The following is a 72,089-nucleotide window of genomic DNA, read 5'->3' as shown; positions in this document are numbered from 1 at the left end:
CACATCCCCCACCCAAACATACTGTACCCCATGACACCACACCCCACATCCCCCACCCAAACATACTGTACCCCATGACACCACACCCCACATCCCCCACCCAAACATACTGTACCCCATGACACCACACCCCATCCCCCACCCAAACATACTGTACCCCATGACACCACACCCCACATCCCCACCCAAACATACTGTACCCCCATGACACCACACCCCACATCCCCCACCCAAAACATACTGTACCCCATGACACCACACCCCACATCCCCCACCCAAACATACACCACACCCCACATCCCCACCCAAACATACTGTACCCATGACACCACACCCCACATCCCCCACCCAAACATACTGTACCCCATGACACCACACCCCACATCCCCCACCCAAACATACTGTACCCCATGACACCACACCCCACATCCCCACCCAAACATACTGTACCCCATGACACCACACCCCACATCCCCCACCCAAACATACTGTACCCCATGACACCACACCCCACATCCCCCACCCAAACATACTGTACCCCATGACACCACACCCCACATCCCCACCCAAACATACTGTACCCTATGACACCACACCCCACATCCCCCACCTGTCATACTGTACCCCCTCTCTGACACCACACCCCACATCCCCACCCAAACATACTGTACCCCCATGACACCACACCCCACATCCCCCACCCAAACATACTGTACCCCATGACACCACACCCCCACATCCCCACCCAAACATACTGTACCCCATGACACCACACCCCACATCCCCACCCAAACATACTGTACCCCATGACACCACACCCCACATCCCCCACATCCCCACCCAAACATCCCCCAAACATACTGTACCCTATGACACCACACCCCACATCCCCCACCTCCCAACATACTGTACCCCCCTGACACCACACCCCACCCCCACCTTTGAAACATACTGTACCCCATGACACCACACCCCACATCCCCCACCCAAACATACTGTACCCCATGACACCACACCCACCCCCCCACCCAAACATACTGTACCCCCATGACACCACACCCCACATCCCCACCCAAACATACTGTACCCCATGACACCACACCCTCATCCCTCCCAAACATACTGTACCCCATGACACCACACCCCTCATCCCCCCCAAACATACTGTACCCCATGACACCACACCCCTACATCCCCACCCAAACATACTGTACCCCATGACACCACACCCCACATCCCCCACCTAAACATACTGTACCCCATGACACCACACCCCCACATCCCCCACCCAAACATACTGTACCCCATGACACCACATCCCCCCACCCAAACATACTGTACCCCATGACACCACACCCCACATCCCCCCACCCAAACATACTGTACCCCTCTGACACCCCCACCCAAACACTGTACCACATCCCCCACCCAAACATACTGTACCCCATGACACCACACCCCACATCCCCCACCCAAACATACTGTACCCATGACACCACACCCCACATCCCCACCCAAACATACTGTACCCCATGACACCACACCCCACATCCCCCTCCTAAACATACTGTACCCCATGACACCACACCCCACATCCCCCACCCAAACATACTGTACCCCATGACACCACACCCCACATCCCCCACCCAAACATACTGTACCCCATGACACCACACCCCACATCCCCCCACCCAAACATACTGTACCCCATGACACCACACCCCTCATCCCCCACCCAAACATACTGTACCCATGACACCACACCCCACATCCCCACCCAAACATACTGTACCCCATGACACCACACCCCACATCCCCCCCCATGACACACACCCACATCCCCCACCCAAACATACTGTACCCCATGACACCACACCCCACATCCCCCACCCAAACATACTGTACCCCATGACACCACACCCCACATCCCCCACCCAAACATACTGTACCCATGACACCACACCCCACATCCCCCCACCCAAACATACTGTACCCCATGACACCACACCCCACATCCCCCCACCCAAACATACTGTACCCCATGACACCACACCCCACATCCCCACCCAAACATACTGTACCCCATGACACCACACCCCACATCCCCCACCCAAACATACTGTACCCCATGACACCACACCCCACATCCCCCCACCCAAACATACTGTACCCCATGACACCACACCCCACATCCCCACCCAAACATACTGTACCCCATGACACCACACCCCATGACACACCCCCAAAAACATACTGTACCCCATGACACCACACCCCACATCCCCACCCAAACATACTGTACCCCATGACACCACACCCCACATCCCCCACCCAAACATACTGTACCCCATGACACCACACCCCCACATCCCCCACCCAAACATACTGTACCCCATGACACCACACCCCACATCCCCCACCCAAACATACTGTACCCCATGACACCACACCCCACATCCCCCACCCAAACATACTGTACCCTCTGACACCACACCCCATCCCCCACCCAAACATACTGTACCCTATGACACCACACCCCACATCCCCCACCCAAACATACTGTACCCCATGACACCACACCCCACATCCCCCACCCAAACATACTGTACCCCATGACACCACACCTGCATCCCCACCCAAACATACTGTACCCCATGACACCACACCCCACATCCCCACCTAAACATACTGTACCCATGACACCACACCCCACATCCCCACCCAAACATACTGTACCCCATGACACCCACACCCCACATCCCCCCCACCCAAACATACTGTACCCTGGATGACACCACACCCCACATCCCCACCCAAACATACTGTACCCCATGACACCACACCCCGGACATCCCCCCTTACCCATCCACCCAAACATACTGTACCCCATGACACCACACCCCACATCCCCCACCCAAACATACTGTACCCCATGACACCACACCCCTTTACATCCCCCACCCAAACATACTGTACCCCATGACACCACACCCCACATCCCCCCTGCCCTTTCCATACTGTACCCCCTCTCCCTTATGACACCACACCCCACATCCCCCACCCAAACATACTGTACCCCATGACACCACACCCCACATCCCCCTGTCCTGCAAACATACTGTACCCCTAGGAAGCTGACACCACACCATCCCCCACCCAAACATACTGTACCCCTGTGACACCAACACCTGCACCCCTCCTCTCTTCTCCAGGGAGACCTCCCCCACCCAAACATACTGGCCCTGCGTGTCACCACACCCCCATCCCCACCCAAACATACTGTCAGCCTCCATGACACCACACCCCACATCCCCCACCCAAACATACTGTACCCCATGACACCACACCCCACATCCCCCACCCAAACATACTGTCACCCCATGACACCACACCCCACATCCCCCACCCAAACATACTGTACCCTTCTGATGTCCCATGACACCACACCCCACATCCCCCACCCAAACATACTGTACCCTGGACACCACACCCCACATCCCCCACCCAAACATACTGTACCCCATGACACCACACCCCACATCCCCCACCCAAACATACTGTACCCCATGACACCACACCCCACATCCCCACCCAAACATACTGTACCCCATGACACCACACCCCACATCCCCCACCCAAACATACTGTACCCCATGACACCACACCCCACATCCCCCACCCAAACATACTGTACCCCATGACACCACACCCCACATCCCCCACCCAAACATACTGTACCCCATGACACCACACCCCACATCCCCCACCCAAACATACTGTACCCCATGACACCACACCCCACATCCCCCACCCAAACATACTGTACCCCATGACACCACACCCCACATCCCCCCACCCAAACATACTGTGACCCCATGACACCACACCCCACATCCCCCACCCAAACATACTGTACCCCATGACACCACACCCCCACATCCCCCCACCCAAACATACTGTACCCCATGACACCACACCCCACATCCCCCCACCCAAACATACTGTACCCCATGACACCACACCCCACATCCCCCACCCAAACATACTGTACCCCATGACACCACACCCCACATCCCCACCCAAACATACTGTACCCCATGACACCACACCCCCACATCCCCCACCCAAACATACTGTACCCCATGACACCACACCCCACATCCCCCACCCAAACATACTGTACCCCATGACACCACACCCCACATCCCCCACCCAAACATACTGTACCCCATGACACCACACCCCACATCCCCCACCCAAACATACTGTACCCCATGACACCACACCCCACATCCCCCACCCAAACATACTGTACCCCATGACACCACACCCCACATCCCCCACCCAAACATACTGTACCCCATGACACCACACCCCACATCCCCCACCCAAACATACTGTACCCCATGACACCACACCCCACATCCCCCACCCAAACATACTGTACCCCATGACACCACACCCCACATCCCCCACCCAAACATACTGTACCCCATGACACCACACCCCACATCCCCCACCCAAACATACTGTACCCCATGACACCACACCCCAAATCCCCTACTGTTTTCTTCTCTTTTACAAGTCTTAACTGCTCCTGTCATAGGTTATCAGGGAATAATATCACAAGCCATTTATCTCACTATGATAGTTCATTATGATCTATGAATGACTTCATGATAAGTGCTCAAGCCAATTATATTATTGTCTTACATAGTAATAGATGGTTGATTACAGTGACATATCATACATTGTTTTTGTTATGTATGATATGTAACAAATGTTTGATTGGTGCCTACTTCGGGCAGGTCTCTCTTGGTTCTTTAAAATTCATTTCTAAATAGGACCAGCCGTATCATTAAATAATACATAACTTATTGAAGGGATACTGCACTCAGAGATGTTCAGATTATCACCAACTACAACAACCTGTCTGCCAGCTGGCTACCACCACTTGTCCTCCTGTAACATCCTCCCGCCTTGCTAATGCCCTATTACAGCTCTGTCCACATCGCCCCTACACTCACACACACACGCGCACACACACACGCACACACACGCGCACACACACACACACACACGCGCACACACACACACACACACACACACACACACACACACACACACACACACACACACACACACACACACACACACACACACACACACACACACACACACACACACACACACACACACGGTGTACACACATTTTCACATTACTACTTTCCACATCAATACTCACACATGTAAGTGCACACACAGGTTTTCTGTTCCTTTTATAACCTACATTGATACACCTAGACAGTGAGTCCTACCCAGTTTGAACGTCATCATGATGAGCAGCAAAGGTTTTTGGTACTTTGAATGAAACCTCCCAAACTCCATGGCGGTGAAGGGACCCACTGTCTCACACAGCGTCCAGCCTGAGAACTGCTGCCTGTCACTCCTCCACAGGATCCCCTCCCAGCATACTGGTCCAGCCGATCAGCTCTCTGCTCTGGAGTTAGCTGGAAGTGTGCTGCAGGACCTCCATGCTTGGTCAGTAGTCAGTACTGAGCTCTCTGGGGACAGAGTTTGCCTGGCTGGAGTAAGGCCGAGTAATCTCCCCTGCAGAGAGCAGCCAGGAAAACATGGCTTGGATTCACTGACACGGACTGTCTGTCTCTCTAGTGCCCTATCTTTCTACTACATCCCTCCTTCCTCTATCCCTCTCACTTAATAATGTTGATGTTCATCTTTCTCTTCATTCATCTCTCCTACTTGATTGTATTTAACTTTCTGAAACAATATCGAAATAGTTATATATCAGTGGGTACCAACAACAAATGCAACTGCTGATATGTGTCAAAAATAGACCATGAAACTGAACTCACTTTACAAGAGTTTTCTCTCAAATGTATTTGAGTTTTCTCTCTTATAAACATTTTAAGCCAGACCTTGATATCACTCGACCCTCCTGCCTTACAACAGTCCCAGGAGTGGTGGTGAGAGGTCCAGTCCAGGTTTAATGAGTGTACGCAGGGTCCATCAACGGCTAGCCGGGTCCTTTGTGAGTGGGGGGCTTATCCTGGAGCACTCTAACACCTAGCGGGACAGCGGAGCCCCCCGTGGCAGCTGGGTCACCTCTCCGCCCTCCACCCCTCAGAACAGTGTCCTGAGCCCGGGCCTGGCTTAGCCACAGCATGCTGGGATTGGAACGACACAGAGTTTAATTAAACACTTGGCATCTGTTCAGGTCAGAGATAAGTCTATCTCCATCCACCCACACAGCCACACAGCCACACACAAACCCTACCTGCAGTCTGTGAGCCTGGGAGTGGCAGAGTGACAGACAGGGTCAGTGCTGAGCAGAGCACCTCTCAACATTCCTGCCTGGCAGGATCCCAGTTGCAACTTTCATTAAGCACCAAGACAAAAGAGAGAGAAGGACCTAAAGGCTGTCGCAGTTAGTCAGATTTTCGGGCCAACTCAACAGCCAGCACAGGCAGAAAACAAGAGAAGACAATTAAAGTACTTGAATATATATTTGATCTGTTAGAATGGATGTTCTATAGTGGAAACAATTAGAAGATCCCTTCACTGATCATCCATTTTGATCTTTGAAAAACGATGTGTCTTTATAGTTGTTATGGCAATTGGAGCGTTTTGAATATTTTCTTTCACACTGCCTCTGTTACTTATTTTTAATCTTCAGCCATCTTCAGAGAGATAAAGGAGATGCTTTGTCTATCTAAGAGGATGTATGTTATTGTAGGACCCTGATCAGATTTAAAGCTGTGTCTGGGTGGGTTGTCCTCAGACATAGGCACAACCCCAGACAAACTGTTGTTTGTTATAAGTGGTCCACGGTCTGTGGGCAGACATGATTGATGAGGTTATCTTCACCAGTGTGAGTAAAAAATTTTATGAAACTGGTGAAATCCCGGGAAACATGTTCAGAATAATTATATGCAGTTGATTAGGTTATTATTCAAAGTCTATGAAAATTGGTCATACATAGGGTCAACACGATGTTATGGATTAACATAAAAAGCGAATTATCCGACTGATAAGGCAGGAGTTTATTAGTGTTTAGCTTGCAAATATCAGACATAATAAAGTAGTGAAACAATATCTACTACAGAGAAGTGATGTACTATGGAAAAGTTATGACAACAAATCCGGGGCGCTCCGGGAAATGGAGGATTGCGATGATAAGGGCAGTTATCCTACGCCATAAAACAAAAATACTACCCAGATTAGTGCTAACAGCACAACAAATCTGTCTGCCCACTATGGAGTTTCCAGCTTACCAGTGATATACCATACGGGCCATGCTGGGCCAGTGATCTAGGAGAGGCTTTAAGAGCCTTTAAGCTAAGTAGTCTGTGGGCAAACAAACATGACCATAAGAGCATGAATAAAACACACACATGCCATGTGACATGACATGCCACGACATCCCCTCTGTGCCTTTTCGATTACCATTGTAACAGGAAGCCCATTGAACCACACACTTTACAGCAGCATTGTATGGAAATGTGGTGAACCAATGACTGCTTCCTCTCTATCTAGAGGCTGGCCCTTCACATGGGTGGCACTGGCACTATGATAAAAGGAATCAAAAGGTAGATAGGCCTGTGTCTGGGTGCTGCCTTGCAGGTTTTAACGGTGTGTCATTTACAGGGGTGTGGGGCGATGAGCAGCCGCTAATGCTAATTCTGTCATTGGCAGATAATAGGGGTTTAAGGCAGTCTTTCTCAGCATACTGAATGTGCATCTATTAAATGTGCATCTATTAACACCTTTACTACCGCTACCACTGAGACGGAAAAAGCATGCATGAGTGAGCCTTAGTGACAGAGCGATGGCCTCTCTGGGGCTGGGCTTTCACAGGCCAAATGTCATCCGACACGGCCCACAGATTGGGGGGACCCGCAGGATTTATGAGACTTCTTATAAAGGCCCAGACTGGAGCTTTATCTGCCTGCTCCAACACACACACTCTGCACTGTCTTCCCTAAAACACACACGTGCGCACACACACACACACACACACACACACACACACACACACACACACACACACACACACACACACACACACACACACACACACACACACACACACACACACACACACACACACACATACAGTATGCACACACACATGGAAGTATCAGTGATGCACTCAATATGGAAGTGGTTAGATGAAGCACACGCGAAGCTATAAAACGGTTTCGCTAGTAAGGGAAAGGGGGATACCTAGTCAGTTGTACAACTGAATGCCTTCAAATTCAGACTGGGATATGTTCCGGGATTTATCCAGGACAGTCATGAGCTTCATCAATAAGTGCATAGATGACATCATCCCCAAAATGTCTATACGAACTTATCCAAATCAAAAACCATGGATTACAGGCAAAATGCACACTGGGCTAAAAGCTAGAGCTAAAGCTTACAAGGAACGGGACACGGACATGGACGCATACAAGAAAGCCCTCCGCTACGACCGACGACGAGACATCTAACATGCAAAAGGACAAGTTAGGAGGAAGGTGGAATCCTATTACACCGACGTTCGTAATATGTATATGCAGGGATAGCAGACAATGATGGATTACAAAGGGAAACCCAGCCATGAGTTGAGCAGCGATGCAGATCTCCCAAACGAGCTAAATGCCTTTAATGCTTCGAAGAATATAAAACCATGGCTTGCGTGAAAGCCCCTGTTTCTCCAGATCATGTAACCTCTCTCCGTGTCCCAGTCTGTAATCCTAAAATGTTTCAAACTGACCACCATTGTCCCTGTTCCCAAGAGCGCCATGGTAATATGCCTAAATGACTATTGCCTTTTAGCTCTCACGTATGTAATTATGAAGTGCTTTGAAAAGCTGGTTAGGACACACATCAACACCATTATCCCAGACCCCCTAGACCCACTCCAATTTGCGTACAGCCCAAACAAATCCACAGATTACGCAATCTCAATTGCACTTCACACTGCCCTCTTCCACCTGGACAAGAGGGGAAATAACTATGTGAGAATGCTGTTCATAGACTACAGCTCAGCGTTCAACAGCATAGCGCCCTCCAAGCTCATCACCAAGCTAGGGACCCTGGGACTGTACCCCTACCTCTGCAACTGGATCCTGGACTTCCTCGAGTGTTTGCTTAGTCCCCTCCTGTACTCCCTGTTCACCCACAATTGCGTGACCAAGTTCGCTGACGACACAGTGCTGGTCACCGACGGCAATGAGTCAGCCTACAAGCAGGAGGTCAGAGACATAGCATTGTGGTGCTAGGACAATAACCTCTCCCTCAACTTCAGTAAGACCAAGGAGCTGATCGTCGACTACAGGAGAAAGAGGGGAGAGCACGTCCCCATCCACATTGACAGGGCTGTAGTGGAGCGGGTCGAGAGCTTCAAGTTCCTTGGCGCCACATCACTAAGGACTTAACATAGTCCACACACATCCGCACAGTCATGAAGAGGGCACAGAAGCACCTCTTCCCCCTCAGCAGGCTAAAAAGATTTAGCATGGGCCCCCGGATCCTCAAAAAGTTTTAGCTGCATCATCGAGAGCATATTGGCTGGCTGCATCCCTACAGTGCAAAAACAAAGCTATGAGGTCGAAAGAATTGTCCGTAGAGCTCCGAGACAGGATTGTGTCTGGGGAAGGGTACCAAAACAATTCTGCAGCATTGAGTGAATCCGAAAAAACAGTGGCCTCTATCATTCGTAAATGGAAGAAGTTTGGAACCACCAAGACACTTCAAAGAGCTGCCCCCCCGGCCAAACTGAGCAAATTGGGGAGAAGGGCCTGGGTCAGGGAGGTGACCAAAAACCTGATGGTCACTCTGACAGAACTGCAGAGTTCTTCTGTGGAGATGGGAGAACCTTCCAGAAGGACAACCATCGCTGCAGCACTTCATCAATCAGGCCTTTATGGTAAAGTGGCCAGATGGAAACCACTCCTCAGTAAAATCACATGACAGCCCACTTGGAGTTTGCCAAAAGGCACCTAAAGGATTCTCAGACCATGAGAAACAAGATTCTCTGGTCTGATGAAACCAGGATTGAACTCTTTCATCTGAATGCCAAGCATCACATATGGAGGAAACCAGGCACCATCCCCACGGTGAAACATGGTGGTGGCAGCATCATGCTGTGGGGATGTTTTTCAGGGGTAGGCACTGAGAGACTAGTCAGGATTGAGGGAAAGATGAACGGAGCAAAGTACAGAGTGATCCTTGTTGAAAACCTGCTCCAGAGCACTCAGGACCTCAAACTGGGGCAAAGGTTCACCTTCCAACAGGACAACGACCCTAAGCACACAGCCAAGACAAAGCAGGAGTGGCTTCGGGAAAAGTCTCTGAATGTCCTTGAGTGACCCAGCCAGAGCCTGGACTTGAACCTGATCGAACATCTCTGGAGAGACCTAAAAATAGCTGTGCAGCCAGACAGAGATTGAGGGGATCTGCGGAGAAGAATGGGAGAAACTCCCCAAATACAGGTGTGCCAAGCTTGTAGCGTCATACCAAAGAAGACTCGAGGCTGTAATAGCTGCCAAAGGTGCTTCAACAAAGTACTGAGTAAAGGTTCTGAATACTTATGTAAATGTGATATTTCAGTTGTTTATTGTTAATACATTTGCAAACATAAAAAATAAAAATAAATGTTTTTTGCTTTGTCTTTATGGGGTATTGCATGTAGAGTGATGAGGGGGGAAAACTACTTCATCCATTTTAGAATAAGGCTGTAATGTAACAAAATGTGGAAAAAGTCAAGGTGTCTGAATACTTTCCGAGCACACTGTAGGTCCATTCTTGTTTATTTATTTTATTCCCCTCTACTATTTTTGTTTTCATTTGGAAACTCTGCATTATTCGAAAGAGCTTGTAAGCAAGCATTTCACAGTAAAGTCTACATGAGTTGTATTGGCGCATGTAAACAATTGCAATTTGATTTGTTGGAGATGCACTCTGAGCAAAACCTTAGTGAAGCTGCTGAACTTCAATTCAAGCCTGACCCTAAACTATTTGACAATGCCTTGTGAACCACAGCTCTACTGGGCTCACAGTTTTGACACATTTTAAATGTGGGTAGAGCAGAGGACTGGAGGGTATTCAGACTCCATTGGACAGATAATCCACCAGTACCTTTGTTGCCTCATATTCATCTGACTGCGTCCACAGCACTGAATTAAAAAACAAACCTGCATTAAAACCAACTTTCCATTGTCTCCTAAGTCACTGCAGTAGTTGCAGTGCTGCCACCTCACAGAGTAATGAGCCTCTGATACAGTATAAGTGCAGTGTTGCAGTTCACTCACTGCCACTACCAGGGCTTTAGGCAAGGCCCTGTCCTGGGAGTACCTGCTGTAATCGGATTCTAAGTAGTACAATCTTCTTAAACAGCAGCGGTGCTGCAGTATTCCATTGAAGGGGAAAAGGAGTCCTCTGTCAATTTGCTAGCACCAGATAGTATCCTCATCAAAACTTCAGAATTCGTCTGTTGCCTCTATTTTCCTATTGACTAAATGTATTGTCATTTATGTTCAATGTAACAGCCTATTGGGCCATCTTTTTAGCTTCATTGTTTGTTTGGTGTAAATTATGCTTTTTTTCCCTCGATGTGGTTGTCACAAAGGCTTTCAATCTACTGCAACGTTCAGTCCAGCAGGAATATCCAATGCACCTGAGAGTATGGCTAAATCTCTGAGCTTAGCATAAAAATGTTTACTGATTCGTAGAACAGTTTCATTAAATGCCACCACTCATGTGGTCCCTTTAAAGTTGAAGCAGATTGTAGGGCTCCTCTTTTTATTTATTTTTTATTTTACCAGGCAAGTCAGTTAAGAACACATTCTTATTTTCAATGACGGCCTGGGAACAGTGGGTTAACTGCTTGTTCAGGGGCAGAACAACAGACCTTGTCAGCTCGGGGGTTTGAACTCGCAACCTTCCGGTTACTAGTCCAAAGCTCTAACCACTAGGCTATGCTGCCGCCTCTCTTATGACCTTCTGACTCTGGTCATCTTGATGAGAGGCTAATAAGCAGGAGCGAGGCCCTGAACCCACACAAACGTCCCACTTTCAACCCCTTCTCTCCCAGACTTGGCCATCGTGCTAACCCCCTCAGATGCTGAAGTAATGAAAGGATTCATCCAGGATAAGGGGATTTGAGCAAACTTCCTCTCATTACATTTTGAAGGTAATGCTAATGGCAAAATATTGCAGTCCATTTAGCTTTTAAGATTGTGTTTGTCTGTAAGCTTTCCTAAGACATTACCGGGAATTCATTCACTGAGGTGGCATGCAGACAGAGACACACAGGCATGTTGTTCTGTTTCAGTGCAACTCTGGAAAAGGTCAGTGAATATGTGGCAGTCTGTATCTATGAACAGTCAATGCTAGGCTAGTTTACAAATTAACATTAAACAACCAATTAATATACAGTACCTGTCAAAAGATTGGACACATCTACTCATTCAAGGGTTTTTTATTTATTTTTTACTATTTTCAACATTGTAGAATAATAGAAAAATACATCAAAACTATGAAATAACACATATGGAATCATGTAGTAACCAAAAAAGTGTTAAACAAATACATTTTATATTTGAGATGCTGGCAGCCCTAGAGTTACCAGCCTCAGAAATTGCAGCCCAAATAAATGCTTCTCAGAGTTCAAGTAACAGACAGATCTCAACAACAACTGTTCAGAGGAGACTGCGTGATTCAGGCCTTCATGGTCGTATTGCTGCAAAGAAATCACTATTAAAGGATACCAGTAAGAAGAGACTTGCTTGGGCCAAGAAACACAAGCAATGGACATTAGACTGGTGGAAATCCGTCCTTTGGTCTGTTGAGTCCAAATTTGCATTTTTATGTTCTAACTGCCGTGTCTTTGTGAGACGCGTAGTAGGTGAATGGATGATCTCTGCATGTGTGGTTCCCACCGTGAAGCATGGAGGAGGAGGTGTGATGATGTGGGAGTGCCTTGCAGGTGACACTGTCAGTGATTTATTTAGAATTCAAGGCACACTTAACCAGCATGGCTACCACAGCATTCTGCAGTGCTACGCCATCCCATCTGGTTTGCGCTTAGTGGGACTACCATTTGTTTTTCAACAGAACAATGATGCAACACACCTCCAGGCTGTGTAAGGGCTATTTGACCAAGGAGAGTGATGGTGCTGCATCAGATGACCTGACCTCCACAATCGGCCGACCTCAACCCAAATGAGATGTTTTGGGATGAGTTGGACTGCAGAGTGAAGAAAAAGCAGCCAACAAGTGCTCAGTATATGTGGGAACTCCTTCAAGACTTTTGGAAAAGCATTCCTCATGAAGCTGGTTGAGATAATGCCAAGAGTGTGCAAAGCTGTCAACAAGGCAAAGGGTGGCTACTTTGAAGAATCCAAAATATATTTTGATTTGTTTAATGCTTTTTTGGTTACTACATAACTCTATATCTGTTCTTTCATTGTTTTGATGGCTTCACTATTATGTAGAAAACAGTCAAAATAAATAAAAACCCTTGAAAGAGAAGGTGTCCAAACTTTTGACTGGTACTGTTAAAGTCTTCATTCACAACTATGTACAAATTCATACATGCTTTGATTTTCATTATGTACATTAGTCAAAGCGATAATTCAAAGAGAAAATACAATTCAAAACAATCGTAATTCAATGACCCTGAGAAAATCATTCAACTTGACTTGCTGACACAGTACAGCACAACTTCGTAGTATGAAAGCCCAGGGATCATGCACTGAGGACAGAGCAAATTGAGTGCACCACACTGGACAAGAAGCACACATCTATTCAAGAAGACCCTAAGCTGTAAACACCTCAAATATAATACCTGTCAAACATTGAGCGTATCTCAATGTCCTACAAAAATCCAAGCCAGACTGATGGGCCAATTGTTGGGCCAATAGTTAATTAGGAGGCTAACGAGGGGTCCAGGTATTTCAGCACCCCTCCTACTAGGTGTAGACTACCTGTAACCAGGACAGAGACCTGGGCTGCCTCTCTCAATGGTTCTGCTTTTGCCGTGACACTGGGCTGTACTGGGAGATAGGGGCTCCCTGCAGTAGCCAGCACAGCGTCCCTTCCCTGGCTGATCCACTGGAGGGCGCTGAGGATGCATGGGAAGACCATGGTGTGGGTCCTGGTCTTGGCCAGCAAGGGGAGCCTGTCCTTTATCAGCAGCTGAGACTCAGACCCCTGCGTAGTCTCTGTCCCGCTCAGGCTCTGCCAGCTGATCTGGTTGTCAAGGCAACGGGTCAGCATGTTCTCCACAGACACATTGAAATTCTGCTGATCTGAAAAAGAGCAGAGCAAGCAAAGAAAGTGAAGGACTGCACACACACCTCTCATACATTTCTCACAGCTGGACAATGAATGTGGTAGCATTTTTTTACACAGCCAAGAAAAGTTGGAATATTTTTCCTAAGTTATGTAATCATGTTTCATATTTCTTTGCAGCTGTCTGTTAAAACCCCAAACATAAAAGTAAACTCACCTGCATTGTTTTCTGTAATAGTTTCAGTGATGTTGGGACAAAACACAGCAAAATCAAACTGGCATGGCTGCAGGGACAACAAAGGGAGACGGTGTTAGACATTTATTCTATTTCAGGGTTTGATCTGTTTGTGCTTCTTTAGGTGCTGTACAAAAGTTAGATTCTGGCCAGAGCTACAGAATAGAGCAGCAGACAGCAGTGTCTGTGTATCTGATCCCAGACTTGTAGTACTCACCTCTAGGAGTTTGAGCATGGCAGCAGAGTCCCTCTCTCCTGTGGTGTTGAACAGCAGTACTCGGATCACAGGGCCCCTGTCACACACACACAGTGAGTAGGCCTACTCAGAGATGGTGTCTATCAAATCTGACCGTGAAATGAATGGACGGTAAATTTGACACAAAATGTAGTATCGAATCTATATGAGTGTCAAATCTCACATAAATTCTGAGATGGTGTGTGCTGATGTTTGCGTGCATGCTACTATTTCTCACAGTCACATAGGCCTACAGTTTTCCACAATCATTTGACCAACTAAGGCCACTGTAGAGAAGTCTGTGGGCCCCCTTGAGGCCAGGCAGAGACTAACCTGTTGCTACTCTCTTCCTGCTGGATCTCCTGGCTGAACCAGTGTACACAGGCCTGCATGCTGCCCGTGGTGTGGGCTCCGTCCAGGTAGTAGGTGACAGGACCATGCCTCAGAGTCTGAGTTCTTCCAGGCCACTCTGTCACCTCCAAGCCTGGAGGGAGATGAGTGGAGAAGTAAGGGAAGTGTGAGACAGATCCTTTTTCATGTTGTGCTTTCAGGCACAGGTGTTTAATTATCTGGATGTTTCATGGGTGAGAGTATGCTACCGACCTTTGACCATGATGGGGCTGGGCTTAAAGGCTGTTGCCTGGGAGACCAGCCTGTTCTCCACTATCGGGGCAGCAAGCTGATCATCTGAAAGTCAGTAGAGTCCCACAGTAACTTACTGAACCTCATCACGATTGGAATGTGTACTGTTATCTTGAGCAATATCTTCCTATACTAGCTAGAATAACATTGTCCTTCTTTGTGAGTTATAATATAACACACATACACATACACACACACACACCAGACTGTCTGTAGCGCTGTAGCCAGGTCTTGCTGAGCTGCAGGGCAAGTGATGCGTTGCAGCGCTGCTGTTGTCCAGCCAGGCCCAGACTGAGAGGGCCAGCCCCAGACTCATACTGCTCCAGATCTGGACAAACCCACAGAGGACACTACACAACACAGGGGGGGTCAGAAAAAGCATCTGAAATATGAGCACGTTCAAACAAACACATAGCGAATCCATCCACATTCAGGAGGAGAAAAGGCCCCAGTCACTCACCCCTATCTCTTTGGCTCTGTCCTGTAGAACAGTCATGGGCCTATCTAGCTGCTTGACAGTGAACACGGGCACCCCTGGCTGGGGAGGAATAATGCTTAATTCAACTACATTCACCCCCTGCAGACAGACTATAGATAGTAAGTACTGTACACAGTGTATATAGTAGGTTGACCTCACCAACACAACATGCATTACTCTCACCTTAAATATGCCTGCTTTCTGCCAGGCGATCTCCTCTATGGTGTTTCCTAGTATACTTGTATGATCAATTCCTAAGGAGGATATCCCACAAACCCACGGCTTCCTGTACGTCAAATGTCAGAAAGAAAAAGAAGTGACAACAGATTCTGTAACTAATCAATCATATGTCTGAATTTGATAGTACACCCTCTATGATATGCAGCACAATTACCTGATGATGTTCGTACAGTCATAGGCCCCTCCAATCCCAACCTCAATCACAGCTAAATCAACCTGTTGTATGAAGAGATACCGCTCAGAATGGTTTACAATGTTCACCCTTGATTTGGTTATTAGTACATTTGTAAACAAACTGTACATGTGACAGGGTTATGTGAATGTTACCCTCTCCTGTAGGAAGACATGGAACGCCAGGATGGTGAGGAAGCGGAAATAGGTTGGCATATTAACTCCATGGGAGTCCTGAGGATCAGTGCAGTGACACAGTCATAACAGGGAAGGGTCAGAGTTTCTTTGAGGCTGGTGGGCTACATCAGGGTTCATTCCCTCAACACGACACTCTCAGAAAGAAAGGGTATGGTTAGGGTACATTATTGTTCCCTGGGGTACAAAAAGATCAAAACACACATCATGTACCTTCAGAGATACCTTCAGGAGATACAGTATGTACTGTTCATGTGCGAATAATCTAGTATAATGGTACATTTTTGCACCCAATATTTTGAATATGGAAGTGTTGTACCAGAGGTGTTGTACCAGAAGTGTTGTACCAGAAGTGTTGTACCAGAAGTGTTGTACCAGAAGTGTTGTACCAGAGGTAGGTGTTGTACCAGCTTAAGCGGTCCAAAGAGATTGATTGGGATCTTAAGCACTTACAAATTCATAACAAATTGTACAAATTGATGTTTGTAACAGATCATACTAATTGCCGGAAAAATATTACAACATATATACAGTACATACATAGAAATAAACAATTACATTAATCCAATTGATATTTGACCATTAATTTCTGCAAAACGTGCAGTGTTGATGGAGTTGTTGTCGCTTGCTAATGTTAGCCAACCAGTTATCTTATTCAATCCCCAAACACCATGCTAGATCCGAGTGGGACAGTTCGTTTTGCATGGCCCGGTACACTTAGATAGCTGGCTATCTTATTTTATCATCTACTAGCAACATAAAATTACGCATCTCTTTGGGCACTTTAGTACCTACTACTTACACGATTCGCCTCCATCACCAAAGCCACCAACAGGCTGTTCCTTTCTTGACGTCAAAGCCGCAATGTATTGTTGGTATATGAGGTTTTTTGTTGAATGCCGAATTTGGCCCGCGGTTGGTTTTATTTGGCCCCCAAAAGATTTCAGAGAAAAAACATGTATTTTTTAAATGTTATTAGTGTTAGATATAATAGACTGTAAAAACAGCAGGAAATGAGCTCCAAGTAATTTTAATTTAATAAATCTGATCCCAAGTAATCCCACGCAAAGGAGAGAGACACATGATCTTATACAAACGTATGAAAGGTTTGGAATTATTAGGTTTTAGTCAAACATTGTACAGCATCTGTTTGGGCTTCTTGCAGTCAATATATTGATAATTATTTTTACATGTATTCATTTTGTAGACACACTTATCCAGAGCGATTTACATGAGAAATTAGGATTAAAATATTGTATTTTCAGCTGTTTGAAGCTGGTATGCAAAACAGAAAGTAAAAGACGCAACAAAAAAACTTAAGAACCAAAGCATAGAAATAGCGCACGTAGAAAAAAATCTAGACCTGCTTTCAATGAGAATGACAGATCTATAACACACATTTGAATTTGGTCGAGTCTCCCAACAAGTTAAACCTTGCAGCTTTAAAAGGAACAAACGGTGGTACCCTAAAACGGCAAATTTGTCTATTTTAAGGTACAAACTACAAGGGTACACTTATGTGCAGCTGAAGTTGGAAGTTTACATACACTTAGGTTGGAGAATTAAAACTTGTTTTTCAACCACTCCACAAATCTCTTGTTAACAAACTATAGTTTTGGCAAGTCGGTTACTTTGTGCATGGCATAATTTACATAATTTGTGTCATTTGGAGGTATACCTGTGGATGTATTTCAAGGCCTACCTTCAAACTCAGTGCCTCTTTGTTTGACATCATGGGAAAATCAAAAGAAATCAGCCAAGACCTCAGAAAACAATTGTAGACCTCCACAAGTCTGATTCATCCTTGGGAGCAATTTCCAAACACCTGAAGGTACCACGTTCATCTGTACAAACAATTGTACGCAAGTATAAACACCATGGGACCACGCAGACGTCATACCGCTCAGGAAGGAGAAGTGCTATGTCTCCTAGAGATGAACGTACTTTGGTGAGAAAAGTGCAAATCAATCCCAGAACAACAGCAAAGGACCTTGTGAAGATGCTGGAGGAAACAGGTACAAAATTATCTATATCCACAGTAAAATGAGTCCTATATCGATATAACCTGAAAGGCCGCCCAGCAAGGAAGAAGCCACTGCTCCAAAACCGCCATAAAAAAGCCAGACTACGGTTTGCAACTGCACATGGGGACAAAGGTCGTAATTTTTGGAGAAATGTCCTCTGCTCTGATGAAACAAAAATAGAACTGTTTGGCCATAATGACCATCGTTGTGTTTGGAGGAAAAAGGAGGAGGCTTGCAAGCCGAAGAACACCATCCCAACCGTGAAGCACGGGGTGGCAGGATCATGTTGCGGAGGTGAAATAGAACATTTGTGGGCATAACTGAAAAAGTCTGTGCAAGCAAGGAGGCCTATAAACCTGACTCAGTTACACCAGCACTGTCAGGAGGAATGGGCCAAAATTCACCCAACTTAGTGTGGGTAGCTTGTAGAAGGCTAATCGAAACGTTTGAATCAAGTTATACAATGTAAAGGCAATGCAACCAAATACTAGTTGAGTGTATGTAAACTTCTGACCCACTGGGAATGTGATGAAAGAAATAAAAGCTGAAATAAATCATTCTCTCTACTATTATTGTGACATTTCACATTCTTCAAATAAAGTGGTGATCCTAACTGACCTAATACAGGGAATTCTTTCCTGGGATTAGATGTCAGAAATGGTGAAAAATGAGTTTAAATGTACTTGGCTAAGGTGTATGTAAACTTCCGACTTCATCTCTACCTACTGTATAACTAATGTTACAATGGATGCACCTTACAGGATACAACTACAGTGACAAGTGTTTGTACCCCTTTAAATACAATTTGTTACCTTTTATCTGAGAGTCTATATGAAGACATACTGTACCTTTGTAGCATCTAACTGGGAAAACACCTCCCAGAAGTATTTGGTGAAGAGCTCTTTGCTGATTGGTTGTCCATTGATGCGTATTCTCTCTCTGACTTGTACCAGGTGTGGTGAGCTGTAAGGAACAGATGACATTCATAATGTTCACAGTAGGAGTGCCACCACATCTCTGACTGTATGTTAGGTGACATAATATTGTGTGTGTGTGTGATAAGAATGTTCACATAGCATTGTACAAGCAAGCCAACAGGTCATATTTTGGCCATATTTTCCCAATAGTACAGTTAAGCTTTCTTCATAATTTGAGCACTTCAAAGCAGGCACGCTTGTAACAACACAGGTTAATAATTAGTTGGGCAAAGACCTAACAAGTCAAAGTTCAGTATAGGGATACCAGTGCTTCTCCATGCGCAAAAACCCTGACACTAAACTTCCCGATGCAACAGGTAAAAAAATCTACAAACGAAACATAAGCTTGAACGCACATACTGAGGGAGAACACACCAACACCTGTCTTCTTCAGTTATATACTATACCTGTAAAACCCAGTCCGAAAGCCATAGTCCCTGAGGATTCTCTCAGTAAAGGCACATGTTGATCCCTGAAAGAGCAGAAAGAGAGAGTAAGTAAGTCTTACATAACTTCTATTGTAGTTCATGTGTTGTTGTACTTCATACACATGTCAAAATAATATTTGAGAAAATCCTTGTCATTTTTTCACACAAAAAATACCATTTTTACCTTGCCCTTGGTGCCTGTCACATGGATTATATTGAGGTGGTCCAGCTTGTCTACCTAAAACAACATCCAGCCGTGGAGTAATGAGAGCGGCCCCTATGTCTCATAAGTCAACGGGCCAAGAGAGGCAGTCAACAGATCAAGTAACAGGAGTTGCCAGTGAGGAAATAGAGATTAGCATGTAATGATGCTCAGAATATATAAATATATATATATATATATTTGAGATTGTGTGATGGCAGTCTAGATGCTGGTTTCAGTGTGTCTGTTGGTCACTCACTGTGAGGCCTGTACGATGGAGGAAGCCACGCATGGCCTGGAGCTGCAGCTCAGGTAGCTCACTCCGCTCCCTCTGCACCTGATCCAACACACTCACATTGGTCTGCAAGGTGTTCAGAGCACACACTGCTTCCTGCACGCACACACACACGTTTGTTTTATTATCCTTGTGGGGACACAAAAATGTATTCCAATTCAAAATCCTATTTTTCCAAATTCTTAAATCTAAACCTAAACCTAAACCTTAACCCTTAAACCTTAACCCATAATCCTTAACCTAACCTAAGCCTAACCTTAATCCTAAACCCAACCTTAATCCTAAACCCCTAACCCTAGCTGTAACCCCAACCCTAAACCTAACCCATAAGCCTAAAATAGCCCTTTTCCTTGTGGGGGCCGGTGAAATGTCCCCACTTGTCTGAAAGTTCCTTGCTTTACTTTCCTTGTGAGGACTCCTGGTCCACACAAGGATAATAAACCAAACCACACACACATGCATCCACAAACACACACACACACCAATAAGTACATATTTTTATGTGATAACATATTCATAAGATTTGAAAGAAATTACAAAGAAAGGAGTGATTTATCAGTAAATGACAGAATGTCTCACAACATGTGTTTGAATGCAGCAGCTATGGAACTGTAGCAACCAATCAGAACCAGATACAACTGGCATGCAGTGAATGTCAACAACCTATTCACTGTGTACAATAATTTACCGAACTGCCAACTTAAAAGTGACCGATTTGAATCAATAATCAATTGTCTACTTCTAAAATCTGTTACCTTTCACACATTATCTGACAATATATCTCTGTCTGATATTTTTGTAACAAAATATAAAATACGCACATAAAAACCTTTAGTTCTCCTCAAGGCGACAGATATTTCCATGGTGTTATGTCAGCAGCTGTATAATAAGGATATCTGCTACATCAAATCCCAGTAGAAGCTGAACTTGAAGCCACGAAGTAGACGACTGCTATAGTCCCTGCAACATTGTGAGTGTAACTGGCATGCCACTTGGGCCCGAGACATCAATACTGGAGTGGAGTGGAGTGGCCAGGTTCTCAACTTTTTCAGCATGCAGCATGCCAATTGTTGGCATATGATTTGCAGCCTTGTAAAAGTGTGATGTCAAAGGGGCTTACAGAAAGCGCACCTTCAGTCACCCAGGCTTTTGTAGAAAAGTAAGTAAGATACAATCCACATACCTCATAATCCATTATGAAAAGCCCAGTAGATGAGGTTGAGAAGTGTAGTCCTGCCTGAGCCTTAGTGTGCAGTAAGATTGACATTGTGACCAGAGAGTAGCGAACCATGACAGACTTGATTAGGAAACTTGCAGTCAGCAGCAGCACGAGGCATTTTGCAATGGTGTGGTAGTCTCTGCCAAGTCAATTATTGGTGAATTTATTGATAGATTTCTTTAGTAAGGTGATGATTAACCCACAAAGCTTGATAGAACTAAGTATTCAAACACACCAGGTTGACCATCATATTTGAGAAGTTCAAGCTTGAATTACTATTTTCTTTTCATGACAACCAGGGCTACAAGTAGAATACAAAACAATTTGACATAAATATTTGTCTTCATGAGTTGTATTGACAAATGCCAATAATAAAATGAAGTCAGCCAAAGCAAAAACCTGATTTGTTTTTATTTACAGTGAGCTCCAAAAGAATTGGGACAGTGACACATGTTTGGTTGTTTTGGCTCTGTACTCCAGGACTTTGAAATTATACAATGACTATGAGGTTAAAGTACAGACTGTGATTGAAGGGTATTTTTTTTAAAATCCATATCGGGTGAACTGTTTCAAAATGACAGCACTCTTTGTACGTCGTCCCCCCATTTTTAGGGAACCAAAAGTATTGAGACAAATTCCCTTGTATGTGTATTAAAGTTGTAAAAAGTTAAATATTTAGTCTCATATTCATACCACGCAATGATTACATCAAGCTTGTGACTCTACACATTTGTTGGATGCATTTGCTGTTTGTTTTGGTCGTGATTCAGATTATTTTGTGCCCAATAGGAATTAATGGTAAATCATGCATTGTGTCATGTTGGAGTCACTTTTATTGTAAAGAATAATATATGTTTCTATGATTGAGGATAATCCTGAATGAAACGTGAAATGATGAGTGAGAAAGTTACAGATGCACAAATATCATACCCCCCCAAAAAATATCTCGGGGGTAGGATATTTGTGCATCTGTAACTTTCTCACTCATCATTATTCATGATTAATTCACAAAATAATCTCAAACACAACCAAAACAAACAGAAAATGCATCCAACAAATGCTTGAAGTAGTCACTCATCGTTCGTGTTCGTGAGTCTTAGCTTTTCATAGATAGATTTGAACGTTGTAGCTCAAAATATTAGGACTCTACAGACATTTTTGTATAAAAAAAAGACCCGGCCCCTTCAGGATCCGCCCTTGTCTCAACCCATTAATCAGACTAATGGTTGTTACCAACGGATGCAGAAGAAATAGACAAATCCAATGGTACATTCAGATGTCTGTAGCTCAACCACAGTCGTCTCAAATAAAACTGTGAAGGACCTCGGTGTTACTCTGGACCCTGATCTCTCTTTTGACGAACATATCAAGACTGTTTCAAGGACAGCTTTTTTCCATCTACGTAACATTGCAAAAATCGGAAACTTTCTGTCCAAAAATGATGCAGAAAAATTAATCCACGCTTTTGTTACTTCTAGGTGTCACGAGTCCGACCGAGGGTGTTTCCCCTTCCCGGGCGGGTGGCGCTCGGCGGTCGTCATCACCGGCCTATTAGCTGCCACTGATTGTTTTTCCTCTCCCTCCTTGTATGTTTAGTGGTAGCACCTGTTCATGTTTAATTAGTTTGTCTTTATTAGACAGCCGGCCCGCCTGGTTGTTGTGCGGGATTATTTTCATTGTAACCTTCGGCTCTGTTGTAGAGGTACGTGTTTAGTGCCTAGTCGTGTATTTCTTCATTGTATTTTTTCCCCTGTGTTTGGGAACGTTACTTTTGTGAGCACCCTGTGGTGCGTTGGTGCTAGTAAAAGACGCACAGCATTGAACTCTGTCTCCTGCATTTTGACTCCACACCCACGACACCCGGAGCATTACAGAATCCCGCACCTATTAGATTGATGGAGTCAGCAGGAGCAGCAGCCAACCCTCTCCCATCGATGGAGGAACGGGTTCTCCACCACACCACCGTCCTCCATCGGATCGGATCCGCGATGGATCAAGTGATGGAGAGAATGGAAAGATGGGAGAGGAGTGGTCTCCTCTCTCCACCTTCGGCACCCACGGTTCCGGACTCCCCATCTCCCGACGCCAGCACCCTCCGTCTGACGCTACCGAGGGCTTATGATGGAGCGGCGGCGGGTTGCCAGGGGTTTCTGCTTCAGCTGGAGCTATACCTGGCCACCATCAGACCCACTCCCTCAGGAGCAGAGAGGGTGAGTGTCCTCATCTCCTGCCTCACGGGTCGTGCTCTGGAGTGGGCGAACGCAGTCTGGAATGGCCCAGACTCAGCGGGAGCACTACACAGAGTTTTCCTGCCGTTTCCGTGCCGTGTTTGATCACCCTCTAGACGGCCGAGCGGTGGGAGAACGACTATTTCATCTCAGGCAGGAGAAGAGGAGCGCCCAGGATTACGCGCTGGAGTTCCGGACCTTGGCAGCCGGATCTGGGTGGAACGACAGGGCCCTTATGGACCACTACAGGTGTAGTCTCCGAGAGGACGTCCGCCGGGAGTTAGCGTGTCGGGACACCACTCTGTCACTGGATCAGCTGATCGACATGTCCATTCGACTGGATAATCTGCTGGCTTCCCGCGGGCGTTCAGAGAGGGTTCTGTGCGTTCCACCACCCAGCCCCTCCGCTCCCATTCCCATGGAGTTGGGAGGGGCTACGCCGAGGGTACCGGAGGAGGTGGCCTTCCCTGCACCAACTGTTGTCGGAGAGGGCACACGTCTGATCGGTGCTGGGGGTCCGTCTGGGAGTAGAGATGGCAGGCGGAACGCTTCTCGGTCACCCCAGGTGAGTCAGCATCAGACTCACCCAGAACCCCTTGTTGGCCATATGTTTGTCTTAATCTCTTTCCTTCACTTTTTCCCTCTTCCCAGCATAGGGCGCTAGTCGATTCAGGCGCAGCTGGGAACTTTATGGATCGCGGACTCGCCCTTAAGTTAGGGGTTCCGCTGGTGCCGATAGATTCTCCTTTCCCCGTGCACTCCCTAGATAGCCGGCCATTAGGGTCAGGGGTGGTCAGGGAGACCACGGTCCCACTGGACATGGTGACGCAGGGGAATCATAGGGAGCGTATCAGTTTTTTTATTATTGATTCGCCTGCGTTTCCAGTGGTGCTGGGGACTCCTGGCTGGCCCGGCACAATCCTAAAATTTCGTGGAGACAGGGGTTCTCCAGGGGTGGTCAGAGGAGTGTTCTGGAAGGTGTTTGGGAGTTTCCATCGGTGCCACGTCGGTGGAGAGTCCAGACCAGGGTTCCACGGTATGCATTCCCCGAGTATGCCGATTTGGAAATCGCTTTCAGTAAAGTGAAAGCGACTAAATTACCACCTTATCGACCGGGAAGGGATTGTACGATAGATCTCCAGGTAGACGCTGCGCTTCCCAAGAGTCACGTGTACCCACTGTCCCAGGAGGAGACGTTGGCAATGGAGACATATGTCACGGAGTCGCTGGGACAGGGGTACATTCGGCCCTCCATTTCACCCGTCTCCTCAAGTTTATTTTTTGTGAGGAAAAAGGAGGGAGGTTTGCGTCCGTGTATCGATTATAGAGGTCTAAACGCCATCACAGTGGGGTATAGTTACCCTCTACCTCTCATCGCTACGGTGGTGGAATCGTTCCACGGAGCGCAGTTCTTCACAAAACTGGATCTCAGGAGCGCGTATAGTCTGGTGCGTATTCGGAAGGGAGACGAGTGGAAAACCGCATTTAGTACTACATCCGGCCACTATGAGTACCTCGTCATGCCGTATGGGTTAAAGAATGCTCCAGCCGTTTTCCAATCCTTTGTAGACAAGATTCTCAGGGACCTGTGCGGGCAGGGAGTGGTTGTTTATATCGATGACATTCTGATCTACTCGGCCACTCACACCGCGCATGTGTCTCTGGTGCGCAAAGTGCTTGGTAGACTGCTGGAGCATGACCTATACGTCAAGGCTGAGAAATGCGTGTTCTCTAAACGAGCCGTCTCTTTTCTGGGATATCGCATTTCCACCTCGGGGTGGTGATGGAGGGTGACCGCATTAGGGCCGTGCGTAATTGGCCGACTCCAACCACGGTAAAGGAGGTGCAGCGGTTTTTGGGTTTTGCCAACTACTACCGGAGGTTTATCCGGGGTTTTGGCCAGATAGCGGCTCCCATTACTTCACTGCTGAAGGGGGCCCGGTGCGATTGCAGTGGTCAGCACAGGCGGACAGAGCATTCAACAAGTTGAAGGCGCTGTTCACTGATGCGCCCGTGTTGGCGCATCCGGACCCCTCTCTAGCATTCATAGTGGAGGTGGACGCGTCCGAGGCTGGGGTGGGTGCCGTGCTATCACAGCACTCGGGTACGCCACCAAAACTCCGCCCCTGCGCTTTTTCTCAAGGAAGCGGACTCGGACATCGAGCGGGCGTTACGGGCTGAACCCGCGCCTCCTCAGTGTCCAGCGGGGCGAAGGTACGTGCCGCTTGATGTTCGGGACAAGCTGATTCGGTGGGCTCACGTCCTACCCTCCTCGGGTCACCCTGGGGTGACGAGGACAGTGGGGAGCCTTCAGGGGAGGTATTGGTGGCCTACGTTGGTTAAGGACGTTAAGGGTTATGTCTCCTCTTGCTCAGTGTGCGCTCAGAGTAAGGCTCCTAGGCACCTTCCTAGAGGGAAGCTACAACCCCTCCCCGTTCCACAGCGGCCATGGTCACATCTGTCCATAGATTTCCTGACCGATCTTCCGCCGTCTCAGGGGAACACCGCGGTTCTAGTGATTGTGGATCGGTTTTCTAAGTCCTGCCGTCTCCTCCCGTTGCCCGGTATCCCTACAGCCCTGCAGACTGCGGAGGCATTATTTACCCATGTCTTTCGGCACTACGGGGTGCCGGAGGACATCGTTTCTGATCGGGGCCCCCAATTCACGTCTCGGGTATGGAGAGCGTTCATGGAACGCTTGGGGGTCTCTGTCAGCCTGACCTCCGGTTATCACCCCGAGAGTAATGGGCAGGTGGAGAGAATGAACCAGGAGGTGGGTAGGTTTCTGCGGTCGTATTGCCAGGATCGGCCAGGGAGTGGGCACGATACATTCCCTGGGCTGAAATGGCTCAGAACTCACTACGCCACTCCTCTACTAACGTGTCCCCTTTTCAGTGTGTGTTGGGATACCAGCCGGTCCTGGCACCATGGCATCCGAGCCAGACCGAGGCTCCTGCGGTGGAGGAATGGGTACAGCGCTCCAAAGAGACCTGGAGGGCCGTCCAGGAATCTCTACGACAAGCGAGTGGACGGCAGAAGAGGAGTGCTGACCGCCACCGCAGTGAGGCCCCCGTGTTTGTACCGGGGACAGGGTCTGGCTCTCGACCCGAAACCTACCTCTCCGCTTGCCCTGCCGGAAGCTGGGTCCGCAGTGTGTAGGGCCCTTTAAAGTCCTGAGGAGAATAAACGAGGTGTGTTATCGATTACAACTCCCTTCCTATTATCGTATTAACCCCTCGTTTCATGTGTCTCTCCTCAGGCCGGTGGTAGCTGGTCCCCTGCAGGACAGTGAGGTACCGGAGGTCCCTCCCCCCTCTGGACATCGAGGGGACCCCGGCGTACACGATCCGGGCCATTCTGGACTCAAGACGCCGGGTGAGGGCCTGCAGTACCTCGTGGACTGGGAGGGGTACGGTCCGGAGGAGAGGTGCTGGGTACCGGTGGGGGACATCTTGGATCCATCCATGTTGAGGGATTTCCATCGCCTCCATCCGGATCGCCCTGCACCTCGTCCTCCGGGGCGACCTCGAGGCCGCGCGTCAGGAGGGGGTACTGTCACGAGTCCGACCGAGGGTGTTTCCCCTTCCCGGGCGGGTGGCGCTCGGCGGTCGTCATCACCGGCCTATTAGCTGCCACTGATTGTTTTTCCTCTCCCTCCTTGTATGTTTAGTGGTAGCACCTGTTCATGTTTAATTAGTTTGTCTTTATTAGACAGCCGACCCGCCTGGTTGTTGTGCGGGATTATTTTCATTGTAACCTTCGGCTCTGTTGTAGAGGTACGTGTTTAGTGCCTAGTCGTGTATTTCTTCATTGTATTTTTTCCCCTGTGTTTGGGAACGTTACTTTTGTGAGCACCCTGTGGTGCGTTGGTGCTAGTAAAAGACGCACAGCATTGAACTCTGTCTCCTGCATTTTGACTCCACACCCACGACACCCGGAGCATTACACTAGGTTTAGACTACTGCAATGCTCTACTTTCCGGCTACCCAGATAAAGCACTAAATAAACTTCAGTTAGTGCTAAATACGGCTGCTAGAATCCTGACTAGAACCAAAAAATGTGACCTCTCTCTCGGAGGACCTGAGCCCTAGGACCATGCCTCAGGACTACCTGGCATGATGACTCCTTGCTGTCCCCAGTTCACCTGGCCGTGTTGCTGCTCCAGTTTCAACTGTTCTGCCTGTGATTATTATTATTTGACCATGCTGGTCATTTATGAACATTTGAACATCTTGGCCATGTTCTGTTATAATCTCCACCTGGCACAGCCAGAAGAGGACTCGCCACCCCCCATAGCCTGGTTCCTCTCTAGATTTCTTCCGAGGTTTTGGCCTTTCAAGGGAGTTTTTCCTAGCTACCGTGCTTCTACACCTGCATTGCTTGCTGTTTGGGATTTTAGGCTGGGTTTCTGTACAGCACTTTGAGATATCAGCTGATGTACGAAGGGCTATATAAATACATTTGATTTGATTTGAAGGTTTAAAAGGGGTTTAAAGTCCAAAACACGACAGTGGTAAGGTGGAACTCATTGGGTAAACATATCTCTCTAAGATATCACGCATTTGAATACCTTTTTGAAACACAGATTAATAAAACAACAACAGTCTGTTGTTGTGACACTCTGCCTGCCTGCTTCATGTGTGCCTGCATGGTTAACACCCTGCCCTGAATCCTGGTGATATGTTACACAAGCAACATGCTACAGTTGCAACATCGTCAGTTAAATATATGTTGTAAATTATAGGTTTGTTTTATTTGCAGCTAAGAATGCTTTTTACATTGGTACTCATTGGTGGGGTTAGACAATAACACTTCAATAGTGTTATGGTAATAAAACCTGCAATTTGAGTCTGTGTGAAAGGGGGGCAACTCCTCCAATTACAAGTGACACAGTTTGTATTACTAGAAACTCCTTTCTATGATGCGCTACGTATAGGCAAATGGAAAATAATGGGTATTTCTGAAAGGCGATGTTTTATATTTTGCTCAACTACAGAGATAATACAGGCTACTCCTGTTACAGTACTGTATCGTGGAAAAGACTAGCTAATGCCCACAGCATATGGCTAAATCAGTCATTACAGAGATAATTGATATTTATATAGAAGAAGACATTTTTAAGGAAGCCATGTGTTTAACTGTAATTAGAAAAAAATATCTGGTGATTGCATCTGAAAAATGCCACATCAATTGAAGCCATATTGCTTCCATTTTATAAGGCCTTATGTTCCCCAGAAAAAAAAATATTATCTAATGTTACGTAATTTATTGGACCCCTGAATGATTAACAGGAATCAGGTTGATTGTAAACATGGCACCGACACATATTTCATACCACCATCTGGGTCGCAAATGTTTACCATCTGTAACATACACCGCAAATACTACAGTTTAAATATATACTATGTGCAACATAAGGACACATAGAAGAGAGCTTGTAATGGGACCAATGTAAAAATAGATTTCAAGTGTTTCAATGTATAGTACAGTACCAGTCAAAAGTTTGGACACATCTACTCATTCAAGGGTTTTTCTTCATTTTTACTATTTCTTACATTGTAGAATAATATTGAAGACATCAAAACTATGAAATGACACATATGGAATCATGTAGTAACCAAAAATGTGTTAAACATATCTAAATATATTTTAGATTCTTCAAAGTAGTCATCCTTTACCTTGATGACAGCTTTGCACACTCTTGGCATTCTCTCAACCAGCTTCACTTGGAATGCTTTTCCAACAGTCTTGAAGGAGTTTCTACATATGCTGAGCACTTGTTGGCTGCTTTTCCTATACTCTGCGGTCCAACTCATCCCAAACCATCTCAATTGGGTTGAGGTCAGGTGATTGTGGAGATCAGGTCATCTGATACAGCACTCCATCACTCTCCTTCTTGGTCAAATAGACTTACACAGCCTGGAGGCATGTTGGGTCATTGTCCTGTTGAAAAACAAATGATAGTGCCACTAAGCGCAAACCAGATGGGATGGTGTATCGGTGGACAATGCTGTGGTAGCCATGCAGGTTAAGTGTGCCTTGAATTCTAAATAAATCACTGACAGTCTAACCAGCAAAGCACCCCCACACCATCACACCTCCTCCTCCATGTTTCACGGTGGGAACTGATTCATGCAGTCTCCTCTGAACAGTTGATGTTGAGATGTGACTGTTACTTGAACTCTGTGAAGCATTTATTTGGGCTGCAATTTATGAGGCTAGTAACTATAACGAACTTATCCTCTGCAAATAAAATAACATAAAATACAATTTTATTGGTCACATATAAGTTTTGAGCAGATTTTATTCCGAGTGTTTGCGAGCAAAATACTTGTGCTTCTAGTTCCGACAGTGTAGCAATAGCTAACAAGTAATATCTAACAATTTCACAACAAATACCTAATACACAAAAATCCAAGTAAAGGAATAAGAATATATAAATATGAGCAATGTCAGAGCGGCATAGGCTAAGATGCAGAGTAGAGAAAACAGTATATAAATATGAGATGAGTAATGCAAGATATGTAAACATTATTAAAGTGAAATTATTAAAGTGGCCAATGATTTCAAGTATGTATGTAGGCAGCAGCCTCTCTGTGCTAGTGATGGCCATTTAACAATCTGATGGCCTTGAGATAGAAGCTGTTTTTCAGTCTCTCGGTCCCAGCTTTGATACACCTGTACTGACCTCGCCTTCTGGATGATAGTGGGGTTAAAAACTACTTATGGATCATGCGAATTTTCGCAGCTTTTTGTTAAAAATCGCGCAACATTTCAAAGTCCTACTACTCATGCCAGGAATATAGTATATGCAAATGATAAGTATGTGTGTATAGAAAACACTCTGAAGTCTCTAAAACTGGTTAAATCGTGTCTGTGGCTATAACATAACGTGTTTAGGAGTAAAAATCCCTCGAAAAACTGTTCTCCAAAAACACAAAAAATATATTAATCCGCCAGTCAATGTATTGTTTAAGGCGACTGCAAATACATGAAGATGCCCTGTAAACACCTACAGCTTCCACATGATGTCGCCAGTGCTAGCTTTTCTAGCAGACTTAATCCTTGGTTGTATGACGTTTTGGCCTTTCCTGTTTTAGTCTCTCAACAGGATGTTGTTAAAATGGAAAAGATGGACGCTGATTTCAAGACAAGCTGCTATCGAATACAGATCGCCCCGTGATGAATTGTATAGATTATTAACGTTTATTAATACCTAAAGTTGGTTTAGAAAAGTAGTTTGAAGTGTTTTGTAAAAGTTTATAGGCAACTTTTGTCATTTTAAAAAGTGACGTTGCGTCTTGTAAAATTGAATATTCCTGGATCAGACCGGTCTAAGGAAAACTACATTTTGGCTATACAATGACGGATTTAATCGGGAAAAAGACCCAATTGTGATGTTTATGGGATATATAGGAAGGCCAAGAAAGAAGCTTGTCAAAGGTAATGAATGTTTTATATTTTATTTCTGCATTTTGGGTAGCGCCGGCTCCTGCAAAATCTGTCGTTTTAGGTAACGTTCCAGTACTTTGGGGGTGCATGCTATCAGATAATAGCTTCTCATGCTTTCGCCGAAAAGCATTTTACAAATCTGACTCGGTGGCTAGATTCACAACGAGTGTAGCTTTAATTCAGTACCTTGCATGTGTGTTTTAATGAAAGTTAGATTTTTATCAAAAACTATACGTGGCGCTCTTGAAATTTCCGCTGATTTGATCCCCACAGAGGGAGCTAATCCCTAACAAGTTGGCTCGGGTGGTTGTTGTCCTTGATTATCTTTTTGGCCTTCCTGTGACATTGTGTGCTGTAAGTGTCCTGTAGAGGTAACTCTGGGTCTTCCTTTCCTGTGAAGGTCCTCATAAGAGCCAGTTTCATCATAATGCTTTGTGGTTTTTGCAACAGCACTTGAAGAAACATTGAATGTTCTTGAAATGTTCTGCATTGACTGACCTTCATGTCTTAAAGTAATGATGGACTGCCGTTTCTCTTACCTTATTTGAGCTGTTCTTGTCATAATATGGACTTGGTCTTTTACCAAATAAACTATCTTCTGTGTACCATCCCTACCTTGTCACAACACAACTGATTGGCTCAAAAGCATAAAGAAGGAAATAAATTCCACAAATTAACCTTAACAAGGCATGTCTGTTAATTGAAATGCATTCCAGGTGACTACCACATGAAGCTGGTTGAGATAATGTACAAAGCTGTCAGCAAGGCAAAGGATGGTTACTATGAAGAATCCCAAATATAAAATATATTTTGATTTGTTTAACTATTTTTTGGTTACTACATGATTCCATATGTGTTATTTCATAGTGTTGATGTCTTTACTATTATTCTACAATGTAGAAAATAGTAAAAAATAAAGAAAACCCCTTGAATGATTAGGTGTGTCCAAACTTTTGACTGGTACTGTATGTCAGGCGATGAATGATCAAACCAATAAGAATTCATCAAAAAATAATATTTTGTCTTATTTGAAGGGGTTGGTGAATCTAACTTCATGTGTTTATGTGTGTTATTTAGAGTGAGAAACCTTATGTTGTTGTGTTGTGTGTGACAGGAAGTGTTAAATATCTCCTGTGTGTTTTTTAAGATGTACAGTGGCATAGCAATTATCCCTCATAGCGCACATACCCAGAACCCTCAGTTAAGTTAGATAATAGTCTGGATTCCAATGCTTTAATGAGATTGTTGGAATGCAGCAAACCAACATCAGGAAACAGGTTTCCTCATTAGTGGCTGTTTCTCCATACCATAGTAACAGGAGTCAGACATGTATGGCTCTCCAAGTCCAACAACACTATCATACAAACCAAGACCAATACTATCACGCCTTTTCAGTTCACTTTTTTCAAGTGAAACATTACTGAATGTTGGAAAAGTTGGGAGTGCAATACAATCATATAGAAATATAATTACTGAAATAGTCTTACCAACAGGTAAAAAAAGTGATTGCAGTAAATCAGCTTTAATATTGCAGATTGTGGCTTCCATCAATGTAATTGTCTGCATCATTTCCAATACCCCAAACTATATATTTTTGTAAATATACAGTATTTATAATATATATATATACATATATATATATATTATATTTTCCCCTAACCCTACCACCCCTCCTATAATAGGAGTAAACAAATGGACAACAACACCTAGGCTTCTCTTTCCAGTTTATACTACAGTTGAAGTTGGAAGTTTACGTACATTTAGGTCATTACAACTTGTTTTTCAACCACTCCACAAATTTCTTGTTAACAAACTATAGTTTTTCCAAGTCGATTAGGACATGTACTTTGTGCATGACACAAGTAATTTTTCCAACAATTGTTTACAGACAGATTATTTCATTTATAATTCACTGTATCACAATTTCAGTGGGTCAGAAGTTTACATACACTAAGTTGACTGTGCCTTTAAACAGCTTGGAAAACTCTAGAAAATGATGTCATAGCTTTAGAAGCTTCTGATAGGCTAATTGACATCATTTGTGTTAATTGGAGGTGTACCTGTGGATGTATTTCAAGGGCTACCTTCAAACTCAGTGCCTCTTTGCTTGACATCATGGGAATATCAAAATAAATCAGCCAAGACCTCAGAAAATAAATTGTAGACCTCCACAAGTCTGGTTCATCCTTGGGAGCAATTTCCAAACACCTGAAGGTACTATGTTCATCTGTACAAACAAAAGTATGCAAGTTTAAACACCATGGGACCACACAGCTGTCACACAGCTCAGGGAGGAGACATGTTTTTTTCTCCTAGAGATGAACATACTGTGTGTGAAAAGTGCAAATCAATCCCAAAACAACAGCAAAGGACCTTGTGAAGATGCTGGAGGAAACAGGTACATAAGTATCTATATCCACAGTAAAACAAGTCCTATATCGACATAACCTGAAAGGCCACTCAGCAAAGAAGAAGCCACTGCTCCAAAACCGCCATAAAAGTTCAGACTACGGTTTGCAACTGTAGTCTTTGGGGACAAAGATTGTACTTTTTGGAGAAATGTCCTCTGGTCTGATGAAACAAAAATAGAACTGTTTGGCCATAATGACCATCATTATGTTAGGAGGAAAAAGGGGGAGGCTTGCAAGCCGAAGAACACCATCCCAACCGTGAAGCACAGGGGTGACTGGTGCACTTCACAAAATAGATGGCATCATGAGAAGGGAAAATCGTGTGGATATATTGAAGCAACATCTCAAGACATCAGTCAGAAAGTTCAAGCTTGGTCACAAATTGGCCTTTCAAATGGACAATGACCCCAAGCATACTTCCAAATTTGTGGCAAAATGGCTTAAGGACAACAAAGTCAAGGTATAGGAGTGGCCATCACAAAGCCCTGACCTCAATCCTATAGAAAATGTGTGAGCAGAACTGAAAAAGTGTGTGCGAGCAAGGAGGTCTACAAACCTGACTCAGTTACACCAGCTCTGTCTGGAGGAATGGGCCAAAATTGACCCAACTTATTGTGGGAAGCTTGTGGAAGGCTACCCAAAATGTTTGACCCAAGTTAAACAATTTAAAGGCAATGCTACCAAATACTAATTGAGTGTATGTTAACTTCTGACCTACTGGGAATGAAATATAATTAGATCTCAGGAATTGTGGAAAACTGATTTTAAATGTAATTGGCTAAGGTGTATGTAAACTTCCGACTTCAACTGCATATACATTTTTACGGACACAGTAAATTTTACAGTAGTTCTATTTTGTTTATTTTTAGTCTCACCCTTCAGCTCCACTCAACCACTTCCATATATGTCTGAACATCATCCAGTTTTGATTTCTATTTGCCATATATTTTTCAACTGTGCTATGATGTTTCACATAACTTCTGAAGCTTTATATTCTCATAGTTTCTACCTTTTTGCTTGGAGTATTATTATATTATTGATCGGATGACTATGACTTTTTAAATCACTCAGCAGTGCTATTTGCAGAGTTAGCTCCAGGTAAATCTTGCAATTTTTTTATTCTTACCTTTATTTAACCAGGCAAGTCAGTTAAGAACAAATTCTTATTTTCAACGATGGCCTAGGAACAGTGGGTTAACTGCCTGTTCAGGGGCAGAACGACAGATTTGTACCTTGTCAGCTCGGGGGTTTGAACTTGCAACCTTGCAACCTTCCGGTTACTAGTCCAACGCTCTAACCACTAGGTTACCCTGCCGTAACCGCCATTGTTACCCAGCCATTGTGATTCTGTCTCTTTGCAGCAAAATCTGCAGAGCAGGGATGGTTGTATTCCCCCCATATGTGACACGTTTCAGGACACTGGGCGCATGTCGCACGTCACTACTTCAAAAAGTCAATTTAACGTAAACTTTGATTTCTTTTGTCAAAATGCATATTTTTTGGGGCAGAAATGCCTTCTGGAACATGTGAAATTTAATGTGCTTTAATAACAAACTTGTATTCCATCCGTAAATGTGAATACAATTGTTTAATTAATGAGCCTAGTTGGTTTAGCCAAGACAGGAACATTCCCGCTAGCCATGATTGGCTGAGATTTAGTAATGGATGGGGTTGACATGATGGCAGATGTGTTTGGATTGATCTGCCTATGTAGCATGCTTCTGTCTATAACGTGAGCTGGTCAGTATGTGTTGATAGTTCTTTCTACCGAGCTGTTTTTGAAAGATTTAACGCCATCGAGGACTACAAACGTGTCGCTACTTTCCCCAACAACATTGATTCCCTGAATTTAGCAGGCGCTGTCGACAGATCAGTTGGAAAACGTGATGGGCTACTTTCTGCACACGCCATGGTCAGTGTGAACCAGAGTGACTTGACAACGCTGTCCAAACAAGATGTTGCTACCAACAGTCTGCTACGTTTCAAAGATTTGTCAGAAAGTTGTTTTGATTGCAAGTTTCTCTCTGCTACCACATGGCGAGCGGTACCGGAGTGCCAAGTCTCGGTGCAAGAGGCTTCTAAACAGCTTCTACCCCCAAGCCATAAGACTTCTGAACATCTAGTCAAATGGCTACCCAGACTATTTGCATTGCCCCCTCCCCTCTCCACACAATTGCCACTATGTTGTCATCTATGCATAGTCACTTTAATTTACTCTACCTACATGTACATTCTACCTCAACTAACCTGTGCCCCCCACACATTGACTCTGTACCAGCACCCCCCTGTATATATTGTAATTTAAATTACTTGTTACATTTATCTCTTATTCTTCTCCATGTTTTTTTAAACTGCACTGTTGCTTAGGGGCTTGTAAGTAAGCATTTCACTGTAAGGTGTATTCGGAGCATGTGACTAATAAAATGTAATTTAATTTGACGTTAGAGCATACTGTTAGCTACAGTAGCTTGGGAACGTCCGCTTGATGGCTTGCTAGCTAACGTTATGTGTATTATCTTGTATGGGATTTTTATGAATAATGACTAAATTATGTATACATTTAGCTTAGAATTATAACTAAGCAAAATACTACTCTGTTACTGTATGAATGTATGAATCTTATTATAATCACAACACGGAATATAATGTGGGTAGTTTTAGTTCTGAATTAGAACAAGGACTTTCTGTTCCTTGTTAGAAACAAATGGAGCTATCGTCAGACCGGCTGGAATACTGTGTTCCTTACAGGACATTCTGTCCCCACCCAGGGAGGGGAGAGACCTTGGGCTTGTAGTAGATTATTTAACAGGTGGCAGACAGTGTGAGAAGGCTTGTGAACTATATTGCCATAGTATCTGAGAGGAGGAGGGACATTTATGATGAAATGTGAGGTATATAGACCAATGTACCGGAAATGATGGGGAGAACGTTCCCGTGAATAAACATTTAACTATTGTACTATTGTAGACTGGGCCTCTGCCTGTCTTCATTTCTATCAGTATCCTACAAATCCTGATATAGCAGACTGAGTAGTTTAATTGAATTGGTTAATGAACACGATAACTAAATTCTCTTGACAGATCTGTGTACTAATATTATTCAAGTCAGAAATGCATTGCACTGCTGGTTATAGCAGTTATAGCTAGTTGGTTAGCTCTCTAACTACCTGCAGAATCATACTACAGCTATGAAAATGTTTTGTATTGGTATAAGTATTAGTTAGGATTATGAATACAGCCACCTATTATATTTCATGAACATGTGTACATGTCTAGACAATAGTGATCCATCCACATAGCTAGATGTGCCCGGTGGGTGGTTATTGCATTTCCTTCACATGACCCATCAATTTAGACAAGTGTGTCAAGTAAGTGTCATCTAATATCTGTCAAATATTTGCATCTGGACACTTTCTGTTTTTGATATTGCTACGAGGCAAGTAATCATTTCACTGTTTACACCTTCTGTATCCTGTGCATGTGACAAGTACATTTAGATTTGATTTGACATAGTATGTGTTTACCAGATATTGTCATGTGAAGAACAACATGACCGGCAACAAAGTCAGATTAGGATATAGGCTAACACGTATTTTTACTTGGAATATTTATTTATTGTAGGCTTCTATTTTTTTTATCACTTTTAGTCCTAAAATCTTTGGTTGTTTACTACACTACCATACTCCCTCTGTTTAGCACATGGCCTCACATGTGAATCCTTAAAGAGATGGGTGGGGCTAAAGCTTAAGAAGGTGTGAATGATGCTGGAAAGCTGCAGACAAAGAAGAGCTCTCCAGTAGGTGTACCAGTAGGTGTACCAGTAGGTGTATTAACTCAAAGGTGGGATTACAAGTTTATTAACTTTCAAAGCAGAATTCATTTCCCATTGTTCCTCAACTGCAGTATATGATATATATAATTTTATAGCTCTGAGTCTCTACCTTTATCCAATGTAAAAAACACCATTTCAAATGTTTCTACATAAGACCGAATTCGAGGTGGTCGGTCACATAAATATATATATAACAATCTATTGGTTGCAAGAATTTTGTATAATACTTTACATTTGAATTGAGCATGGTTTTGTGTATCAGTTCATAATTCATGTGCCATGGAATCGGTACATCGAACATTTCTTCCCAACTATTTTGCAATCATATGGCCCAGCTGTACTTTTTTTGGTCCTTAAGTGAAACTGGTATACTTTTTTATTACAGTTTTCTTGAACCAATTTAGTCTTTAATGCAGGACCAACTTTCTCCCCCTTCCACTTGCCTCTTCCATTTTTGTGATAATGCTGCAATTAGTTGCTTGTAATTTTGAGTAGAGCAGACATTTCATATGTTTTTGTTAGCTGCATGTGTGACATATCTCCACCAGTCCTATTTGCAACAAACTTTCTAGGGCTTGTTTTAAAAATAGCAATATTTTGGAGAAAATGTCATTTTCAAATAACCAAAAGTGAGAGGTTGTAATCTGAATAAAGCAAAAAAGGACGTTTTTACTAATCTGCTAGAGAACCAGTTCAGATTTAAGAATAACTTTTTTTTATAACATGCCCTGATCTGTTTCCCCTGTCCTTGTGCTTGTCTCCACCCCCCTTCATGTGTCGCCCATCTTCCCCATTATCCTCTGGGTACTTATACCTGTATTCTCTGTTTGTCTGCTGCCAGTTTGTCAGGTTTGTCAAGTCAAGTGTTTTGTCTAAGCTCCTGCTTTTCCCCAGTCTCTCTTTGTCTCCCCCTCCTGGTCTTGACCCTTGCCTGTCCTAACCCTGAGCCCGCCTGCCTGACCACTCTGCCTAACCCTGAGCCTGCCTGCCGTCCTGCACCTTTTCCCTACTCTGGATTACCGACCCCTGCCTGCCTTGACCTGTTATTTGCCTGCCCGTGTTGCTGTAATAAACATTGTTACTTCAGCACAGTCTGCATTTGGGTCTTACCTGAAATGTGATAGTATCACTGAAGACTTTAGTGAGAGGTCTAATGCTTTAATATTTAATCATTTCTGCACTCCGAATTCATATTCATTACAGAAGTATGCTGTTTAATTTTGTCTGGCTTACTGTTCCAAATAAAATATAATATTTTTTGCTGATATAATATTTTTTAAACAAGTCGCTAGGTGTAGGCAAAACCATAGGCAAATTGGGATATGACTAAAGAGTTAATCAGAGTGGTTTTTCCACAAATAGACAGGTTTTTTCTTTCCATGGCAGCCAGATCTTATCTATTTTTGCAACATTTCTATTAAAATGTATTGTAGTGAGATAATTTATTTCTTTCGCGATATGAATACCAAGTATGTCCACTTCATCATCAGACCATTTCATTGCTAAACTCCACGGTAATATAAAAGTTGTATTTTTTGGTTATCCAATACGTAATATAGTACACATAACTTGGTTGTAATCCACAGAGGTTAGAAAAATGATCTAGATCATCAATGAGGATATGGAGCATAGGTCGTTGGTGAGATTGGAGAGAACAGGCTTGTGGTAATGGCTGAAGCAGAATCAGTGGCATGGTATCAAATACATTAAACACATGGTTTCCAATTCCAATTACTCCATTCCAGTCATTATTATGAGCCATCCTCCCCTCAACAGCCTCCATTGATGTGGAAGGATCTAAATTGTGGATTTTAAAGCAAACATGATCAGCGTACAATGACACCTTTGTTTTTATGCCCTGCATTTCTAGCCCCTTGATATTACCGTTGAATCTGGTTTTAATAGCTAACATTTCGATGGCCATAATAAATAGATATGCCGATAATGGACAACCTTGTTACCTCCTCTGGACAGTTGAATACTTTTTGAGAAGTAGCCATTATTTACTATTTTCACCTAGGTTTATTATACATAACTTTAACCCATTGTATAAGAGGTTATCCAAAATTGAAATATTCCAGGCATTTATAAATACATTCCAGTCGTACTTTATCAGCCTTTTCAAAGTCAGCTATGAATACCAGGCCTGGTTTCTGAGATTTCTTAGTGTTCTATTGTTTCCAGTACTTGTCTTATTTTATCTCCGATGTGTCTTCCATGTAAAAATAAATGTCTGATTAGGATGAACAATATTCGACAATACCTTTTTAACTCTATGCACTATGCATTTTGCTAGAATTTTTGCATGTAAGGGGCCTCCAATTTTTTAAACGGACTGGATCTTTATATTTACCACTTGGGTCCTGTTTCAGGAATAATGAAATCAGAGCTTCTTGTTGAGAATCTGATAATCTACCATTTTTAAAGGAGTGGTTAAAACATGTTAATAATGGACCTTTGTGCACATCAAAGAAAGTTGGGTATATCCCAACTGGTATGCCATCCAGCCCTGGAGTTTTACCAGACTTACAGGCTTTAAATGCCTTAAGAAGTCCATCCTCTGTAATTTGGACTTCACATGAGTCTTTCTGTACAGCTGTTGATTTTACATTATTCATAGAAAACAAATCCCTACAATTAACTTTGGTTAATGGAGATGGAGGAGACTGAAACGAAAACATATGCTTAAAGTACTTTCTATATTGTTTGGTGAATCATGGGTGACTGCATCATTTTGACAAATTTCAGTAAATTATTTTTGGTAGAATCTCTATGAAGATATAACAAAAAAAATATTGCATTTGTCCCATATTCTATCCAGTTCACTTTACTTTTAGAATATATTACACTTGATCTTTCTTGAATACGTTTTGTTTTTCCTCTAACGTATTCTGTGCCTCTATGGTACAGTTTTTATTGCTATCTATCTGTACTGTTTGTCCCTCTATTTCGTTTGTTAATATGAATTATTTTACCTTAATATCTTTTTTTTTTAAAGATGAGTATTGAATTGCATGGCCTCGAAAGGCACATTTAAAAGTGTCCCATACAATAAGGGGATTTCACTACACCCACAATAACATCTACTAAACATGTGTATGTGACCAATAAAATTGTGACTGTCACGTTCTGACTTTAGTTCCTTTGTGATGTTTTAGTATGGTCAGGGCGTGAGTTGGGTGGGCAGTCTATGTTCTTTTTTCTATGATTTGGTATTTCTGTGTTTGGCCTGGTATGGTTCTCAATCAGAGGCAGCTGTCAATCGTTGTCCCTGATTGAGAAGCATACTTAGGCAGCCTGTTTTCACCCTTGAGTTGTGGGTGATTATTTTCTGTTTAGTGTCTTTTGCACCTGACGGAGCTGTTTCGGTTGTGCTTTTTGTTTCTTTGTTTGATAGTGTTCAGTGTGTGTGTGTGTGTGTGTGTGTGTGTGTGTGTGTGTGTGTGTGTGTGTGTGTGTGTGTGTGTGTGTGTGTGTGTGTGTGTGTGTGTGTGTGTGTGTGTGTGTGTGTGTGTGTGTGTGTGTGTGTGTGTGTGTGTGTGTGAGTGAGCATCTAAGCTATGGGGTAATGATTTTAGGGACAAAACAGGATGAACCATAATAATTGATTGTCAAAATAGTAATTGCTTACCAAAAATGTAGTTGTTGTAATGCCAATCTTGGTTATAGGTAACAATCATGTTTATAGGTAACAATCCTGGTTAGAGGTAACAATCCTGGTTATAGGTAACAATCCTGGTTATAGGTAACAATCATGGTTAGAGGTAACAATCCTGGTTAGAGGTAACAATCCTGGTTATAGGTAACAATCATGGTTAGAGGTAACAATCCTGGTTATAGGTAACAATCATGGTTATAGGTAACAATCCTGGTTATAGGTAACAATCCTGGTTATAGGTAACAATCATGTTTATAGGTAACAATCCTGGTTATAGGTAACAATCCTGGTTAGAGGTAACAATCATGGTTATAGGTAACAATCCTGGTTATAGGTAACAATCATGGTTATAGGTAACAATCCTGATTATAGGTAACAATCCTGATTATAGGTAACAATCCTGGTTAAAGGTAACAATCCTGGTTAGAGGTAACAATCCTGGTTAAAGGTAACAATCCTGGTGGTTAGAGGTAACAATCATGGTTATAGGTAACAATCCTGGTTAGAGGTAACAATCCTGGTTATAGGTAACAATCCTGGTTATAGGTAACAATCCTGGTTAGAGGTAACAATCCTGGTTATAGGTAACAATCCTGGTTATAGGTAACAATCCTGGTTAGAGGTAACAATCCTGGTTATAGGTAACAATCATGGTTAGAGGTAACAATCCTGGTTATAGGTAACAATCCTGGTTATAGGTAACAATCCTGGTTAGAGGTAACAATCATGGTTATAGGTAACAATCCTGGTTATAGGTAACAATCCTGGTTAGAGGTAACAATCCTGGTTATAGGTAACAATCATGGTTAGAGGTAACAATCATGGTTATAGGTAACAATCCTGGTTATAGGTAACAATCCTGGTTATAGGTAACAATCATGGTTAGAGGTAACAATCCTGGTTAGAGGTAACAATCCTGGTTATAGGTAACAATCATGGTTAGAGGTAACAATCCTGGTTATAGGTAACAATCCTGGTTATAGGTAACAATCATGGTTATAGGTAACAATCATGGTTATAGGTAACAATCCTGGTTATAGGTATAAATCCTGGTTATAGGTAACAATCCTGGTTATAGGTAACAATCATGGTTAGACGTAACAATCCTGGTTAGAGGTAACAATCCTGGTTATAGGTAACAATCATGGCTATAGGTAACAATCATGGTTATAGGTAACAATCATGGTTATAGGTAACAATCATGGTTAGAGGTAACAATCCTGGTTATAGGTAACAATCATGGTTATAGGTAACAATCATGGTTATAGGTAACAATCATGGTTAGAGGTAACAATCCTGGTTATAGGTAACAATCCTGGTTATAGGTAACAATCATGGTTATAGGTAACAATCATGGTTAGAGGTAACAATCCTGGTTAGAGGTAACAATCCTGGTTATAGGTAACAATCCTGGTTATAGGTAACAATCCTGGTTAGAGGTAACAATCCTGGTTATAGGTAACAATCCTGGTTATAGGTAACAATCATGGTTATAGGTAACAATCCTGGTTAGAGGTAACAATCATGGTTATAGGTAACAATCCTGGTTATAGGTAACAATCCTGGTTAGAGGTAACAATCATGGTTATAGGTGACAATCCTGGTTATAGGTAACAATCCTTCATATGAACTCCCTACATTATTACACACATTATTCGTTAATTGTGGAAATTAATTAAGAAATGCAAGCTTTTTTAAGTTATACATTTTCAAATAACTTTATACAATGCAATCGAGGAGAGGGCGATGGAAAGGCTTTTGTCAGTTAATCTGCTTCTGTTCTGTGGGTGGCACTGTGTGCTCTTGTTAAAGGATGGGCCCCGGTCTCAAAGGCCCTAGGATACAGGTGGACAGGGGTGGTCTGCCAGTCACTGGGACGACAATCCAACTTGGGATGGGGAGAAGTTTTAGCGGGTGGAATAGTGGAGAACAATTGGAGGTTTACTCAGTAGCAGTGTAAATACCACCGGGGGCTTTGTTGGACTTACCCTGCCAGGCAGGCTCAGACTCTTGAGGGGGCAGTGTAGAGAGCTTCATGTTTCTTGGTGTCCACATCGCCAACAAACTAACATGGTTCAAGCACACCATGACAGTCGTGAAGCAGGCATGAGAAAACCTAGGAGACTGAAAAGAGTTGGCATGGGTCCTCAGATCCTCAAAACGTTCTACAGCTGCACCATTGAGAGCATCCTGACTGGTTGTATCACTGCCTGGTATGGCAACTGCTTGGCCTCTGACCGCAAGGCACTACAGAGGGTAGTGCGAATGGCCCAATATTTCACTGGGGCCAAACTTCCTGCCATCCAGGACCTCTACACCAGACAGTGTCAGAGGAAGGCCCTAAAAATTGTCTAAGACTGGAGCCACCCTAGTCATAGAGTGTTCTCTCTGCTACCACACGGCAAGCAGTACCGGAGCGTCAAGTATCGGTCCAAGAGGCTTCTAAACAGCTTCTACCCCCAAGCCATAAGACTCCTGAACATCGAGTCAAATGGCTCCCCTGACAACTCACATTGCCCGACCCCCTCCCTCCACACCACTGCCACTCTCTGCTGTCATCTATGCATAGTCAATACAATAAACTCTACCTACATGTACATACTATCTCAACTAACCGGTGCCCCCGCACATTGACTCTGTGGCACCCCCCTCTATATATTGTTATTTTTTTATGGCTGCTCTTCAATTACCTGTTACATTTATCTCTTATTCTTATCCGTGTTTTCTGAAACCTCACTGTCGGTTAGGGGCTCGTATGTAAGCGCTTCACTGTAAGGTCTACTACACCTGTTGTATTCGGCGCATGTGACTAATAACATTTGATTTGATTTGATTTGTTTTAGTGGGTCTCTGACCGCATTTATCTTTCTGTTTTGGCTGCGTATAGGCTACTTGCAGTAGGCCTATAAAACAGATAAGGACTTCTCCTTAGTATATGGATCACTCAGGTGGGTGTCTAGGGTATAGGGCTGGGGACCACTCCATCATGACAGGACAATAAATAAATCAGCTATATTTATAATTTATTTTAAAATGTATATCCCATATGTGCACAAAATTGAAAGCTCTCTCTGTCACAACTCTTGCTCGCAGACACACATGGGCTCTGGCATTTGCAACCATTTCCCTTTTTTTAACTCCACACTTTTCCAAACACAAAAACACACACCCAAACAATACACCTTCACATACTGTACCGGCATACTGTGCCTTCTACTGTATGTCCTCAGTTTGCTGTGTTTTTATCCCTACCATGCTGTGCAACTCTGCTCAGGAATGGGCTGAGCACTTGGTAGCAATCAATACCATGCAGCACAGCAACACGAACAATGGAGAGAACCTCTACTACACATGGAGCTCTGCCCCCAATACTCTAACAGGTGGGTTACAATATTTCACTTTGACACTGTCAAGTTGGGTTTTAGAATTTGACTGCTCATGGGTCTTTGATACTAGTACTCTCGCCGTAGATGTGCTAATACTCATTCAGATTACAGTGTGTATTTGCCATGTCAAGTAGGAGGGGTCCTTAAATTTGTACCTGACTGCATGTTTTAGGGAAGGAGGCTGTCGACAACTGGTACAGCGAGATCAGACTACAACTTCAGCGAACCTGGATTCACCTCAAACACATTATTATTGTTATTACACATCTTTCTGGAAAATGTGTGGTTTGAGATCAGGTGTTCAGAACGCAAATTATGTCGAACTTAAACAGAAAGCTTTCAACCATATTGGACATAACAAAGCCAAGACACAGAGATGCCGCTTTAATCGTAACCTTATGTATTGTGACATTTCTCCAATAGGAGAACTCTCCTTCCACCCAGGTGGTGTGGAAGGAGAGTACTGAGGTAGGGGTGGGCCTGGGGATTAATGGCGAGACTGTCTTTGTGGTGGGCCAGTACAACCCAGCAGGAAACATGAACATGGAGGGATACTTTATAGATAACGTCCTCCTTGAAGGTAACTGATTGTCTATTCAAAAATCAATGATCTACACCTGAATTGATAACTAAGCCAGTCATGTTCTGTTACAGTAACTGTAGTGTCATGGGGTACAGTGTTGGTATACTGTACATGCTGCTCTTGCATGTTACCCCAGTTTACTAACCCCTCATGTCAGCAGGCTCATGCTTCACTATGCTCCGTTGTCTCTTTCCAGTGTAATAAAAGGTTGTGCATTGTTAGGTGACGGTGAGAAGAGCACCTCTGGTTCAGACACCTCAAGCCAACCACCTCGCTCCGAGGCAACATGCACTGTGCTATAGGAGCCATAGTGATCAGCCTTCTCCTGTCTGCATGTCGACGGACCCTCATCGTTGGTCATATTGGTCTGCAGCTGCTTCACTCCGTAATAGGCGTACCAATCGACACAAACCATCCCCAATCACCTTCACTGCAAGAAAGAAGTACGGTTTTGTGTACTTTAAATGACAAATAAAGTGTTGCTTTTACTTTACAAGACATTCGTGTTGAATTGTAATGTCATAAGCCAAACATACAATATTCACTGTTGAGACAGTTGGAGTTTTGTTCATTCCAAACGTAGATGACAGTCACTAGGCAACGGGGACGATCTGCTCCTCAGATAAACGGGGTGTAAAACCCTACATCTAACATATTCAAATGATCCAGCATGCTCATACTCATGGTCTGTTCTGCTTTCAATGAGCCATATCTGGGACACTTGCATAGTCAAGCTAATGACAGAGGAGGATTGTTAACAGACATCTTCTACTGATTCAGGTACACAGAGAAAATGACTCAATATTAAACAAAGAAAGTCCAAGACAATGGCATTCCTACATGCTCTTCAACTTTCTCATCATGATTTTTAACAAACCTAGGATTTGTTTAGATGAATCCATACACGAATGCCAGTGTGCTGGGATGTCTTCTTCCAATCATCCATAAAAAGCCATGGTTTCCAATACAGCCAGTAGATGGCAGTAGATGGTTGGTATGTGATTGCTCTCAGGGAGTGTTGGAAGTGGGTGTGGAATAAGGGAGGGGTTTGGAGTCAGACACACAATGGACTGCTTAGCAGCTGCCTCCAGTGGAAGGCCTCTGAAAGAGATCAAACCAAATGAGTACATGTTTGTAAACTATCCCAGAGATTTTTTTTCTTATGGGAGAATCTAGTTGTGTCCAATATGCTTCAATAAACACTATAAATGGTAAGCAATATTTATTTATTGAAATCATTGATTGATTGATTCAAATATATGTCACTACCACAGAGCTCATTTAAACCATTTGGAGATCATCTCTGCCCTTAGAAAAGAGAAGAAAAACTCCACAGAGAAAACTACATTTGATTGGGAGACTATATTAATTTGATTAAAGAGTGACTTGAAAGAGTGTACATGCGATTGATTTATAAATGAATGGACAGTATTGTTCAAAATGATTTGAACCATCTCAACATCTGCTCTGGCAAAACCTATTGCACCACACATCAGATATGAGGCTTATTCTGAGTGCCCTCTAGTGGGCCAGTATATATTACAAGAGGTCATGAAAAGATGTATTTTCACTCTAATCTCAAAATCCCAGATGCAGAAGCTTTACATTAGCATCCTCCAGAAGGTTATAAATCCAGATTGATCCAGTGTACCGGCTCAGCCTCAATCACACCCATTACCTTCCATCTCAGCCACCATCCCACTCAGTCAGTCCGCCAGTGGCAGTGATAGCCCGCTACATAACCAGCATAGTATATTCTCCGTAAATGTGATGTTTTTGTAAGCCTGTTTTAGTAAGTGTCATAGTGGAGGGCTGGACTTCCCCGGGCCACAGCTGACTATGTTCTCTGAGTACACATCATCATCGTCAGTGAGCTCAGTGGATGTGCTGCATAGTCTGGGGCTGAATGTCCGTCAGCATTAGCATCAGCTGTGCTTCCTGACTGACTGTTCTCCCAGGGGACCAGCTATGGAGACAGATAAAGAAGCACAGTTAAAGGCAAGCATGCATGGTCAATCTCTGAAAAATCAATGGAAGAAGGATTACGTACCCTCTCTGCGTCTGTGCACTGTTCCATTATTCATACTGCAGCCTAGCCTACTCCCCCACCATTGAAGGAGTGCCCTCCCTCTCTCTTACAATAATGAAACTATTAAGGACAGATATGGTGATACAGTTTACTACACTTAGAGATAGGGCATCTATCAGACATCTATTTCTTGTAACAGTGTCTCAGAGTGAATGTAAATACCGAGGAGAGTTGTGGCTGAATCACTGGGGTCCCTGAGTAGACATACTGTACAGGACCACTGCCTCACGCCAGATGGCGTCACTCCTATGCGACGATCGTCCCTCAACCGATCAGTGCAGACGTGAGACAAAGGTGCAGTACATGATAATTGTGAGACACAGCTGTTCCTGTCCAGCACCTGCCCTGTATTATTAGTCCCACCCCCCATTCCACCCACAATTGTAGTGTATAGTGCAGGCCAGGGCAGACCACCTCTGATTTTTGGTTTTAGACTACTAAATGTCACCCAAATAACTGTTGGGAGAACCCTCTTGTAACAAGTAACCATCTGTCTGTACCAATATGCTTGCTAGCTCTTGAAGCTGGGCAGGACTGGGAGTGGCAAGTGCTTTACAATCTTTTAGATATATGTCCACTGTCAAGCTGTAGCAAATCAGCATCCATTTAGAAATTGCCTTGGGTGTACGTGTTCTACACTGCTTGGATAGCAACATGACATTCCGACTGCGAATAGTGTGGACTAGCTAGCATTTGCATTCTGCCTGGGAGTCTTTTTTTTGCATGGTCATGGTCTCTTTGTTATGGTGATCAATTACAAGAGCAAACAATGTGGATGTGCAGCTCTGTCTTCCGCTTTCTCACACTACCCTGAGAATAAATGTAGTAATAAAGATATAACACGGATTCTGTTATATCTACAATGTCCTAATCCTTTTGCTATGGGTGTAGCATAATGCACCACTGCAACACTATCTGGCAGTACACAGAGAGGATAGGGTGCAATACTGCAGAGGGTGGGGAGATGCAGGAAAGCTGCAGAGTCAGGACAAGGCAATTTAACCATCAACCTTCTGGGGAGCTCTAGTCTAGTGGGACAGCCAGGCTGTCTGTGAGCAGATAATGAGGTATCATTATGGCCAAATTTGAGAAAATTGCTACCCAAGTCCACAAAGAGGCCAGCAAATACCCTCCCTTCGACTCGGAGGGGCTTTTATGCGGATGTACAGTAGACACACGCAGCTTGTTGTCAGCCTCACATCAAATGACAGCACACCACACAGGGTACAGTCAGATTCTATTCCCCTCCAAACAGATGAATAATGAATTTACTGCAGAGCAGTAGCAACTGCAGAGGGATAAAAATGGGTTGGATGAAAAGGAAATGTCACTCCGGCAGTCCTGTCTTGAGGCTGTCTATTGTTGGATAGGCCCATCCCTTTTCTGTCTGCTACTTTTAACTGAGATTGAAGCTAAGGCTAAGGTACAGGCTAGGTTGAGACAGAACTAGAATGGGGATAATATGTGTGACAGACAGAGGATGGTATGGGAGAAGTATTGTGTGAAACCATAATGAGCTGCTACCACTGTGTAGAATGTTATTCATGGAAATGCCTTTGTGACTGATTACTTTTGTCTCTCCTCTTCTTCTGTCAGCCCCAACAAAGAAAGCCCCACCGTTTTCCCCTTGTTACTATTAACACACCCAGCTGACTGTGCCCTGTCCTCTGTGACTGTGGCCACAACAGGGTATGAAGAATGGAGGGGGCCATGAAACTATAGTTGAAAGTACACTGTGGTTGAGATTCGGATTACATGTTGGTCATATTTGTCACCAGCCCAACTGAATACCGCCTGCAGTCATAGGCATATGTCTCGGCTAGTATTCTGCATGTATGTACTATTTTCTACATTGTAGAATGATAGTGAATACATCAAAACTATGAAATAACAAATATAGAATAATGCAGTAACCAAAACTTGTTAAAACAAATTATATTTCAGATTCTTCAAATTAGCCACCCTTTGCCATGATGACAGCTTTGCACACTCTTGACACAGGTGTAGCCTAGTGGTTAGAGCATTGGGCCAGTAACTGAAAGGTTGCTAGAGCGAATCCCCGAACTGACAAAATAAAAATCTGTCATTCTGCCCTGAATTTGTTCCTAACTGACTTGCATAGTTAAATAAAGATAAAATAAAAAAAATATCTCAACCAGCTTCATGAAGAATGCTTTTCCAACATTCTTGAAGGAGATCCCACATATGCTGAGCATTTGTTGGCTGCTCTTCCTTCACTCCGCGATCCAACTCATCCCAAACCATCTCAAGGCTTAATCTACATGAAAATGCATGTGATGCATACAGTGGTAAGAGCTGTAAGTGGGCCTTTATCATCAAACTAGGTCCTCTATCAAGGTCTGCTCAATGGATATCGTTCATAACTAACAAAGAAACAGGGTGTCGCTCCTCTGTCCTCCAACGCACAGCTCTGTGCCCATGCAGTTGATGAGTGCTGGCGTCACAGAAGCCTTCTCCACCTGGCACACAGTTTAACTATTAATAAGCCCCCCTGCCCTAATTCCAGCACTGACTCAGCCATGCACTGCTCCCTGCCCAAGCCCACTATCTCTCTCCTGTTGCTGCACCCCTCCCAGTTCTGTTCATCCTTCCAGACTGTGGCTGTCTCCCTGGGGTGTTGAGATCGATAGTGTATGCTAAACTGGATTTGAGCTATTTCATTGCACCATGCACCTGTTGTTTTATATTATATAATTGAGACTTTGCCAATACAATGATTTATACAATTTAACATGGCATCTTAAACATTTTACTGGACTGTCTGTCACTTTATGACTAGACTATCTTGTGAACAGTAATACATACTAAGGAGCCAGATACTTTGGTTCACAGGTCAGAGTCTGCCATTGGCATTTGCATAGAGACACATTATATTATCAGACATGGATTAATTCCAAATAATAGGCTATGTAAATGCAGGATTTCTTCTAGCTTTATGTATGATAATCCTGTGATGAAGTTCTCACTGTGGTCTTTAAGGGGAAAGGAGCAGCAGCCAAGATGTCTGTGTGTCGCACCTGACACAGCCCAGGCAGCCATGTTTAACAGTGCGCAAAAAGGGAGTCGCCCATAATCAGAAATATGTAACAACAATAACACTGAGAATTGGGTATATAAATGACTATGGGTAACTATAATCTCATAGAATGTTTCCGGCCTGGTGCCACAGGCTGTAGCCTCTTGCATTTAGATTATTATATTAGATAACAAAATAACTGGCATCTGTTCGATAACATATTAGATCCCTTTCTTGACAGAACACATCTAATATTTAGTTGGATACATGTTCTATAACAAAATGTACATCTTAATACGAAATAGCTGCCTTTTACCACCACGAAGCAAAAATAATAATGCCAGGAATGGTTACAAAGTAACAATGAGCCACGTGGACTTGGAATAAATTGGTGAGGTATTTCGTAGTTTTACCATTTAATGTGAAAACGTTTCACGTATTTTTTTGAGTTAACGGATGTCTCTCTTAATCATGTAATCTGTGCGGTTTATTGGACAAAATATAGTTCGAATTTATAGTTTAAAAGGAGATACGATTTTCGCCGGCATAAAGGAAGTAGGACCTGTCTTCAAGATTATGTGAGAATCACACGTTTGCGTTCAGTTTGAATGACAGAAAGAACAGGCCAACGAAACTCATTCTTTATGAATATGATTGGTGTAGAAGTGTGTCAATAACTGGGTCTGATAAGCATTAGCCAATAAATGTTTCAGATTTGGTGACATGGAATTTAAGGGGAGGGCACAAAGTTCTTCTTATATAGTGTGGGAGCACATTCTTTCAGCGCAGTCTAAGAAAGGATAGAACTGGTTTTTATTCGCATAAGAGTTGTTCTACAGTCAAAGTAAAAATGAGGGAAATTGTGCATCTTCAGGCTGGACAGTGTGGAAACCAGATCGGAGCTAAGGTTTGTACAATTATATACATTTTTTTATGAATTTGGTGCAACTCGTGCGATATAGGCGTGTGTAAAATCGCCGGTTCTTTGTATGTGTCCAGTTAACCCCACCCAAAGAACTGTATTGTTAATGAAAATGACTTAATTATATTCCTAACCTATTGATTGGTTTGTTTGTTGTGTACAAATGAAAAGAGCTTTGGTGTTATTTATGCACTTCTGTATATTTTTATTCGACCGGTTTTATTTGGTCTCGAAATAATCTTGACACTGTATTAGCGAGGAAGTCAATACCCATGAGAATGGGTATTAAGAAATTTTATTTTTTAAACATTTGTATTAACGATATCAAAATGATCGATTAAATATGAATGAATATACGTGGGCCTATGGATTACCATAATTTACCGACCTACTGCAATGCGCAAAATGGGAAGTAGTTCAGATGCCAAATAACATGGCTATATTACAACTACTCGCTTCAGTAGTGGATACAATTCGGTTGTCTTAATATACATAAGAATTCTTACCCTCCAAAAAATGAAAGAATTTGACATTTGTTCAACGAAACATTATGGCCTACACTTTTTTCGATTCATTGAGCGCGTGCCCCGCCCGTTTTTCTGGCGGATGTGGGCTGCGTTTCAGCAAGTGACGTATTTGAGCATTTCAAAACCACAACTGGTGCGTTTCAGCCAATCGGAGGTCATGCCGCGCGCGCGGAATTGTATTGGAGGGAGGTTTTCATTCCAGATGCTTAACTCAAAAACGTGTGTAGGCCTATCTAACGTTAAATGCAATAAAGTAAAGGCCTACCAGTGTAATGGTATTTATTGTTTACATGCATTTGATGGATGGATCCCACTTTGAATGGCATATTAGCTTAGCTAATATTGTGCGCTCTAGACTTAAACCTAATGCTCCTCTTGCAGTTCTGGGAAGTGATCAGTGACGAGCATGGCATTGACCCAACTGGTACATACCATGGGGACAGTGACCTCCAGCTCGATAGGATTAACGTGTACTACAATGAAGCCTCAGGTAAGCCTTGTTTGTCTACCTTATTACCACATTCATTACGTTCTGTTATACTTCCCAATTTAATATGTGTGGTTCTGCCATTTACCTTTCTTTGCCTCATGGTTGTCTAGGTGGTAAATACGTGCCCCGCGCTGTGCTTGTCGACTTGGAGCCAGGGACCATGGACTCTGTGAGATCCGGACCCTTCGGCCAGATCTTCAGACCCGACAACTTTGTGTTCGGTAGGTCCCTTTGCTTATTATTTTACTTTTTGAATATGATGCAAGATACTATAGATGATGTCACCAAAGAAAAGAGAGATGATTTACACATCTCTTGTTTTGCAGGCCAGAGTGGTGCTGGAAACAACTGGGCCAAGGGCCACTACACAGAGGGAGCTGAGCTGGTGGACTCAGTCCTGGATGTTGTGAGGAAGGAGGCAGAGAGCTGTGACTGTCTGCAGGGCTTCCAGCTCACCCACTCCCTGGGAGGTGGAACTGGCTCTGGCATGGGCACCCTGCTCATCAGCAAGATCCGTGAAGAGTACCCCGACCGCATCATGAACACCTTCAGCGTGGTGCCCTCACCCAAAGTATCAGACACTGTGGTGGAGCCCTACAATGCCACCCTGTCAGTCCACCAGCTAGTGGAAAACACTGACGAGACCTTCTGTATTGACAACGAGGCTCTCTACGACATCTGCTTCCGTACCCTGAAACTCACTACTCCCTCCTACGGTGACCTCAACCACCTGGTGTCGGCCACAATGAGCGGCGTCACAACCTGCCTGCGGTTCCCAGGACAGCTGAATGCTGACCTCCGCAAGCTGGCCGTCAACATGGTGCCCTTCCCCCGCCTCCACTTCTTCATGCCTGGCTTCGCCCCCCTCACCAGCAGGGGAAGCCAGCAGTACCGCTCCCTCACTGTTCCCGAGCTCACCCAGCAGATGTTCGACGCCAAGAACATGATGGCCGCCTGCGACCCCCGCCACGGACGCTACCTTACAGTGGCTGCCATCTTCCGCGGGCGAATGTCCATGAAGGAGGTAGACGAGCAGATGCTGAACGTGCAGAACAAGAACAGCAGCTACTTCGTTGAATGGATCCCCAACAACGTCAAGACCGCCGTCTGCGACATTCCCCCGCGTGGCCTCAAGATGGCCGCCACCTTCATTGGCAACAGCACAGCAATCCAGGAGCTGTTCAAGCGTATCTCCGAGCAGTTCACAGCCATGTTCAGGCGTAAGGCTTTCCTCCATTGGTACACAGGTGAGGGTATGGACGAGATGGAGTTCACTGAGGCAGAGAGCAACATGAACGACCTGGTGTCTGAGTACCAGCAGTACCAGGACGCCACCGCTGAGGAGGAGGGAGAGTTTGAGGAGGAGGGAGAAGAGGAGCTGGCCTAAATGTTTGTGTGATAGTGCTCTTCCAAGCTGTGTTCACTGACATGTCAGTCTCAACCTTTCCAGTGTTCCATTATCTGTCCGTTTTTGTTTTGTCATCTCTGCTATTACTGTCATTTCTTGTCTGTACAGAAACATGTCAATAAAATTTCTTATGTTTAAAGTGCTGTTTCCCTTGATTCAATGATTACTATTTTTTAATAATTAAAATACCCAATAATACACTTCTGTCATTCTCCAGTTATTCAACTAAGCATACAGTTTTTTTTTAGTGGCAACAATCTTTACCTCTACATGGTAACAATATGCATCATAAATTGGGTGGTTTGAGCCCTGAGTGCTGATTGGCTGACAGCCTTGGAATATCAGACCATATACCACTGGTATGATAAAACGTTAATTTGTACAGCTCTAATCATGTTAACTAGTTTATAATAGCAATAAGGCACCTCGGGTTTGTGGTATATAGAATGGCTCCAGGCACTCCGCGTTGCATCGTGCACAAGAACAGCGGTGCATTTATGAAACCCCATAATTGACTTTTCTGTACACCATAAGATGAGTGGCTACAGTGTTCCTGAGCACAGTCATGTGCTCAAAGATTTGTTTAGCCATGCCTCTGAAATCTTAGCGAGCTAAGCTCATGGCATGTTTTAAATGTTTGGAATTTTAGTCATGCAAGCTATGATTTAGTCTGACAACATGCACTGTAAAACTAATAACCCTGCTAGTTATCTGAAGACTTCTATCCTATGTGATCTTCACACAAAATTGGCAAACAGTGATATTTCGTAGTCCCTATTTAGTTCCTTATATGTCTATTTTGATGTTGGCACACACAAGCATAAGCATACATGTATCATAATGAAGTTTATTGTTCATTTGGCTGACAAATGTGTCGCATAACACACATTAGAATGTCTGTACAGTCATTATGTAGCCATAGGTTGAATTTGACAATCCAAAGAGGAAGAAAACATTCAGCTGGATTTGGCATTTTCAGTTTTGTATATCCTAATGCGGACACCTGATATGCAGATTGAAAAGCTTATCTCTCCTGAATAGAATTACGATTCTGTTGTAAACTCGCTGGCTGGTTAATACAGTGAGTCTATTATATCTTTGTTGATCCCTGAAACTGTTATATGTCAACGTCTACAGAGCAAAGTTCAGTACCTGCCTGTCAGGCAATATTATCCCTGTCTGTGACGTGTTCATCCTGCCCAGCAACACCTCATGTGATAACTATTAAAATATTCTTCCACCCTCTGGCACATAAAAAATATATATATCGCTTTGGTACTACTTTTACAAGTACGCAGCCAGTCTTACTTTCAAAACCTTTCATTGTGCATTCATTTTGTATGTAGACATCTTTGTGAGGCTGGTTGGATGTACTGCCAACTTCTCGAAAACAACATTTTATGGTAGAGAAATTAATATTCAATTCTCTGGCAACAGCTCTGGGCGACATTCCTGCAGTCAGCATGCCAATTGCACGATCCCTCAAAACTTGATACATCTGTGGTATTATGTTGTGTGACAAAACTGCCCGTTTTAAAGTGGCATTTTATTGTCCACAGCTCAAGCTGCACCTGTGTAATGATCATGCTGTTTAATCAGCTTCTTGATATGCCACACCTGTCAATGTAAGAAGTAAGCATTTCTGTGCGTATGTACAATTTAGGGATTTTCTTTTTCAGCTTATGAAACATGGCACCAACACTTTACATGTTGCGTTTATAATTTTGTTCAGTGTATAATGAGGACATTGGTGTAAAAAACAAAACACAACATAATATCTTCTACATTTTGTTATTTTAACAACCAATAGCAAAAAATGTAAGATACATGTTTATTTTTTTAGCATTTGAATGTAGTATGCTACAGTCCTGTAAATTACAGTACATTACACTGTTTTCACAATCTACTGAACATCACATACATTATTTTTTATCCCATTTGTGGTCGAAGGTTTGATCATTGAATTAATCTTTCACAAGCATTGATGCAAAAAGATATATATATATTGTTCAGATATCATTACAACATAGGTGTAATGTAATCAGATGAAATAAATGAAAGACAGAATGTTTAACAGGCACTAGTTTGAATCAAGGCTGTCTTGAGCATTTGGCCATAGCTTATCATCAACATTGCAGTAAATGCCCTCATTGTTCATGCACCTGGGAAAAAAACTTTTGGCATGGTCGAATCCAAGCCTGGCAGATCTGGATTGAAATCATTGCAAACCTCATCCACGGCCTGAAGGAGGGTGGTACGCTCATGGGGATGGAAATCATACATCTTCCACCTGTAATGTAATTGTTTATTGTATTTTATAGTATTGTACTTATGCATGTATTGTATTGCAAAACTCCCTGTTCACCCATGACTGCATGGCCATGCACTCCTCCAACTCGATCATCACGTTTGCAGACGACACAACTGTAGTGTGCTTGATCACCAACAATGACGAGACAGAGGTGATAGCACTCAGAGTGTGGTGTCAAAAAAACACCTCTCACTCAACGTCAACAAAACAAAAGAGATGATTGTAGACTTCAGGAAACAGCAGAGGGAGCACCTCCCTATCCACATCGACAGAACAACAGTGGAGAAGGTGGAAAGTTTTAAGTTCCTCGGTGTACATATCACGGACAAACTGAAATGGTCCACACATACAGTGTGTTGAAGAAGGCCCAACAGCGTCTCTTCAACCTCAGGAGGCTGAAGAAATTTGGCTTGTCACCTAAAACCCTCACAAACTGTTACAGATGCACAATTGAGAGCATCCTGTCGGGCTGCATCACCGCCTGGTACGGCAACTGCACTGCCCACAACCGCAGGCTATATACTGGGGGCACCGGTTGCGAGTCAGTGTGTGGGGGTACAGGCTAGTTGAGGAAATCTGTACATGTAGGTGGGGGCAAAGTGACTATGCATAAGTAACAAACAAACAGTGAATGTACAAAAGGGAGCCGGGGGGGTCAATGTAAATGGTCCGGTGGCGATTTTATGAATTGTTCAGCAGTCTTATGGCTTGGGGGTAGAAGCTGTTGAGGGGCCTTTTGGTCCTAGACTTGGCGCTCCGGTACCGCTTGCGGTGCGGTATCAGAGAAAACAGTCTATAACTTGGGTGACTGGATTCTCTGACAGTTTTATGGGCTTTCCTCTGACACCGCCTATTATATAGGTCCTGGATGGCAGGAAGCTTGGCCCCTGTGATGTATTGGGCCATTCGCACTACCCTCTGTAGTGCCTTACGGCAACCGGTCAGGATCCTCTCGATGTTGCAGTTGTAGAACATTTTGAGGATCTAGGTACCCATGCCAAATGTTTTCAGTCTCCTGAGGGGGAAAAGGTTTTGTCGTACCCTCTTCACGATTGTCTTGGTATGTTTGGAACATGATAGTTCATTGGGGATGTGGACACCAAGGAACTTGAAACTCTCGACCCGCTCCACTACAGTCCCATCAATGTTTATGGGAGCCTGTTCTGCCTGCCTTTTACTGTAGTCCACGATCAGCTCCTTAGTCTTGATCACGTTGAGGGAGAAGTTGTTGTCCTGGCACCACACTGCCAGTGCTCTGACCTCCTCCCTATAGGCTGTCTCATCGTTGTCGATGATCAGGCCTACCACTGTTGCGTGGTCAGCAAACTTAATGATGATGTTGGAGTCGTGTTTGGCAACACAGTCATGGGTGAACAGGGAATACAGGAAGGGACTAAGTACACACCCCTGAGGGGCCCCAGTGTTAAGGATCAGCGTGGCAGAGGTGTTGTTGCCTACTCTTACCACCTGGGGGCGGCCCGTCAGGAAGTCCAGGATCCAGTTACAGAGGGAGGTGTTTAGTCAGAGTCCTTAGCTTAGTGATGAGCTTCGTGGGCACTATGGTGTTGAACGCTGAGCTGTAGTCAATGAACAGCATTCTCACATAGGTAATCCTTTTGTCCAGGTGAGAAAGGGCAGTGTGGAGTGCGATTGAGATTGCGTCATCTGTGGATCTGTTGGGGCAGTATGTGAATTGGAGTGGGTCTAGGGTGTCCAGGAAGATGCTGTTGATGTGAGCCATGGCCAGCCTTTCAAAGCACTTCATTGCTACCGACCTGAGTGTCACGGGCGGTAATCATTTAGGCAGATTACTTTCGCTTCCTTGGGCACAGGGACTATGGTGGTCTGCTTGAAATATGTAGGTATTACAGACTCGGTCACATCGGCTACCGAGAGCGTTATTACACAGTCATCACGCAAGCTGGTGCCCTCGTGCATGCTTCAGTGTTGCTTGCCTCGAAGCGAGCATAAAAGGTACTTAGCTCATCTGGTAGACTCACATCACTGGGCAACTTGTGACTGGGTTTCCCGTTGTAGTCTGTAATAGTTTTCAAGCCCTGCCACATCCGACGAGCGTCAGAGCCAGTGTAGTAGGATTCAATCTTAATCCTGTATTTACGCTTTGCTTGTTTGATGGTTCGTCTGAGGGCATAGCGGAGTCCGGATTAGTATCCCACTCCTTGAAAGCGGCAGCTCTAGCCTTTAGCTCGATGTGGATGTTGCCTTCAATCCATGGCTTTTGGTTGGGATATGTACGTACAGTCACTGTGGGGACGATGTCATCGATGCACTTATTGATGAAGCCGATGACTGAGGTGGTGTATTCCTCAATGCCATTGGATGAATCCTGGAACATATTCCAATCTGTGCTAGCAAAACAGTCCTGTAGTGTAGCATCCGCGTCATCTGACCACTTCCGTATTGAGCGAGTCACTGGTACTTCCTGCTTTAGTTTTAGCTTGTAAGCAGGAATCAGGAGGATATAATTATGGTCAGACTGGCCAAATGGAGGGCGGGGGAGAGCTTTGCATGCATCTCTGTGTCTGGAGTAAAGGTGGTCTAGGATGTTTTTTTCTTCCTGGTTGCACATGCTGGTAAAAAATTGGTAAAACTGATTTAAGTTTCCCTGCATTAAAGTCCCCGGCCACTGGTAGCGCCGCTTCTGGGTGAGCATTTTCTTCTTTGCTTATGGCCTTATAGTGTTGGTCGAGAGCAGTCTTTGTGCCAGCGTCATTTTCTGGTGGTAAATAGACGGCTACGAATAATACAGATGAGAACTCTCTTGGTAGATAGTGCATCTACATCATCTTACATAAGGTACTCAGGCGAGCAATACCTCAAGACTTCTTTAATATTAGACATCGCGCACCAGCTGTTATTGACAAAAAGACACACACCCCCACCCCTCGTCTTACCACAGGAAGTGTCTCTGTTCTGCCGGGGTGCATGGAAAATCCCGCTAGCTCGATGTTGTCCGTATCTCTGTTCAGCCACAACTCGGTGAAAAATAAGATGTTACAGTTTTTAATGTCCCATTGGTAGGATAATCTTAATTGTAGGTCATCAATTTTATTTTCCAATGATTGCACGTTAGCAAGAAGAATGGAAGTTTGGGAGTTTACTCGCTCACCTCTGGATTTTCAGAAGGATGCCCTATCTGCGACTCCTTTTCCAGCGTAATTTCTTCACGCGAAAGGCGTAGATCTGGGCCTGTTCTAGTGAAAGTAGGATATCCTTCTCGCCAGACTCGCCGAACTCGTTAAAGGAAAAAGTTTCTTCCAGTCCGCGGTGAGTAATCGCTTTTCTGATGTCCAGAAGTTATTTTTGGTTATAGAAGATGGTGGAAGCAACATTATGCACACAATAAGTTAGAAAATAACAAAATAGCACAATTGGTTGGGACAATGTAAAACGTCAGCCATGTTCTTTGGCGCCATCTTTTACCCAAGCATACTTTCAAAGTTGTGGCAAAATGGCTTAAGGACAAAAAAGTTAAGATATTGGAGTGTCCATCACAAAGCCCTGACCTCAATCCAATAGAAAATCTGTGGGCAGAACTGAAAAAGCGTGTGCGAACAAGGAGGCCAACAAACCTGACTCAGTTACACCAGCTCTGTCAGGAAGAATGGGCCAAATTCACCCAACTTATTGTGGGAAGCTTGTGGAATGTTACTCAAAACGTTAGACCCAAGTTAAACAATTTGAAGGAGATGCTACCAAATACTAATTGAGTGTATGTAAATTTCTGACCCACTGGGAATGTGATGAAAGAAATAAAAGGTGAAATAATCATTCTCTCTACTATTATTCTGACATTTCACTTTCTTAATATAAAGTGGTGATCCTAACTGACCTAAAACAGGGAATTTTTACTGGGATTAAATGTCAGGAATTGTGAAAAACTGAGTTTAAATGTACTTGGCTAAAATGTATGTAAACTTCCAACTTCAACTGTATTTATACATATGTATTCTTATCCCATCCCTTTACTTAGATTTGTGTGTGTGAGGTAGTTGTGGAATTGTTCGATTACTTGTAAGATATTGGTAGAACTAGAAGCACAAGCATTTCGCTACACTCGCAATAACATCTGCTAGCCATGTGTATGTGACCAATACATTTTTATTTGATTTGAATGTGAAACGTATTTCTAGATGACACAGTGACTGTATGATTTTGTGTGTTGTACATAGTCAATTGAAAATGTGCTTTTAGAGTTTTGAAACAACTGCTTTTTTGATGATCTGTTTTGAGTTTTGTACTAATGGACGCCATACTTGTGAAAAAAGCTATTAGTGAGATCATGTTTATTACCATTATGATTCAGAGGTTTTAAGTTACATATACATGATTACACATGATGTGCATGTATGTATGCTGTGCATTGTTGATGTTATTGTTTAAAAAAAACAACTGTTATTGCACACTTCAATGGTTTAAAATAGGGGATAGTGGGTCATTGAGATGCGTTTGGAAATGAGAATCTTTGGGGAAATATTTATTCACAAAGCAGATTTTTTGAGCTATCTGATTGTGGTCACTAGGTGGGGGTGTTGTTTAAGCCATTTTTTTTGTTTCCACAGGAAATAGGATAAGATGCTGGTGACCAGTAGCAAGAGTCCAGCAACACACATTCTTCACCTGGGCCTCCAAGTCCTGCTTCTGCCCAAAGTGGCACACAAAGCCTGTCTACCAACAACAGAAAACATGATTAGATCCGGGGAGTTAGAATGCAAGATTCACAACAACACCCACAACAGTACAACGTAACCACATTTTAAACTGTAGCCTAGTCTTACTATGCCAGTGAAGAAACTTGACCAGTGAACTTACCAATCCACCCTTGTCCCTAATCTCTGGACAGATGACCCTCTCCACATAACCCCCCACACACTCCTTAAACTGAAGCACTATTCCGTCCAAGCCACTTTGGAGGCAGTGCAGGGCCATCTGGCCAGTCAGCACATACACAGACAGCACTGCGCTCCAGGCCAGGTCTTGCCTCCGTCCTCCGGGGGTTGGTGGGTGCAAAGTGCTTGTCTAGGATGGCGGTGAGCATGGGGCAGGCTGAGATCTCAGTCACATCCTGGAAGACACGCGTGGCTAGCCCATGAAGAAGATGGGGAACCTAATGAGCAGCTGGTCCCCAACATGGGGCAAGGCTGCTGCCGTGGCTGTAGGGGGTGGCCCTACATGGCTGTCGGGCTTTGCGGTCATATAGTTGATGTAGTCTTGTAACATCAGATAGGCCTCTCATACCAGGGGGTCAGGACTGTTTATACCACTCCTGCTCAATAGCCCCTCTGACTGATCCATCGCCTCTGCCTGACTGACTCCCTGTTGCAAATCACAAATTTGTGACTTGCAAAAAAGCAGTGGCCCATTCACAGTTAAACAGTCCCTGTGCCAAGCAGCCCTCAGCCATCCTCTCAGTAATGGCAGTCCCTAGTACAGGGTTAGAGATCCAGGCACCCTTGAAATTACTAAGAAATGATCAACAACTGCACTGCACATGCTGACTAACACAGTGGGTAAAAAAACAGTGGGTACAAAACATGTAGCTACCAAAATAAGTGGAATGTTTTACAGTTATTATTAGCTAAATCTGGGCAAATCTCTAACACCCTAATTTGTTCGACTAATGTCATATTATACATATTGTACAATATTTGAATATACCATATCCTCAAATGTCACCTAGTACAGCAAATGTGCCCATGTCCAATAAACAACACTAGCAATCATCAGATAAAGCATTTTACAACTCACCCCTTCCTTCCCACCAAAACACAAGTGGTACCAAGACACACACACACCAACAAAAAAAGGAAAAGAGGAACAGCTGACGGGATAACAGCGGGACCAGAGCAGTCTGTAGTTCAATAGGACTAGGTCACCACCCGCTCGGCTACATGCTGCCTTTAACCAGGCTATATTTAGAGGCCTTGTTGGAAAATGACACTGAGCTCATATGCACAATCATCAACCCTCTGACACACCGCCCCGCTCCAACACAAGCCGAGTTAAATATAGATCTCAGAGAGTGTATGGCTGGGTGTGGAAACGGGTTAGCGTTAACAGTCTGTGAGTTCTTGTAGACCGGGGAAGACAGACAGAAATGGCAGGCCATAATACATTGAAGTAATCAGTTGATAGGTTTCATCTGCTATTGCCTTTGAAACCCATTCAGAGATGTTTATTTTGGGATTCTGCCCTCATCAAAACCAGAGATCATACTGTGATGTTGTGCTTGCTTTACATAGACGTTCCATTATACCGTTTTAGCTCTAGAATATGTATCCTGGAAGCTTGTTATTGATGTTTGATTGTGCTATTTTAATTTAGAGATCTGTGATCGATCTCTGCAACACACGCACACACGCACGCACACGCACACACACACAGTATTACAATAAACACACATGCACAATCCCACTCTTTCTCTTACAGGCATAGTGTAGAATGTGCTTCTTCCAGTCTGTCAGTAATGTGCGTGATACTAGTCAGGGGAATGTGGTGAGGAGGCATAGGCTTTAGGAGCTTGGTGCCGCTAAAGGCTTTGCACTACTAACCATTGTTTTTGTCCAATGGGAGTCTGCCAATCTACCCATCCATTCCTCCACCTAGGGATATAGGAACAATGCTGCCCAGTTAAGTGCAAGGCAATATTCACATGCAAGCACTGGGACTTCCACTAGGGTACAGTGCTGTGTCACTGAACTGATGTTATGCTTGTGAGTAGCAGTCAGTATTTGTTTGAACTGAAAATGATGGTTTTGAAATACTGTAAATCAAATCAAATCAAATTGTATTTGTCACATACACATGGTTAGCAGATGTTAATGCGAGTGTAGCGAAATGCTTGTGCTTCTAGTTCCGACAATGCAGTAATAACCAACGAGTAACCTAGCTAACAATTCCAAAACTACTACCTTATACACATAAGTGTAAAGGGATAAAGAATATGTACATAAAGATATATGAATGAGTGATGGTACAGAGCGGCATGGGCAAGATGCAGTAGATGGTATCGACTGAGATGAGATGAGTATGTAAACAAAGTGGCATAGTTTAAAGTGGCTAGTGATACATGTATTACATAAAGATGCAGTAGATGATATAGAGTACAGTATATACGTATACATATGAGATAAATAATGTAGGGTATGTAAACATTATATTGAGTAGCATTGTTTAAAGTGGCTCGTGATATATTTTATAAGACTATTGTTATTTATGATTGAAATAACAGAGATCAGGAAATGGTTTACTTTGTACTCTGTGCCCTGCAGCTCTGTACACAGTATGGCCTAGGCACCAGAGATATGGAAACAATAATAATATTTTTTAACACATTGTTTCTAGACATTTCTAGTGATTATGCCTATTGCAGTCAAGTGATTGTCTGTTGTTTTAAAGAGACAAAAGCAGGGTGGTGTTATTGCTACAGTGTATGGTTTCACGACACACTCATTAAATGTTTTTGTGTGGATCTACACTGGCATGTGAGTGTTAACTCTCTATTTACACTTTAATCTGATAGAGCACTCGGGGACCAATCAAAATGCACTCAACATGGCATTTACTACTGTTTACTCCACTGATTAATAATCTACGACAAAGACATGCTCAAGTGACACCAGTAGCAGCTCTGTGTGTTTGCCCATCTGGTACATACATTGGGAATGTGCACGCAAAAGTAGATATGGAAAACCCCAAGAACCCTCATCCACCCCCATAGATAGATATGAGAGAGAGAGAGAGAGAGAGAGAGAGAGAGAGATGAATTGCGGGTGCAACATGTTTTCTGAATACCAAAATGAGAAAATGTTGTAACATTACAGTGAGCGTGTAACATGGCTACCCTCTCCTCATAGAGGAGTCAGGGTGCAGGGGGAAGTGATATCGTTGATAGCACCCGCTATCAGGGCTCTCATATGTTCATGTGGCAACATCTGCAGGGGGGAACTTTCTGTCTAGAGTTTTACTGTAGGCTACGGGGCCCTTTGAAGTTGGTTCAGTCGCAGACAGGGAAAGTAAAAGTGCTTAAACAGATGGCAGAAAATACACTCTGACAGTTTCATCTGACAAGCTGATTAAAAGAGAGCTGCTTCCCAACTTCAGCTTTGGTCGGAAGCTAAAGTAGTCGAGAGTATGTGAGTATGTTACTTACTGCGGTTTCTTTGTCCTTGGTGAAACAAGGATTTTTACTGTTTAGTCTTTCTCACACAGTACATCTTACACCTGATTGAGTGTAAAAACGGTCTCCTCCTCTTCCAAAAGAATCACAGGATATTGTGGAAACACCCTGCAAGTTATGCCCTTTAGATGGTAGATTCTGCAGAAACACAAACTGTTTTTGCCCTATTCATTGGGACAATATACTTAATCCATCCTGTCTGTCTGTTATCTTTAAATCCCTAAGTATGTATATACATCAGTGTTCAGGAAGTTTCTAATCAATATCTACAGAGAACTTGAAGCAATTGGACATTTTTTACCTTTTCTATAAAAACACTCTGCTCAATATAAAGCTGCAAGGTGACTGAGAAAGGTAAAATGAGACACACAAATGAAAAAACACCCCCTCTATACCTTTATCCACCCACCCCCACTCAAACAACCACACAACTGATGCTGATCTTCCCGCCTCTATTGTGTGAACCTCCAATCACCCTCACAGAGGGGGGGCTTGGCGGAAAGATGAGGAAATTGCTCTGAATTTGCCGGTAATTGAAAACACCTATACCACCCTGTGTCCCTATCTTTACCTGACCTCAAACATCCACACCCCTCTACCTCCCCTGTTACTGCCTTTTATTCCCAAGCAGTCTTAATGGCTCACATACCCCAACCTGTCCTCTGTCTCCCACCGGACTGAATTGATGCAAACGATTGGGGCCCATTTAGTGTCTGGAGGAGAGGTGACCCATTTGTGCTGTGTGCCCTGCTGTCTCCCACCCCACCTACATTGCCCCAATTGCAGGTATTGATGCTCCGCCATTGTTTCCCCCTCTGCCCAGGGGGTAGAGTGGTTTGGAGGAAATTGGGGGACCCCTCAGGCGTAGATGGCGTTTATTGATTTCTTCCTTCCCTTCCTATTTTTCTTTTCAGATACCAAGCCAAATCTGAGGAGGTGTTTGCAGTTAAGTGGCATCATTCTGGGTTCTGTACTGTAGATGCAGAAGCCACATTTTCTTCATGCTGGGACGATGACAATAGAGAGATGAATGTGTCTTTCTGAATGGTTGTCTGTCTGTGATCGCTGTCTGACTGGGTCTCTGTGCTTCTGAAGTTAACTTCAACACTCTTCTCATTTGTCTTCATGAATGTATTTATTTTAATTTTTTGATGAAATTTAACCAGGTAAGCAAGTTGACAACTGCGACCTGGCCAAGATAAAACAAAGCAGTGCGAACACAAACAACAACACAGAGTTACACATGGAATAAACAAGTGTACAGTCAATAACACAATAGAAAAAAGAAAGTATGTACAGTGTGTGCAAATGGCGTGAGGAGGTAAGGCAACAAATAGGCCATAGTAGCAAAGTAATTACAATTCAGCAAATTAACACTGGGGTAATAGATGAGTAGATGATGATGTGCAATTACAAATACTGGTGTGCAAAAGGGCAGAAAAGTACATAAAAACAATATGGGGATGAGGTAGGCAGATTGGGTGGGCTATTTACAGATGGCCTATGTACAGCTGCAGCGATCGGTTAGCTGCTCAGATAGCTGATGTTTAATGTTGGTTCGGGAAATAAAAGTCTCCAACTTCAGCGATTTTTGCAATTCGTTCCAGTCATTGGCAGCCCCACACCCCCTTGGGGCATAGACACTACATGGTGTCCAAAGCGTTCATTTTGACTCCAAAACTTCCACCAGTTGTGTCAAGTTGGTCTGGATGTCTTTTGGGTGGTGGACCATTCTTGATATTCACAGGAAACTGTAGAGCAGAAAACCCAGCAGCATTGCAGTTCTTGACCCAAACCGGTGTGCCTGGCACCTACTAACATACCCCTTTCAAAGCACTTAAATCTTTTATCTTTCCCATTCACTCTCTGAATGGCACACATACACAATCCATGTCTCAGTTGTCTCTTCCCCTTCATCTAAACTGTTTGAAGTGGATTTAACAAGTGACATCAATAAGAGATCATAGCTTTCACCTGGTCAGTCTATTTCATGGAAAGAGCAGGTGTGCTTAATGTCTTGTATACTCAGTGTTTAATATTGGTGATGTCAGTGGAGGCTGCTGAGGGGAGGACGGCTCATAATAATGGCTGGAATGGAGTTAATGGAATGGTATCAAACACATCAAACAGGTGGTTTCTATGTGGTTGATGCCATTCCATGGACTCCATTCCAGCCATTATTATGAGCCGTCCTCCCTCAGCAGCCTCCACTGGGTGATGTATGCATCTCAGATATGTTGAGTTCTATGGGGGACAGTAAATTATATGGATAGAATACAGTGTTGAGGTCAAGGTCAGGTTAAGGTAGAGTGGGTGCTGATCTTCCTAAAGTGGTTAACTTTTATTCAAGTGTTCTCTATCTATTAGCCTGCATTAGCAGTTAGATCCATTGGACCAACCAGCTCTAAACCTCTCCTTCACCTCGTAAACCATTCCAAACCTGGATGAATTTAGCAAGCTATTAAAATGTAAAACAATCTCTATCAATGTGCTAGGACCTGGGCATACAGAAATAGAGCTGAGAGGATGTTCTGATCATTGTTGTGAAGGAGGGGTGAGAGTTGACTCTCCTGTGGAACATGAGCTGCCTCTCCATACCAATAACTCCCTCTCACTGTCAGACCTGTGACATGATGAGAGCTCACCCACTGGAATATGTATCGGTCTCAACTAGCATTCTCTGCCTGCTCTTCACCACATTAACATGTTCACGCACGCGCACGCACACACACGCACGCACGCACACACACACACACACACACACACACACACACACACACACACACACACACACACACACACACACACACACACACACACACACACACACACACACACACACACACACACACACACACACACACACACACACACACACACACACACACACACACACACACACACACACTCTCTCTCTCTCGCTCTCTCTCACACACGCACCCACACAGTCAAGGACAAGGGGGATATGTGTGAGTACCTGCTATCTGTATTTGAGATAATGAGATAAAAATTCTAATTGTGTAATACAAAGAACTAGCAGAGTGCTGCATTAGTAGATGCTTACAAAAACACCAAAGTAATTACATGAATTTAGATTAGGTTTTTATTTTTCATTTCTCACAGTTACTCTTACAGTTTTGTTTCTCACCTCCATATTTCTGTGCATTCCCACATGAACTACTGCTTGCTTTTTGCCCTTTAATCCTTCCTATCGATCATATTGGGGCGGCAGCGTAGCCTAGTGGTTAGAGCGTTGGACTAGTAACCGGAAGGTTGTGAGTTCAAACTCCCGAGCTGACAAGGTACAAATCTGTCATTCTGCCCCTGAACAGGCACTGAACAGGCAGTGGGTCTGGAACCCACTGTTCCCAGGCCGTCATTGAAAATAAGAATGTGTTCTTAACTGACTTGCCTGGTTAAATAAAGGTACAATTTAAAAAAATAATAAATATAGGCCAGAGGTTCCTAAACATTCAACCTCCAGCTGCCTACCCCCTCTATCATGAGAGTCAGTACATTATCAAATGTTGTTTTTTTGCCATCATTGTAAGCCTGCCACACACACACTATACGATACATTTATTACACACAAGAATGTGTCTGCGCTTTTGTCACAACCCGGCTCGTGGGAAGTGACAAAGATCCCTTATAGGACGAGGGCACATATAATAATATAATAATATGAGGAAGAATCAGGTGCAGAGAGCAGAGAGTTCCACAGGAAGAAGTGCACTTTAATACGGCACAAAAAGCAATGCCCACAACACAGGGCGCGTAAAAATATGGACCAACCCAAAACACAGGGTACCAGGTCTAGAACACGAACACACTTAAAATACACACACACGTAACACAATAATAATCCCGCACAAAACAAGGGCGGGTATACACACTTTAAATAAGGAAGCCCATCAAGCACACACAAATAGACACAGGTGCACTAATAAGACAAAACAAACAGAAAACGAAAAAGGGATTGGTGGCGGCTAGTAGGCCGGTGACGACGACTGCCGAGAACCGCCCGAACAGGCAACTTCGCCGACCCGGAGGGCGAGGCGCCGGGCGATCCGGGTAGAGGCGGTGGAAGTGACGGGTCCAAAATGTCTACCGCTGGTACCCAGCACTTCTCCTCCGGACCGTACCCCTCCCAATCCACGAGATACTGTAGGCCCCTCACCCGGCATCTTGAGTCCAGAATGCCACATACTGTGTACGCTGGGGACCCCCAATGTCCAGAGGGGGCGGAGGGACCTCAGGCACCTCACCTTCTTGAAGGGGACCAGCCACCACCGGCCTGAGGAGAGACACATGAAACGAGGGGTTAATACGATAATAGGTAGGAAGTTGTGACCTGTAACACACCTTGTTTATTCTCCTCAGGACTTTAAATGGCCCCACACACTGTGGCCCCGACCCCAGCCTCGGATGTGTCCACCTCCACTATGAACGCTAAAGAGGGGTCCGGATGGGCAAACACGGGCACATTGGTGAACAGCTCCTTCAGACGACTGAAAGCTCTGCCCGCCTCTGCTGACCAACGCAAGCGCACCGGTCCTCCCTTCAGTAGTGAGGTAATGGGAGCAGCCACCTGACCAAAACCCCTGATAAACCTCTGGTAGTAATTGGCAAACCCTAAAAACCGCTGCACCTCTTTCACCGTGGTCGGAGTCGGCCAATTACGCATGGCTGTAAAGCGGTCACACCCAATCACCACCCCGGAGGTGGAAATATGATAACCCAGGAAGGAAACGGCCTGTTTGAAGAACACACATTTCTCGGCCTTGACATACAGGTCATGCTCCAGCAGCCAAATGTACCCCTGTGCCAGCGATTCAGCAACATATGTCTCCATAGCTACTATCTCCTCCTGGGGCAATGGGTACACGTGACTCCTAGAAAGTGCAGCGTTCTCCAGGAGGTCTATCGCGCAGTCCCCCCGACGATGGGGTGGTAATTGGGTCGCCTTCCTTTTACTGAAGGCGTTAGCCAAATCGGCATATTAAGAGGGAATGCGCATGGTGGAAACCTGGTCTGGACTCTCCACCGTAGTCGCACCAACGGCAACTTCTATACACCTGCCTGAACACTCCTCTGACCACCCTCTAAGAGCCCCCTGTCGCCAGGAAATCACTGGGTTGTGCTGAGCTAGCCAGGGAATTCCCAACACCACTGGAAACGCAGGTGAATCGATAAGGAACAGACTAATTGGCTCCTTATGACCCCCCTGCGTTACCATGTCCAGTGGCACCGTGGCCTCCCTGACCACTCCTGACCCTAATTGTCGGCTATCTAAGGAGTGCACGGGGAAAGGTAGGTCTAACGACACCAGGGGAATCCCTAGCCTTAACGCAAGCCCACGATCCATGAAGTTCCCAGCTGTGCCTGAATCGACTAGCACCTTATGCTGTAGAGAGGGAGAAAACCCAGGAAAAGAGGTTAACACAAACATATGACCGACAGGAAGCTCTGGGTGAGTCAGGTGCTGACTCACCTGGGGTGAGCGAGTAGTGCTCCGCCTGCCCTCCCGACTCCCAGACGAGTTCCTCCAGCACCAGTCGGCCGTGTGTCCTCGCCGACCACAACTGGTGCAGGAGGAAACTCCTCCTCCGGTCCCCCTCGATGCAGCCCCCTCTAACTCCGTGGGGATGGGAGCAGGAGGGCCGGGGGTGGAAACAACAGGGCCTGTTCTGGATGCCCGCAGGCAGCCAAACAGGTTGTCGAGACGAATGGACATGTCGATAGGTTCATCCAAAGTGTGGGTGGTGTCCCAACACGCTAGCTCCCTGCGGCCATTCCACACTGCATTTGCCCACTCCAGGGCTCGTCCCGTCAGACAGGACTAGAAGCGTCCTACCCCTGAGGGAGTAGGACGGACAGTCGCCAGGTATAGTTCTAGTTGGATGAGGAACCCCTGACACCCAGCCACCGTCCCATCATACTCCCTAGGGAGCGCCAGACGCAGAGCCCCGGAGCCGGATGCTGTAGCAGGGGTAGGAGGTGCTGGTGGAGGGGGTGCTGGAGATGAGGTGGGAAGGCCACTCCTCTCCCATCGGTCCATCCCCTCCATCATCAGATCCATCGCCGATCCTATATGGTGGAGAATGCTGGTGTGATGGAGGATTGGTGGCGGCTAGTAGGCCGGTGACGACGATCGCCGAGCACCGCCCGAACAGGCAGGGGAGCCAACTTCTGCAGAAGTTGTGACAATAATTTTGCATTCTCACATATAAAACCTTATTTGTTCATCAAAAATGGTGAATAACTCACCACAGGTTAATGAGAAGGGTGTGCTTGAAAGGATGCACAAAACTCAATGTTGGGTTGTGTTGGAGATAGTCTCAGTCTTAAATAATTTTCCATACGTAGGCTGTGCCTGTATTTAGTTTTCATGCTAGTGAGTGCCGGGAAATCACTCTCACATAGGTACGTGGTTGCGAAGGGCATCAGTTTCTTAACAACGCAATTTGCTGAGGCAGGATACTCTGAGCGCAGCCTTATCCAGCCTTAAATTCAACTTTCATAGAACCGCTTGTTGCAATTTCGATGAGGCTCTCTTGTTCAGATATCAGCAAGTGGACTGGAGGCAGGGCATGAAAGGGATAACAAATCCAGTTGTTTGTGTCGTCAGTTTCTGGAATGTACCTGCATAATTGCGTACCCAGCTCACTCAGGTGCTTCTATATATCACATTGTCCGTAATCTTGAGTTAATTCGCACACAAAAAATCATACAATGATGGAAAGACCTGTGTGTTGTCCTTGTTAATGCAGACAGAGAAGAGCTCCAACTTCTTAATCATAACCTCAATTATGTCCCGCACATTGAAAAGAAAACTTTAAGCTTGTCTATCAATGCAACAATCGTGTCAATAAAAGCGTTACATGGTCGCTGCCCATATCATTTGCATAATGCAGAAAATACACAAGTTCAGGGGCCTTGCTTTAGCAAAGTTAACCATTTTCACTGTAGTGTCCAAAACGTTTTTCAAGCTGTCAAGGCATTCCCTTGGCAGCAAGAGCCTCTCGGTGGATGCTGCAGTGTACCCAAGTGGCGTCGGGAGCAACTGCTTGCACGTGCGTTTTCACTCCACTATGTCTCCCTGTCATGGCTTTTGCGCCATCAGTACAGACACCAACACATCTTGACCACCAAAGTCCATTTAATGTCACAAAGCTGTCCAGTACTTTAAAAATATCCTCTCCTGTTGTCCTGGTTTCTAGTGGTTTGCAGAAGAGGATGTCTTCCTTAATTGACCCCCCATAAAAGTAACGGACATATACCAGGAGCTGTGCCAGGCCCAGTTGACTCATTCAGCTGTAACGCATACAATTCACTGGCTTGTATGCAAAGCAGTAATTGTTTCCAAACATCTCCTGCCGTGTCACCGATGCCTCGAGAAACCGTGTTGTTTGATGATGACATTGTCTGTATAGTTTTTTGGGCCTTTTCCCCCAGCAATGTCCCAGCCATATCTGTGGCAGCAGGAAGAATGAAGTCTTCCACAATAGTATGGGGCTTGCCTGTCCTAGCCACTCGGTAGCTCACCATATAAGACGCTTCTTGCCCCATCTTATTAATGGTATCTGTTGCTTTAATTCATGTCTTACTACTCGAAAGTTGTCATAAATCTCGCTCAAAAAAGTCCTGTGGCTTATTAACACACTGTAGCTGAGGAAAGGAAAGGCACCTTTCCCAATATAAGTGAACCCCAAACCCAACATCCCTGTCTGTTGTTAGGTGCTTTCCCGGTTAAGGGGGCTCTTCGGCTGCATCAGATTCACAACTGTCAGTGTCCATGCTAGCTGGGCTAGTAACAAATGTAGAATTACTGATGCTAGCATTGGGTGTGCTCGTGGAAGCCAACAGCTTGTGTCGTCGACGGGTGCAGGTGTAGTAAAGCTGGTAGTAGCAGTA

At 44.2% G+C, this 72,089-nt stretch overlaps 3 protein-coding genes, 1 long non-coding RNA gene and 1 pseudogene across 6 annotated transcripts in view; 2 read left to right on the top strand and 3 right to left on the bottom strand.

The window, feature by feature from the left end:
• The window catches only part of LOC118358165 (protein crumbs homolog 1-like), a 39,467-nt gene extending 27,513 nt beyond the window's left edge, over positions 1 to 11,954 (bottom strand). Inside the window, exon 1 of the mRNA XM_035735670.2 lies at positions 5,319 to 11,954. Within this exon, the coding sequence (XP_035591563.2) occupies positions 5,319 to 5,388 (70 nt within the window). The 5' untranslated portion in view covers positions 5,389 to 11,954. The remainder of the gene's footprint in view (positions 1 to 5,318) is intronic.
• LOC118358171 (folylpolyglutamate synthase, mitochondrial-like) overlaps positions 1 to 21,761 on the bottom strand; it is a 158,697-nt gene extending 136,936 nt beyond the window's left edge. The window contains exons 1-15 of one of the 2 annotated variants that reach the window (XM_035735696.2): positions 21,607 to 21,761; positions 20,388 to 20,519; positions 20,111 to 20,164; positions 19,906 to 19,970; positions 19,370 to 19,484; positions 16,459 to 16,536; positions 16,286 to 16,347; positions 16,075 to 16,177; positions 15,874 to 15,951; positions 15,616 to 15,763; positions 15,375 to 15,458; positions 15,105 to 15,255; positions 14,754 to 14,829; positions 14,519 to 14,585; positions 11,948 to 14,318 (exon numbers count right to left, since the gene is read on the bottom strand). In XM_035735696.2, coding sequence (XP_035591589.1) covers positions 13,936 to 14,318; positions 14,519 to 14,585; positions 14,754 to 14,829; positions 15,105 to 15,255; positions 15,375 to 15,458; positions 15,616 to 15,763; positions 15,874 to 15,951; positions 16,075 to 16,177; positions 16,286 to 16,347; positions 16,459 to 16,536; positions 19,370 to 19,484; positions 19,906 to 19,970; positions 20,111 to 20,164; positions 20,388 to 20,519; positions 21,607 to 21,714 — 1,704 coding nt within the window. In that variant the 5' untranslated portion in view covers positions 21,715 to 21,761 and the 3' untranslated portion in view covers positions 11,948 to 13,935. Of the gene's footprint in view, positions 1 to 11,947; positions 14,319 to 14,518; positions 14,586 to 14,753; positions 14,830 to 15,104; positions 15,256 to 15,374; positions 15,459 to 15,615; positions 15,764 to 15,873; positions 15,952 to 16,074; positions 16,178 to 16,285; positions 16,348 to 16,458; positions 16,537 to 19,369; positions 19,485 to 19,905; positions 19,971 to 20,110; positions 20,165 to 20,387; positions 20,520 to 21,244; positions 21,583 to 21,606 lie in introns of those variants that run through there. The other variant, XM_035735697.2, reaches the window with a different exon arrangement.
• Positions 21,762 to 41,650: 19,889 nt separating this feature from the next.
• Positions 41,651 to 42,541, top strand: LOC127911672 (uncharacterized). Of its 2 annotated transcripts, none has more exons than XR_008078851.1 (4): positions 41,651 to 41,768; positions 41,864 to 41,901; positions 41,978 to 42,034; positions 42,491 to 42,541. It is a non-coding gene; the product is annotated as an uncharacterized LOC127911672 (long non-coding RNA). The 2 variants fall into 2 exon arrangements; XR_008078852.1 differs by lacking the exon at positions 42,491 to 42,541 and adding an exon at positions 42,149 to 42,199.
• Positions 42,542 to 51,055: 8,514 nt separating this feature from the next.
• LOC118358174 (tubulin beta-1 chain) lies at positions 51,056 to 53,803 on the top strand. Its single transcript, XM_035735704.2, has 4 exons — positions 51,056 to 51,224; positions 52,148 to 52,256; positions 52,367 to 52,477; positions 52,583 to 53,803. The coding sequence occupies exons 1-4, from the start codon at positions 51,168 to 51,170 to the stop codon at positions 53,641 to 53,643; spliced, it is 1,338 nt and encodes a 445-aa protein (XP_035591597.1). The 5' UTR covers positions 51,056 to 51,167; the 3' UTR covers positions 53,644 to 53,803.
• A 6,695-nt stretch (positions 53,804 to 60,498) lies between these two features.
• Positions 60,499 to 63,120, bottom strand: LOC118357839 (uncharacterized; annotated as a pseudogene).
• Between the last annotated feature and the right edge of the window lie 8,969 nt (positions 63,121 to 72,089).

Source organism: Oncorhynchus keta, chromosome 25 (genome assembly GCF_023373465.1).
Source record: "Oncorhynchus keta strain PuntledgeMale-10-30-2019 chromosome 25, Oket_V2, whole genome shotgun sequence".
Taxonomy (NCBI): Eukaryota; Metazoa; Chordata; class Actinopteri; order Salmoniformes; family Salmonidae; genus Oncorhynchus; species Oncorhynchus keta.
The sequence above is the reverse complement of the archived record's forward strand: the minus strand, read 5'-3'. Positions and strand labels throughout refer to the sequence as shown.

What these genes read in the sequence shown, in the direction of transcription:
- LOC118358174 (XM_035735704.2), top strand. Translation starts at nt 51,168, where the DNA reads ATGAGGGAAATTGTGCATCTTCAGGCTGGACAGTGTGGAAACCAGATC. An exon ending in GAAACCAGATCGGAGCTAAG is followed by an intron (nt 51,225 to 52,147) that starts GTTTGTACAATT and finishes CTCCTCTTGCAG; the next exon opens with TTCTGGGAAGTGATCAGTGA. An exon ending in ACCCGACAACTTTGTGTTCG is followed by an intron (nt 52,478 to 52,582) that starts GTAGGTCCCTTT and finishes CTTGTTTTGCAG; the next exon opens with GCCAGAGTGGTGCTGGAAAC.